Raw genomic sequence first — 72089 nt, 5'->3', positions numbered from 1 at the left:
GTGATGGCCCAAGGTCGGTTCGGACTTTTTTTTAATAATTACGCTCGGAAAAGAAACAAAATAAATACTAAACGGACTCCAAAAATCCCGAAATAAATTTTGCCCGGCTTATAAAATCAAGCCGCACAGGATGAACATTTATTTGGGGCCTAAATGCAATTTTGAGAAATGCGCATTTTTCCTAAATTCAAATAAAATAGCAAATAAAACCAAAATAAATTCTTATTTGATTTTTTTATTAAATCCTCAATATTTCTCTATTTTGGGAAAGTCATTTTATTCCCTCTCTCATATTTTTGTAATAGAAATAGTTGAAGATAAAATAAATAAAATCAAATGATCCTATTTTCAAAATTTGAGACAACTCAAATATGAAAATAACAAAATCCCCAACTCTCTCCGAGGGTCCTTGAGTTGCGTGAAATTTCTAGGATCAACCCAAAATGCAATAAATATGATATGCAATGATCTAGTGTATAACATTCCAAATTGAAAATTTGGGATGTTACAAACCTACCCCCCTTAAGATGAATCTCACCCTCGAGATTCGGGTTGGCTAGAGAATAGGTGATGGTGGTCCTTCAGCAAATCTTCCTCTCGCTCCCAGGTGGCTTCATCCTCCGTGTGGTGGCTCCGCTGAACCTTGCATACTCCAAAATCTTAACGGGTTTCTCCTCATAGGTCAAATCACTGTCCAACTGAATCACTTCCAGTGGTACTGTATCTCTCCGCGGTATATCAGCCATCTCTACGTGGCACTTCTTCAACTGGGAAACATGGAACACGTCGTGAACTCCTGACAATCCCTCGGGCAATTCCAACTTATAGGCAACTTCTCCCATACACTCCAAAACTTTGTATGGGCCTACAAAACGTGGCGCTAACTTTCTCTTAACTCCAAAGCGCTTAACTCCTCGAAGTGGTGATACTCGAAGATAAACTCGGTCTCCGACTTTGTAAACTGTCTCCTTGCGTTTAGAATCTGTATAACTCTTTTGCCTGGATTGAGCTACTTTAAGCCTATCGCAAATCAATTTCTCTTTCTGTTCAGACTCCTTAATCAGATCTGGTCCAAACAACTGACGGTCTCCAACTTCATCCCAAGACAATGGGGTCCTGCACCTCCTTCCGTACAAGGCTTCGAAAGGGGCCATCTTCAAACTAGATTAATAACTGTTGTTATAAGAGAACTCTGCATACGGCAAATTCTCGTCCTAGCTAGATCCGTAATCTAGCACACAAGCTCTTAGCATATCCTCCAAAATATGATTGACTCTTTCAGTCTGTCCATCTGTCTGCGGGTGGAAAGTTGTGCTAAACTCCAGTCTGGTTCCCAAAGTTTCATGCAACTGATTCCAGAACTTTGAGGTAAATTGGGTTCCTCTATCTGATACTATGCTCCTTGGAACTCCATGCAGACAAACGATTCAGGTCATATATATCTTTGCCAACTTTGCACTGGTATAGGTAGTCTTCATGGGAATGAAATGAGCTACCTTTGTCAAACGATCGACTACAACCCATATCGAGTCATAGCCTGAACATGTTCTGGGCAATCCTATAATAAAATCCATGCCTAGATTATCCCACTTCCATTCGGGTATGGGCAATGGTTGTAGCAATCCTGCTGGCTTTTGATGCTCTGCCTTTACTCTCTGACATACATCACAAACTGCTACATATTCCGCAATATCCTTCTTCATTCCGGTCCACCAGAATATATCCTTCAAATCCAAATACATCTTGGTATTTCCTGGGTGAATCGAATAGGGTGAATCATGGGCCTCCTGTAAGATTAACTTCCTGATCTCGGAATCATTTGGTACATAGACACGGTCTTCAAACCATAAGGTATCGTGCTCATCCTCACGAAATCCCTTAGCTTTTCCTTTGCTCATTTTCTCCTTAATAGAAGCAATCTCCTTATCGGTCCTTTGAGCTTCTCTGGTCTTATCCATCAAGGTAGACTGAATCTCCAATGCTGCTACATAGCCTTTCGGGACTATTTCCAAACATAGCTCTCGAAGATTTTCGGCTAACTCCCTTGGTAAATCTCCCGTCATTAGGGTGTTGACATGACTCTTACGTCTTAACATGTCAGCTACTACGTTAGCCTTTCCGGGGTGATAATGCAATTTCATATCATAGTCCTTGATGAGCTCCAACCATCTCCTTTGTCTGAGGTTCAACTCCTCCTGTGTGAAAATATACTTCAAACTCTTGTGATCCGTGTACACCTCGCAATGGTTTCCAATCAGAAAATGTCTCCAAGTCTTCAATGCATGCACTACGGCTGCTAACTCCAAATCATGCATAGCATAATTTAACTCATGAGGCTTAAGCTGTCGTGAGGCATATGAAACAACTCTTCCTTCCTGCATAAGAACTGCTCCAAGTCCTCTACGTGAAGCGTCACAATACACCTCATAATCCTTGGTCTGATCCGGTAAAATCAACACTGGTGAGGTAACCAAACGTTTCTTCAACTCCTGAAAACTAGCCTCACATTCCTCAGTCCATATGAACTTGGTATCCTTCTTCAACAACTCCATCATAGGCTTCGCAATCTTTGAGAAATTCTCAATAAACCTCTGGTAGTATCCTGCGAGTCCAAGAGAACTCCGGATCTCTCCAACTATTGTTTGCGCTTTCCACTTGGCCACGGTATCAGCTTTAGCGGGATCTACTGCTATACCTTCTCCAGATATAACGTGTCCGAGAAATCCAACTTCCTTCAACCAAAACTCACATTTGCTGAACTTGGCATATAGTTGATGTTCTCTGAGTTTACCAAGCACCAAACGCAAATGCTCCTTATGCTCCTCTTCATTCTTCGAGTAAACCAAGATATCATCAATGAACACTACGACGAACTTATCCAAGAACTCCATAAAAACTTTGTTCATCATGTTCATAAAATATGCAGGTGCGTTAGTCAGACCAAATGACATAACGGTATACTCGTACAACCCATACCTAGTGGTAAAAGTCATCTTGGGTATATCCTGTTCTCGAATCTTCAACTGGCGGTATCCTAATCGCAGATCGATCTTGGAAAATACCTTAGCTCCTTGCAATCGATCAAACAGATCATTGATCATCGGTAGTGGGTACTTGTTCTTGATGGTTACTTCATTGAAACCTCGATAATCAACAACCATCCTTAACGATCCATCCTTCTTTTCCACTAGAAGTACTGGCGATCCCCAAGGTGAAGAACTTGGGCGAATATATCCTTTATCCAGTAACTCCTTAATTTGCTTCTTAATTTCCACCAAATCCTTTGCAGGCATCCTATATGGTCTCTTTGATATTGGCCCCGTGCCTGGCAAAAGCTCAATCAAAAACTCAATATCTCTATCCGGTGGCATGCCTGGCAACTCTTCTGGAAATACTTCAGGGAAATCCTTCACTACTGGTACTTCCTCCTGCACAACTCCTGTTAAACAATTTACTTGAGTCCTCTTCGGCACATGCCGGGATACATACTTGATCCTTCTCCCTTCTAGGGTGGTAAGCAAGATCGACTTACTGGCGCAATCGACGTTTCCTCCATACATCGACAACCAATCCATGCCTAATATCACATCCAATCCTTGAGATTCCAACACTATTAGGTCTAAGGGAAATACGTAGTTACCAATCCTTAATGGCAACTGATCACACCATAGGCTAGCCATATATTCTGCTCCAGGCAAGGTTACTAACATGGGTGACCTAAGGGCTTGGGTTGGCAGTTTATACTTATCCACAAATCCCCTTGATATGTATGAATGCGATGCACCAATATCGAAAATAACAAGTGCAGTAAATGCCTTAACCAAAAACTTACCGATTACTGCATCCGGGTGTTCTTCAACCTCCTCCACGTTAACGTGGTTCACCTGTCCCCTGTTGAAAGGGTTTAGCTTCTTCCTAGAGCTTCCATTGCCATTACCATTATGTGATTTAGGACATTCATTGGCATAATGTCCGGTCTTCTGGCACTTAAAACAAGTGACTTGGCTCAGGTCTCTCTTGGCTGGGGTCGATGGGTTGGTGCGGTTTTGGCCGTTGCTTCCTCCATTCCCATTACCATTCTTGGTGCCATTGTGATTGTGCGAGCTACCTCCTCCATGGGTATGCTGAAAATGTCCTCCCGGTCTAGGGGTAAACGTTGCTTCTGCTAAGCTCCTGAATTGTGCTTCCCTTGTCCATACTTCCTTTGGCGATTCTCAATCTGCTGCTGCTTCCCTTCAATCATAAGAGCACGATCTACCAACTCCTGGTAGTTGTTGAAGGTTGCTACCATCAACTGCATGCTCAACTCATCATTCAGTCCTTCCAGAAACTTCTCCTGCTTTGCTGCATCCATAGCAACGTCATCTGGGGCATAACGTGCTAATTTACTAAAGTCCTCCACATACTGGCCAACAGTCCGTCCTCCTTGGTGCAAGTTGCGAAACTATCGCTTCTTCATGGACATAGCTCCTGCTGAAACATGGGCAGTTCGAAAAGCTTGCTGAAATTGGTCCCATCTAACAGTGTCGACAGGGAAAGTGGCTGTGAAATTCTCCCACCATGATGCTGTGGGTCCTTCAAGCTGATGTGCGGCAAACTTCACCTTCTCCGCATCCGTGCATCCTGTTGTGGTCAACTCTCTAGCTGTCTTGCGGAGCCAATCATCTGCCACTATCGACTCGGTGCTACTGGAAAACACCGGCGGATTCAGCCTAAGAAAACGGGCTAAGTGATCAATAGGTGGTGGTGGTGGGTTGTTGTTGTTGTTGTTGTTGCTGTTCCCCTGGTTCTGATTCTGTAGTAACAACTGCATCAATGTGTTCTGCTGCTGGATCAACTGAGTGAGCTCCGATGGAAAGGTAAATCCGGGGTCACGTCTCGGAGGCATCTAAGGGTTTAGAAACGATGAGATTTAAGAATAGAGAGGGGTCTAAAGAGAAAACACTACCCATATGCGCATGAGGAAAAAGCAAACAATTCACTTCATTCAATCAAACAAGGGATTACAATCGATCTAACTATCGCAAAAGTGCTTGGACTACTATATTTACATGGTGGACTACTACTACTGATGAGGTGGTCTCCTAGAAATATTCTTTGGTTGCAGACTCCATGATACCTGCTCCAGCTTCATCAACATAGTCATCATCGCTATCATCTGGATCCGAGTCGGTGTCGTCGATGATGATGCAGTCTTCCGGGCGAATCTCCTTGGGTTCTTCGTCTTCTTCTACTGGTGTAGGGCCTCCCATAAATATTCTGATCTTCTTGATCAGATCGTCATTCTTCTCCACTAATACTTCTATTTCCTCCTCATAATCTTCACGTGTAGCCTTGAGTTCTTCTTCTAGTTCCTTGGTTCTTGTCCTTGCCTTCTTCAGATCTATCATGTCGGCGCACATCTGGTTTTCCTAATGTCGAATGTGCTGGTTTAACTCTTGGATAAAAGCTGCAACTGATCTATCCTTTCTGGTGCTGATCATCTCCCAGTGCTCATCTCGGCGCCCACAAATCTGGTTGATAGTATCCTTGAGATCATTGCGGTAAACTTATACAATGCGTCCCATGGCTATGTGAGCTGCCATGCTCTTTCCTAGACTCCAAGTTGGTGCATCAAAAGAAAACTCTACGGGCTCAGTGACTGGCATGAACGTCCTTCCTGGAACTTGAACTTGAATCATCCAGCGCTCCTCTTCAGGTAAAGTGGCGTTGTAGGTTCCGGTGAAGCTTGGTACTCCTATGTTCAGGTATCTAGTGACTTCCTTCAAGTGACGTCCAAAGGGTATATCTTCATCCGGTTGAGTGAACTTGTTCCTTGCATCCGCCATCCTAAAAGAGTAGAAAAGATGAGAAGTTAGAAAAGAGAGGAGAGTGAGTAATGATCTAGATATTTAGTTTATACACTCTGCAAAGGTTTGCGCACTTTTCCCCATAAGACTCGATCTCCTCCGTTGGATTTCTCGCACTACATGGTGTTTGAGAAACAGATGACCGAGACATAGTCTTTCAGAAGCACTAGCACCTTACGAACGGGTAGACCGTACCAACCTACATCCCCTACATCTGCTAGTCTACCACTGTAAGAGTTCACAGAACTTAGTCAACTATGCTAGAGCCCATAATAGCTTGTGGCTGCACACGGAAGTTTCTAGCATGAATAATCTCATGATCCCTTTGAGCCTGGGTGGCGGTCCATAAAGAAAAACAGGCAATCGCTGGAATACCCAGGTGCCTCAATCCACCCAGATGTGTATTTAAGTTGCCACCATAAGTAAACCATTAATTAACAATCTCACATCTATCATGGATACACTCACCCAATCCACGTCTACTAGCATAGCATAGCATAATAGGCAAACGCAGAAGTAACTCCCAAAGGTTTGATAATAACAGGTAATAGGTACTACCTCAACTACTTCCCAAACCCACAATTTAATTAGATCCTAATCATGCAATGTGTGAGGATTGATCTAATGCAATAAAACTGGGTAGAGGGAAAAACATGATCAAAGTGTTACTTGCCTTGCTGATGATCCGGGAAACCTAGCGATTCTAAGTAGCAAGCGGCGCACTCCGGGTACTCTATCGCAAACAAACAAGCATACAATAAGTACCCAACTAATGCATAGGTAAAACTCACATAAGAGATCTAACAAGAAAGTTCAACTTAAGAACTCCGGTTGGCAAAAAGAATCAAAACGAACGAAGCAATGAAAGACAAACGGCAAAAGAAACAGGCTTCGTTTACTATTCTGGATATAGGGCAATTTTTCAGTAGCAAAAACTTGTTTAAGTTGGTTAAACGGAAAGAGGATTTCGAGACGAAACTCCAAGCGCTTGAATCGCCTGATTCCGATAAAGGAGTGAAAAGTTATACTAAAACGAAAATCGGATCACAAATCGCGATCAGAAAAATTGCGGATTTAATCCGAGAAAAAGAAAAACGATGAACGTTCGTTAAAACGAACGAAAGGGCGAATGCTCGCTATTTAAATAAACCGGAAAAACCGATCAATTTAAAAAACCGAAGCTAAAAAAACTAGTAAAACCGTCAGAAAACCGAACGGTTTTTCGAGAAAAACCGGAGGCGAAAAAAAAACTACCTCCGGCGACTCCGGCGAACGCCGGCGGGTCCGGCGGTCCGGCGGGCGGCGGCGGCGGCTAGGGTTAGGGTTAGGGCGGGGGGGGGGGGCTGGGCTTCGGCCGGGGCCTCGGGGCGCTATAAAAAGGCCTGGCCAGGAGGAGTCCTGGCCGGTTACGGCCCAAGGTCGGTTCGGACTTTTTTTAAAAATAATTACACTCGAAAAAAACAAAAGAAATACTAAACTAACTCCAAAAATCCCGAAATAAATTTTCCTTGAATTCTAAAATCAAGCCGCGGAGGATGAACATTTATTTGGGGGCCTAAATGCAATTCTGAAAAACGCGCATTTTTCCTAAATTCCAATAAAATAGCAAATAAAACCAAAATAAATTCTTATTTGATTTTTTTATTAAATCCTCAATATTTCTTTATTTTGGGGAAGTCATTTTATTCCCTCTCTCATATTTTTGTAATAGAAATAGTTGAAGATAAAATAAATAAAATCAAATGATCCTATTTTCAAAATTTGAGATAACTCAAATATGAAAATAACGAAATCCCCAACTCTCTCCGAGGGTCCTTGAGTTGCGTGAAATTTCTAGGATCAACCCAAAATGCAATAGATATGATATGCAATGATGATCTAGTGTATAACATTCCAAATTGAAAATTTGGGATGTTACAACAAGCTTCTACCAATAGGGATACCTCTGCTAGGACTCAATGAGCACCTCACTGATGTAGTAAACCGGCCGCTGAACTAGATATTCCTTGCCTGATTCCTTCCTTTCCACCATAATTGCCACACTGACAGCTCGGCTGTTGGTAGCCACATACAACAACAAAGGCTCTTTATTAATGGGAGCAGCAAGAACCGGTAGCTCAGCCAACTATTTCTTCAAGGCCTCAAACGCCTGATCAGCAGCATCACTCCAAACAAATTGATCTGTCTTCTTCATCATCTGGTAAAGAGGGATAGCCTTTTCACCCAGCCGGCTGATGATTGGCTTAAGGCCGCAATACGACCCGCCAGACGCTGAACATCATTAATACACGTCGGTTTAGCCAGGGAAGTGATGGCCTTTATTTTCTCCGGGTTAGCTTCAATACCCCGTTCAGAAACCAGAAATCCTAAGAGCTTTCTTGTTGGTATGCCAAAGACACACTTGGCCGGGTTAAGCATCATCTTATAGACCCGGAGATTGTCAAAGGTCTCTTTCAAATCATCTATCGAGGTTTCCTTCTTCTTGGATTTCACCACAATATCATCCACATAAGCATGAACATTGTGCCCAATTTTGCACACACTGCTAGTAAGTCGCCTGAGCACTCCTGAGCCCAAAAGGCATAGACACATAACAAAAGGCTCCAAAGGGAGTGATGAGGGCTGTCTTCTCCCGGTCCTTAAATGCCATCTTGATCTGATGACAACCAGAATAAGCATCCAAAAAGCTCAAACGCTCACAACCCGCCATGGCATCAATGATCTGATCAATACGGGGGAGAGCAAAGGGATCAGCCGGACATGCCTTGTTTAAGTCTGTGTAATCCACACACATACACCAAGTAGGGGAGAGCAAAGGGATCAGCCGGACATGCCTTGTTTAAGTCTGTGTAATCCACACACATACACCAAGTACCATTTTTCTAAAGTACCGGCACCGGGTTAGCCAACCACTCAAGATGAAAAAATTCAACAATAAACTCAGCCGCCAAGAGCCGGGCCACTTCTTCACCACTGGCCTTGCGCCTCTCTTCATTGAAATGGCGAAGGAATTGCTTGACCAATTTAAACTTCGGGTCAATATTAAGAGTGTGCTCAACGAGTTCCCTTGGTACACCTAGCATGTCTGAAGGTTTCCATGCAAAGATGTCCCGGTTCTCAAGGATGAACTCGATAAACGTGCTTTCCTATTTCTGATCTAGATTAGCACTGATGCTAACTGCTTGGATGAATCTCCAGGAACAAAGTCAACTAGCTTAGTGTCATCTGCCGACTTAAATTTCAACAAGGGGTCATGTTCTGTGGTTGGCTTCTTCAAAGATGTCATATCCGCCGGGTCAACATTATCCTTGTAAAATTTCAATTCTTCTGTTGCACAGACAAACTCAGCATAAGCAACATTGCCTTCTTCACACTCCAAGGCTATCTTCCGGCTTCCATGCACTGTGATGGTGCCCTTGTGACCCGGCATCTTAAGCTGCAAATAAACATAACAAGGCCTAGCCATGAACTTAGCATAAGCCGGCCGCCCAAACAGAGCATGATAAGGGCTCTTGATTTTAACCACCTCAAAAGTCAATGTCTCAAATCTAGAGTCATGATCATCTCCAAAGGCAACTTCCAAAGATATTTTTCCCACTGGGTACGCTGACTTACCACCCACCACGCCGTGAAAAACAGTGTTTGATGGCTTAAGATCTTTGTCAGTCAAGCTCATGCGATGAAAAGTTTCATAATACAGAATATTGATGTTGCTGCCCCCATCCATGAGTACCTTAGTAAATCTGTACCCTCCAACCTGAGGCGCCACCACCAGAGCCAAATGGCCCAGATTATCAACCCGGGGCAGGTGATCCTCACGACTCCAGAGAATAGGGTGTTCAGACCATCGCAAGTAATGGAGAATTGCTTACTCAACTGCATTGACGACCCTTTTATGGAGCTTCTGATCCCGCTTGCATAAACTCGTGGTGAAAACGTGGTACTGTCCACTATTCAACAACTTTGGGTTACTCTGATAACCAAACTGCTACTGCTGATTCCCTTGACCGGACTGTTGATTAAAACCACCTTGATTGCCTTGGCCCTGGAAACCAGAATTAGAACCGCCACCACCATAACCAGGACCGTGAGAGACGGATCCTAAGCCGCCGTCCAGCCCATGATTGTTCTAGAAAAAATTGGAATTTCTATACTGCCTCATAATGAAGCAATCCTTCCAGAGGTGAGTGGCTGGCTTTTCCCGCGTACGATGCTTCGGGCAAGGCTGATTCATCATTGCCTCAATATTGAATTTTGGTCCTCCGAATAGAGGGGGCGACTTTCCTTTGCGGCATTGATTATTTTTTTGCGTGTTGGTGTTAGCCACAAAATCCAAGCTGCCATCAGCTTTGCGCTTACCATTGCCACCTTGATTTGGCGGGTTATGCTGCTTCCCTCTTGTATTGCTGCTCTTCTTTCCCTTACCCGGCTTCTCATCATCATACTTGGGGTCCTTGGTACCATCAGAGTCGACATACTTGATGAGAGCCGGCATCAGCTCCCCCATGTCATTGCAGTGCTGCTTAAGCCGCCCCACTTTCTGCTTTAAAGGGAGAAAACGACAATTTTTCTCCAACATCAGGACTGCTGAGCCGGCGTTGATACTGTCTGATGAGTGTATAACAGCTGAGATACGGCATACCCAATGGGTCATTGACTCGCCCTCCCCTTGAACATAAGAGTCCAAATCTAAAATCAACAGAGGCTGCTTGCATGTGTCTTTAAATTTTTGGATAAAACAAGCCTTCAACTCCGCCCACGACCTGATGGAGTTAGCAGGGAGTCCCTTTAACCAGGTACGAGCCGGCCCATCCAGCATCATGGTGAAATACTTTGCACATGCATCATCACTAACATCCAACGTCTCCATGGCCATCTCATAACTCTCAATCCAAGCCTCAGGGGGCTGATCTGCTGTGTAATTAGGCACCTTATGAGGTCCCTTAAAATCCTTAGGTAAACGCTCATTATGCAAAGCCGACACTAAACACGACACACCCAAGGTTCTAGCGGTTACACCTACCTCCACTGAAGTCGGTGGATAAACCGGAGATTGTTGTTGAGCCACTAGCTGAGCCGCCTGCTCAGCCTCCCTACGTGCCCTGCCATTATCCACCAAAGCCTGGGTGTTATTTCCTCCACGCGCCGGGTCATGCCCATGAGGCTGGTTGCAGTCCTGCTCACTACTTGAAACTGCTGGCAATTCAATGTGCCTGCTGTAACTCCGGATTGGTCGAGGGGTTGAATTAATCCGTTCACGACTATAAGAATAAGCCGCCTGCTGAGCCACAACTGTCTGAAGAAGCTCTGTGGCCCTCCATGTCTCTATCGATGCCGGAGACTCGCCCTAACCGGTAAAGCCGCCAATCATGTTGCCGCAATAATCATATTATCCAAAGGGTTAGAATAATGACCCGGAGGCGTCGGAACATGCTGAGGCGGAGTATTATTCAAACATGGCGGGTCCATCGCATGCGGCTAAACCGGCGCTCCAGTCCCAGGCGCTTCGACCGCCCGGTCACCACTGGTGGGTCCCTGGTTCCTGCTCTAGGCGTGTTGAAGAGGATCTTTGGCTCATAAACCAGGGGTGGATGACTCCCGTGCCTCTTCCTCATGATCTAGTTTGAAGCATTCTGATCTAATGTAAGCTGGAAGGAATCCACTTGAATCCGCTGTGCCTGGGCGTCCAAAGAAGCCCGCTCTGCAGACATCCTAGCGTTCTCAGCCGCCAGCTCTTCCTTGGCCTGAGTTATCTCATCTCGTAGCTTCGCCACATCTACCTTGTGCTGTTCCTGGTTGTCCAGCGTTACCTCCACCCCCACCAGAGTCGCCTAAGCCTCCAATAACTTTGTCAAAGCTTGAGCTAGTGGTCGCGCGATACCAATAGCCCCAACTGTCGCCGCAGCGATTGAACTAGAAGTCATAGCCACGGTGGTTGATGAACCGAGTGCTGGCTGTGTACCGGCCATGAATATCGCAACCTTGTTTGGTGGCTCATAGGGGTCCGGAATAATGTCGCCATCGGAATAGCCCCAAGCCAGCCGTCTTGCAATTGATACATTGAATTAGTCTCGCTTATGGACGACTCACCATTAGAGTAGATGGCCGTATCACCGCCAGGCACAGATCCTTCTCCAGCTTCCACCCCATGGGTGAAACCAACAACGGCACGCTTCATGGCGGGTTGAACCTGGGCGGGTCGTGCACGCTAAGCCGTCTCGATGATGTCAGTGTAGATGTGCGGCTCAGGGCCCAGTTCACCGACCTTGCCGATGAAGACATGGATTCCGCCGGAGGGGACCCGGTACCCGTACTCAATTGAGCCGGCCTCAGGGCCCCAGCCTGCATCATCAATGTAGAGCTTGACGCGACGACTCTTGGTCATCCTGCCCACAACGTATCCCTTGATCCCTTCAAAGCTACCCTTCAAGAACCCGAAACCACCATGCGCTAGCCCCACAGTGCACGCCAACTGTCATGGAATTTCCATGATAGATGTCCTAGCAGAAGGACTTAGTCGTGGAGCCATCGCAACTCAGTTAGCTTAAAGGGGTTAATCGGGACAAAGGACATAGAGGGTTTATATAGGTTTGGCCCTCGCGATGGAGGTAAAAAGGCCTACTCCAGCTGGGATTGTATTGATTGGGTTTCAATTACCAGTGAGCGCATACGCTTGACCTAGTTCTCGATCTCTTGTTTTGTGCCCTAAACCGCCACCGGGTCGTCCCTTTATATACACAGGTTGACGCCCGGCGGCTCACGGCTGTCGGGACCCCGATCCCAAATCACATCGATCTAGCCGGTAACACCTCATATCACTTTGCAGCCTCACGCACGGTATTCCCACGGGTGTCTCCTTACCCTGAGGCGGGACCGTTTGCGCCTTTTGGCTCACGTATATGATTGTCTCACTAGCATCCATATGACAGAGAACCCGGGCCGACATGGCTAGTCGTGAACCCAAAGCGGCACTAACCTATGGGGATAGGCATACATGATTCACATCGAGCATGTCGGTCAGCAGCGTGTGAATTCGGGCTGTAGCACTGGGCTAACAGGACTCTGAGGAACCTGGGCTGTAGCAGGCTAGGCAGGACTCCGGATGTCACCGCGTGACATTTCCCCGAAGGGACAGACACAGGAACAAAGTGAAACACATGCCGGCCAGTCAAGTGTCCTAAGCAGTAATGCTGGGCTAGCAGGACTCCGGTGAACCGGGCTATGGCGGACTACTATGGCTGAAGGAAGCACGAGACTACATTTCCCCATATGAGAGGCTGCCAAGGATAAACAACTAGATTGTCAGATCCCACACATAGCAATACACGTCACACATACGCATAACATGCAAGTATGTGTTGTACAACATGGCATCACAACATAACGCAACTCATATAGATAAAGGCCCAGAAGAGCCACATAGCATAAAATACAAACAGGGGTCACATGACCCATCATTCAGAGCATACAGGCAATGGAAGCATTACATGTCTGAGTACAGACAACTACAAAAGAAAAGGGCTAAGAAGCCTGACTATCTACAAGTCCCTCCCAAGGGTACAAGATCGTAGCTGAGGTAACAAGCTACTCGTCGAAGTCCAAGCGGTACTACTAGTGAGACAAATGTCTCACCTACAAAACATAAATAGAGCAAACGTGAGTACAAAGGTGCTCAGCAAGACTTACATCAGATCCTATCATACATGCATTTGTATCAAGAAGGTAATATGGGGTTTAGCTGCAGCAAGCCAGCTTTGACTCAGTGGCTATCCTGTTCTACGACAACGAGAAACTTCTTTGAGGTGAGGCAGCGCACATGAGTCCACTAAACACCACATCAATACACTACTATGGATTCATCCTCGTCTCCTTACGAGAAGGCCATCCATAGCACTCACACTTGTCTTGAGCATTTTAGGGTATCCACTTTAAGTTTTCTATGTAGCATGTAAGCATCCCAGAAGTCCATAACCGAGGACACGGCTATTCGAATAGATCATGATAACCGTGCAGGGGTGTACTTTTTCACACACGCTCTCACCACTTATCACCATGTACACGTCATGTATCTCGGCAACCTTCAAGCAGAAGCCTGGCGAGGGTGTCGGCCACGACCTGACTAACCACACAAGACTCTAGTCTAGGTTTATCGCCTATTCGGGTTCCATCCGCAAGGAGATCCGGCCGGGGTATCACTCACGGCCCCAAACGATATGTGCAGGGTTCCCAAGCCCACCTCGTCGGATGGATCTACGCTTGGTACACCGTGCCACTTGTGCCCAGTCTGTCCTAAGCCTACTTGGCCGGGTGCCACTTGATAGACTACTAACACTACCTACAAACACCAGAAACTATTTGCGACTCCTGGACAGAGATCAATTTGGCTAATAAGTCGAGAGGGGCACTTAAGCATTCCAATGTGTGGTAATAGCTAGTCATTGGACAACATACACGGAACTCAGTGCTTAAGGACGGTTCCAGTGAGACAACCCACCATGTACTCCTACATGGCCTCTCACCGCTACCTTTACCAAATCGTGTTCACACACTTAACTCTCAGCACCAGAACATATCGTACCACTCCAATTCATTCCCGATGAATCGGACCTGACACAACTCTAAGCAATAGAAGGCATGGCATGGCAAGAACACAACATGGCTCAATAAACTCCTACACATGCTAGTGGGTTTTAACTATTTACTATGGCAATGACAGGTCATGCAGAGGAATGGGTTCAACTATTACAGCATAAAGTAGCAGTTGAATCGGTGTTGTCATAATGCAATAAATGAGAGCAGGAGCGAGAGAGTAGGATTGTATTGGAATGAACAAGGGGGTTTACTTGCCTGGTAGATCAACAGGGGGGCACTTCTCCTCAGACAGGTACTCTGGATCGGTCTTCGGAGCAGGACCTATCGAGAAGGAACGGTGTCAATAATCAGACACAAGCATATGCAACAATATGATGCATGATCATGGCATGAGTATGTGATGTGCTTTGAGGTAATGCATTTAGCATTCTATTTGGAAGAGGCCCATTTGAACCAAAGGTTCAAATGCAACTCTAAATTAAATCTTTATAAATGCCATTTATATGTTTTCACCTATATAGCAAGTATAAGTTGGTTAGACATGCATGAAACGGGTACATATGGATAGATTGAATTTTTCTGATAATTTTTCATATATAAATTATTTCAATCTGAGCTACGGTTGATTTCTATGAATTTTTGAAGTTTATAGCATTTTCTGGAATTCTCTGAATTAATTAAAATCTAGAAAAAACTTTATTGTGTCAGCATGACGTCACAGAGGCGTCAGCAGGGCTGACCAGGTCAAACCTGACGTGTGGGGGCCACGCGTCAGTGACACCGGGGCTAAACCCGAGTCAAACCCAGCTGACCAGGGTTTGACCGAGCCCTGGGGCCCATAGTCAGTGGCTTAGGGGGTGGATTAAGTGGCAGGGTTAGTAGCTAATCACGCGCCATGTCAGTCGCCGGAGTTTGCCGCCGACGACCTCGAGCCATGGCGGAAGTTCGCCGGAACGAGCTGGAGGCCACGGTTTGGCACACGGAGGCCACCGGCGGGTAGCCCATGCACGGGCGCATCCAGCCGTGCTCAGGGGAGGCCACGGGAACGGCGGAGCTCGCCGGAGCAGAGCTTGCGGTGGCGGCCGGAGTCGGGAACGTGCGGGTTAGGTGCTGCGGGGCACTAGGGGGGCTGCGGTTGGGTGCAAATGACGCGTGGGAGGGCACTGAGAACGGCGGTGAGCTCGGTTGCGAGCTGTGGCAGCTGTGGCCACGGCGGCGACATGAACGGCGGAGCCGAGCTCTCGGTCGCGACGGTGACGGTGTTGGAGGAAGAATTCGAGCTAGGGGAGAGGGGGGTTCGACGGCGGGGCTCACAATGAGTCGAGCAGAGGCAACTGCGGCTCAGAGAAGGCTCTGCAGGCGACAGACGGGCGGTGGAGATCCATGGCGGCCGAGGTTGAAGATGACGGCGGAGGCGGCTCCACAGGGCGTCCGGCGATGCGTGGCGTGACGGAGAGGTAGCGGGCCAGGTGGTGGAGCTTTTGGGCACGACGGAGGGGCGAGGGGACTTCGGTGGGCGCGTGGAACGGTGTCGGTGGCGATGGTGGTGCTCGGGCAGCAGCGGGGAAGAGAGCAGAGGAGGAGAGGGGCGACCAGAGGGGAGGGGAGTGGACGAGGGGGGTCGGGGGGTGCGTGTCGCCCGCGGATGCCTCCAGCGGCGAGCAGGGAAGCAGGAGGTGGCCGGCGTGCGACGACAGGGGAGGGGGGCAGGTGGGCTAGGCTGGCCAACTGGGTCGGCCAGGCCGCACAGTGCTGGGCCAGCATAGGAGCTGGCCGCAGGTAAGTTTCTTTTCTATTTTTGTTTTGTTTTCTATTTTCTGACATTTGTTTTGATTTAAAAAAATACTAAATCAATTTATTTTCTTCTGAAATTTATTTTAGGAGCTATTTGAAGTATTCGAGAGCCCCTCACATAAAAAGCAGAATTGTTGGACATATATAAATAATATATCATATATATATATAAATATATCCAATGCAAATAATTATTGCATTAATTCCAAATGGCCAAAATAAATACTTATGAGCTCCTGAAAATATTTGTTTGAAGTTTTCCTCTAACCAATATTTTCAGAGCTACATGAACATTTTCTTGAACCTTTTTGGAGCAATTTTTATCTGGGTTATTTCCAGAAATGATTCTGAGGGTTTCACAAATCCCCATTTCAAATTTAAATGGAATTTGAACATGATGCACAATTGACTAGCTGGTCTAGGTCATACCAGAACTAGGGATGTGACAACTCGCCCCCACTCAAAAAAATCTCATCCCGAGATTCAGGAGTTGGCAGAAAGAAAGCGGGGTACTCAAGTCGAAGACGATCTTCACGCTCCCAGGTAGCTTCTCTCTCGGAATGATGAGACCACTGAACCTTGAGAAACTTGATGTTATCATGTCGAGTGACACGCTCTGCTTGATCCAGAATGCGGACCGGGTAATCTCGATATGTGAGGTTATCTTGGAGATCAAGCGTTTCGTGGTCCACTCCACGGATGGGATCCGAGAAGCAACGCCTGAGTTGAGAGATGTGGAAGACATCATGAACTCGGGAAAGATGTGGGGGTAGTTCCAACTGGTAGGCAACCTCTCCTCATTTAGAGAGAATGAGAGAAGGACCAACGTAACGAGGAGCCAACTTGCCCTTGATACCGAAACGATGGGTACCCTTCAAAGGGGTAACCCGAAGGTAAGCCTTATCGCCAACTTCATAAGCCACTTCCTTATGACGATGGTCATACTGGCTCTTTTGACGAGATTGGGCTATTTTCGAATTCTCACGAATGATGCGAACTTGCTCTTCTGCCTCCTGGATCATATCCGGTCCAAAGAATTGTCTTTCACCGGTTTCTGACCAGTTCAAAGGTGTTCGACATCTTCGTCCATACAGAATCTCAAAAGGAGCTTTCTTAAGACTGGATTGGTAGCTATTGTTATAAGCAAACTCGGCGAAAGGAAGGCACTTCTCCCAATCCATACCGAATGAGATAACGCAAGCTCTAAGCATGTCTTCGAGGATTTGGTTGACCCTTTCCACCTGACCACTTGATTGAGAGTGGAAAGTGGTACTGAAGGAAAGTTGGGTGCCCATGGCAGTTTGGAAACTCTCCCAGAAATGAGAGGTGAAAAGACTACCACGGTCTGAATTGATCTCTAGTGGGACACCATGAAGTGAAACTATTCGAGAAATATATAAGTCAGTGAGCTGACTAGCAGTGATACTCTCTCGAAAAGGTAGGAAGTGAGCCACTTTGGAAAGACGATCAATGACTACGAAGATAGCATTATTCCCTCTCTTGGTCCTGGGAAAACCGGTGATGAAGTCCATACCAACTTTATCCCATTTCCACTCAGGAATAGCCAAAGGCTGAAGGGTGCCAGCAGGCCTTTGATGCTCTGCCTTAACGCGATGACAAACATCGCAGTTGGCAATAAACTGAGCAATTTCTCTCTGCATCCTAGTCCACCAGAACCTCTGGTGTAGGTCCTGATACATTTTAGTACTACCGGGATGAATCGTGAAAGGAGATTCATGAGCGTCCTTAAGAATCAGTTGTCGCAGATATTGATTCTTGGGAACCACCAAGCGATTCTCAAAGAAAACAACACCTCGATCATCCATAGGGAAACATCCACCAACTCCCTTCCTAATGTTTCTCTTGATGCGGAAAACACCCCTATCAAACTTCTGACCAGTAATGATATGATCCTCAAGGGTAGGTTTCACCACCAAGGTAGAAAGGAATCCGTGAGGAGCAATGTGAAGGTTAAGCTTACATAATTCCTCATGGAGAAGTGGCTGGCCCTGTTGCAACATGAGATTGTTGCAATAGGACTTACGACTTAGCGCATCAGCCATGACATTCCCCTTGCCTGGGGTGTTGGTAATTCCTAAGTCGTAATCTGAGATCAACTCCAACCAACGTCTTTGCCTAAGGTTCAAATCTGGTTGGGTGAAGATATACTTGAGACTCTGGTGGTCGGTGTATATCTCGCAACGTTTACTGAGAAGGTAATGTCGCCATGTCTTAAGTGCATAGACTACGGCTGCAAGCTCTAGATCATGTGTAGGATAATTCTCCTCATGTGGATGCAACTGTCAAGATGCATAGGCAATCACATGATGATCTTGCATAAGAATGCAACCTAGTCCCTGTCGTGAGGCATCACAATAGATAACAAAGTCCTTAGTGAAATCTGGTGGCACAAGTATGGGAGCAGAAGTCAGGCGTCTTTTCAGTTCCCGAAAGCTGTACTCACACTGTGGGGACCACTCAAACTTTTTATCTTTCTTGAGAAGTTCCGTCAGAGGTTTGGCCACTTTGGAGAAGTTCTCAACGAAGCGGCGACAATAACTGGCTAGGCCATGGAAACTCCTAACTTGCTTAACCATTTCAGGTGGATTCCAATCAAGAAAGGCTTGAACTCTCTCGGGATTGACAGCAATGCCCTTACCAGAGATTATGTGGCCGAGATAGGTCACTTTTGGCAACCAAAATTCGCATTTGGAGAACTTGGCATAAAGGTGGTGTTCTCTGAGTTTCTCTAACACAAGCCTAAGATGTTCGGCATGCTCTTCCTCGTTCTTCGAGTAAATAAGAATATCATCAAGGTAAACCACGACGAACTTATCTAAGTACTCCATGAAGATCGAGTTCATCAAGCGAGAGAATGTAGCTGGAGCATTGGTTAGACCAAAGGACATGACGGTGTACTCGTACTGACCATAACGAGTGACAAAAGCTGTTTTAGGAATGTCCCCATTTCTGATCTTCATTTGGTGGTAGCCTAACCACAAATCCATCTTGGAGAAGACTGAGGATCCAGCGAGCTGATCATACAGATCGTTGATCCTGGGGAGCGGATACTTGTCCTTTATCGTGACCAAATTAACGAGGCAATAATCTACAACCATCCGGTTCGTACCATCCTTCTTCTTGACAAAGAGGACGGGGAAAGCCCAGGGAGAAGAACTAGGATGGATGAAACCCTTTTGCAAGGACTCATCAAGTTGTTTCTTAAGCTCGGCTAGCTCTAAGGGTGCCATCTTGTAAGGTCTCCTAGAAATTGGGGCGGTTCCGGGGATAAGATCTATGACAAACTCTACATCTCTGTCAGGTGGAATACCTGGCAGTTCCTCTGGAAAGACATCCGGAAAGTCGTGGACTACCGGGATATCTTCAAGGTCAGGAAGAGGGCTTGCATTTAGAGAATAGAGTTGACGCTTTGCAATTTTGGTGGAGACAGTGACTATCTTTCCAGAGGGGTGTGTGAGCTGAACAGACCTGGTGTAACAGTCAATCTTGCCATAGTGAGCTTTCATCCAGTCCATACCCAAGATGATGTTAATATCTGAAGACTTAAGGGATATCAAGGAAGCTAGGAATACAAGTCTGTCAACATGTATTTCATTGCCATAACTTATCCTAGAAGTTTGCCACTTGGATCCAGGAGTTTGAATGAGTAGTGGGGAGGGCATATCACAAAATGACATGTCGTGCAAGTGGGCATAACTTTCGGAAATGAAGGAGTGAGATGCTCCAGTATCGAATAGAACCGAAGCTGGATGACAGTTGACAAGGATTGTGCCAAGAACGACATCTGGATCATCATGAGCGTCTTTAGCTGAGACGTGATGCACACTTCCAAGTTCAGTGGGAGTTGACTTGGCACTGATCATCTTGCGTGATGGCTTACTACCACGGCCAACAGACTTCTTGGGCTGGGGTGGAGCAACACGGGTCTGAGTGCAAATACGGGCAATGTGGCCTTGCTCTCCGCACTTGTAACAAATCTTGGAGGTAGGACAAGGACCCGCATTGACAAGTGGTCTACCAATAGGCATGGGTGTAGCATACGGTTGAACTAGGTGAGGTGCCACACAAGAAGGCCTTGGTGTATAACCGGGTGGAAGAGCGGAGTTCGGAACCCAAATCCGGCGCTTCTGAGAACTAGAACCGGAGGAAGAACCCAAATCACGGGTGTGCTTACGAGACTCCTCGTAAGTGAGTTGAGCTGTCTCTGCATTAATGGCCTTATTCACAAGAGCCTGGAATGTATTGCAATGGTGCAAGTGGAGATCACGACGCAACTTGGGGTTGAGACCCTTCCGGAACCTAGCCTGCTTCTTGGCGTCTGTGGACACCTCTTCTGTAGCATAGCGGGGAAGGTTCTCAAATTCCCTACTGTAAGCATCAATAGCCATCTTACTCTGCGTGAAACTACATAACTCTTCTCTCTTGCGGTCAATGAGAGCCTGAGGAATGTGATGCTCGCGAAAGGCCTCAGTGAAATCCCTCCAGGTGGTTATCTGGCCAGCTGGAAGCATAGCCTCATAGTTCTGCCACCAAAGACTAGCAGGACCTTCCAGGTGATATGTAGCATAGGTGACCTTGTCACTTTCAGCTACGTTCGCAGAACGCAGCTTGTGAGTGATACTATGAAGCCAGTCATCCGCATCGAGTGGTTCGATGGAATGATGGAAGGTAGGTGGTTTCAGACCAATGAAATCATAAATGGTCGCTGACTCCTTGCACTGGGGTGTGGTGTTCTCCTCGATACGTGCTAACAAGCGGTTGGTCTCACACTTGTTCATATCAACTTCTAACATGAACTTTACCAACGAAGTCTAATTGGGAGGATCCTCATCCCTACCATCTTCGTGGTTCCGGCTACGAGCAACAGAATTTTGGTTAACCGACAACATCCTGAAGAACGAAACCAAGGAAACAAGGATGGATTTAGCATCATCATAAGGATGTAGAATATAGTACAAGCAAAATACTATCTCTTGAACTCCTAGGAAAATTCCGGCAGCATAACGGCAGTAGAATGCTCAAAATGAAACATTCGGCAAGGACAGGGTAGCACCAAACTCAACATCATCACTCAGGGTTCTGAGATATTACTTAGCAGACTACACCGGAAGTACTCGAAAACTGGAATATGACTCTGATCAACCAATCCTATGGGACTATGGAGTAGTAACACGTGATCCTAATAGACAGAAGAGGAAGCCTAGTTCCTTAACCCCGTAGGAAAGATAGGATGACTCAGATCAGAAGGCCAAGATGTGAAAGGAGTAAAAAGAGCCTTACATTCCCTTCCACAATCAATTCCCTTAAATAACTAAAGAGTTTCTAGACTCAACTTTGACCAGGTTGGCTTGGAAATCCTATAGGCAGTCAGGCTCTGATACCAAAAGCTGTCGGGACCCTGATCCCAAGTCACATCGATCTAGCTGGTAACACCTCATATCACTTTGCGACCTCACACACGGTATTCCCACGGGTGTCGCCTTACCCTGGCCCGGGACCGTTTGCGCCTTTTGGCTCACATATATGATTGTGTCGCTACAATCCATATGACAGAGAACCCGGGCCGACATGGCTAGTCGTGAACCCAAAGTGGCACTAACCTATGGGGACAGGCATACATGATTCACATCGAGCATGTCGGTCAGCAGCGTGTGAATTCGGGTTGTAGCACTGGGCTAACAGGACTCCGAGGAACCCGGGCTGTAGCAGGCTAGGCAGGACTCTGGATGTCACCGCGTGACATTTCCCCGAAGGGACAGACACAGGAACGATGTGAAACACATGCCGGCCAGTCAAGTGTCCTGAGCAGTAGTGCTGGGCTAGCAGGACTCCGGTGAACCAGGCTGTAGCGGACTACTATGGCTCAAGGAAGCACTAGACTAAATTTCCCCATATGAGAGGCTGCCAAGGATAAACAACTAGATTGTCGGATCCCACACATAGCAATACACGTCACACGTACGCATAACTTGCAAGTATGTGCTGTACAACATGGCATCAAAACATAACGCAACTCATATAGATAAAGGCCCAGAAGAGCCACATAGCATAAAATACAAACAGGGGTCGCATGACCCATCATTCAGAGCATACAAGCAACGGAAGCATTACATGTCTGAGTACAGACAACTACAAAAGAAAAAGGCTAAGAAGCCTGACTATCTACAAGTCCCTCCCAAGGGTACAAGATCGTAGCTGAGGTAACAAGCTACTCGTCGAAGTCCAAGTGGTACTACTAGTGAGACAGATGTCTCACCTGCAAAGCATAAGTAAAGCAAACGTGAGTACAAAGGTACTCAGCAAGACTTACATCAGACCCTATCATACATGCATTTGTATCAAGAAGGTAATGTGGGGTTTAGCTGCAGCAAGCCAGCTTTGACTCAGTGGCTATCCTGTTCTACGACAATGAGAAACTTCTTTGAGGTGAGGCAGCGCCACACGAGTCCACTAAACACCACATCAATACACTACTATGGATTCATCCTCGTCTCCTTACGAGAAGGCCATCCATAGCACTCACACTTGTCTTGAGCATTTTAGGGTTTCCACTTTAAGTTGTCTATGTACCACGTAAGCATCCAAGAAGTCCATAACCGAGGACACGGCTATTCGAATAGATCATGATAACCCTGCAGGGGTGTACTTCTTCACACACGCTCTCACCACTTATCACCATGTACACGTCATGTATCTCAGCAACCTTCAAGCGGAAGCCTGGCGAGGGTGTCGGCCATGACCTGACTAACCACACAAGACTCTAGTCCAGGTTTATCGCCTATTCGGGTTTCATCCGCAAGGAGATCCGGCCGGGGTGTTGCTCACGGCCCCAAACGATATGTGCAGGGTTCCCAAGCCCACCTCACCGGATGGATCTACGCTTGGTACACCATGCCACTTGTGCCTAGTCTGTCCCAAGCCCACCTGGGCGGGTGCCACTTGGTAGACTACTAACACTACCTACAAACACCACAAACTATTTGCGACTCCTGGACAGAGATCAAGTTGGCTAATAAGTCGAGAGGGCACTTAAGCATTCCAATGTGTGGTAGTAGCTAGTCATTGGACAACATACACGGAACTCAGTGCTTAAGGACGGTTCTAGTGAGACAACCCACCATGTAATCCTACATGGCCTCTCACCACTACCTTTACCAAATCGTGTTCACACGCTTAACTCTCAGCACCAGAACATATCGTACCACTCCAATTCATTCCAGATGAATCAGACCTGACATAACTCTAAGCAATAGCAGGCATGGCATGGCAAGAACACAACATGGCTCAATCAACTCCTACACATGCTAGTGGGTTTTAACTATTTACTTTGGCAATGATAGGTCATGCAGAGGAATGGGTTCAACTACCGCAGCATAAAGTAGCAGTTGAATCGTTGTTGTCATAATGCAATAAATGAGAGCAGGAGCGAGAGAGTAGGATTGTATCAGAATGAACAAGGGGGTTTGCTTGCCTGGTAGATCAATAGGGGGGCACTGCTCCTCAGACAGGTACTCTGGATCGGTTTTCGGAGCAGGACCTATCGAGAAGGAACGGTGTCGATAATCAAACACAAGCATATGCAACAATATGATGCATGATCATGGCATGAGTATATGATGTGCTTTGAGCTAATGCATTTAGCATTCTATTTGGAAGAAGTCCACTTGAACCAAAGGTTCAAATGCAACTCTAAATTAAATCTTTATAAATGCCATTTATATGTTTTCACCTATATAGCAAGTATAAGTTGGTTAGACATGCATGAAACAGGTACAGGTGGATAGATTGAATTTTTCTGATAATTTTTCATATATAAATTATTTCAATCTGAGCTACGGTTGAATTTCTATGAATTTTTGAAGTTTATAGCATTTTCTGGAATTCTTTGAATTAATTAAAATCCAGAAAAAAAACATTATTGCATCAGCATGACATCACAGAGGCGTCAGCAGGGCTGACCGGGTCAAACCTGACGTGTGGGGGCCACACGTCAGTGACACCGGGGCTAAACCCGAGTCAAACCCAGATGACCAGGGTTTGACCGAGCCCTGGGGCTCATAGTCAGTGGCTTAGGGGGTGGATTAAGTGGCAGGGTTAGCAGCTAATCACGCGCCACGTCAGTCGCCGGCGTTTCGCCGGCGACAACCTCGAGCCACGACGGAAGTTCGTCGGAACGAGCTGGAGGCCACGGTTTGGTCCCCGGAGGCCACCGGCGGGTAGCCCGTGCACGGGTGCATCCAGCCGCGCTCAGAGGAGGCTGCAGGAACGGCGGAGCTCGCCGGAGCAGAGCTTGCAGCGGCGGCCGGAGTCGGGAACATGCGGGTTAGGTGCTGCGAGGCACTAGGGGGGCTGCGGTTGGGTGCAAACGACGCGCGGGAGGGAACTGAGAATGGCGGTGAACTCGGTTGCGAGCTGTGGCAGCTGTGGACACGACGGCAACATGAACGGTGGAGCCGAGCTCTCGGCCGCGACAGCGACGGTGTTGGAGGAAGAATTCGAGCTAGGGGAGAGGGGGGTTCGACGCCGGGGCTCACAACGAGTCGAGCAGAGGCAACGGCGGCTCGGAGAAGGCTCTGCATGCGACGGACGGGCGGTGGAGATCCACGGCAGCCGAGGTTGAAAATGACGGCGGAGGCGGCTCCACAGGGCGTCCGGCGACGCATGGCATGACGGAGAGGTAGCGGGCGAGGTAGTGGAGCTTTTGGGCACGACGGAGGGGCGAGGGGACTACGGTGGGCGCGTCGAACGGCGTTGGTGGCGATGGTGGCGCTCGGGCAGCAGCGGGGAAGAGAACAGAGGAGGAGAGGGGCAACCAGAGGGGAGGGGAGTGGACGATGGGGGTCGAGGGGTGCGTGTCGCCCTCGGATGCCTCCAGCGGTGAGCAGGGAAGCAGGAGGTGGCCGGCGTGTGCTCGCGCGTGGCGGCCACGCGCGCATCCTCCTGGCAGGAGGAAGACGACAGGGGAGGGGGGGCACGTGGGCTGGCCAACTGGGCCGACCAGGCCGCACAGTGTTGGGCCCGCACAGGAGCTGGCCGCAGGTAAGTTTCTTTTCTATTTTTGTTTTGTTTTCTATTTTCTGACATTTGTTTTGATTTTAAAAAAATACTAAATCAATTTGGTTTCTTCTGAAATTTATTGTAGGAGCTATTTGAAGTATTGCAGAGCCTCTCACATAAAAATCAGAGTTGTTGGACATATATAAATAATATATCATATATATATATCCAATGCAAATAATTATTGTATTAATTCCAAATGGCCAAAATAAATACTTATGAGCTCCTGAAAATATTTGTTTGAAGTTTACCTCTAACCAATATTTTCAGAGAGCTACATGAACATTTTCTTGAACCTTTTTGGAGCAATTTTTATCTGGGTTATTTCCAGAAATGATTCTGAGGGTTTCACAAATCCCCATTTCAAGTTTAAATGGAATTTGAACATGATGCACAATTGACTAGCTGGTCTAGGTCATACCAAAACTAGGGATGTGATAACAGAGTCCCGGCCGGCACATACACACTGTGTCCAGATCGGTGACAAACTACACTTGCCTTACAAAACAAGTCATACACATATGGCGGTTCATCCTCTTGGGCCTCAAGTCGCCATTGGCTTTGGGCCGCAACGGCCTCGTATGATCCGCCATCTTCATTGGTAAGCCACCAGTGGCATGACCCAGCCCCTCCTAGGCAGTTCATACCCAGTAGTTATATCCCCAACACACGGCATGTTGATGCTGCTCCATGATAGCATGCCAAGTTTCAAGAATTTCAAACGATTTTTGGATTTGCTAGAATTTACAAACCATGTATCTCAATGTTTTGTGGCTGAGTGACATTGCAGGGTGTTTGACATTCATTCCCATTTCTTGCTTGGGACCTAAGCATGCAACCAAGGACACATATTTGATTTTTCAACTCGTTTATATGCACTGGAGCATGTGCATGTAGTTCAAATTTGAATTATGCACCTGAAATGCGTACAAACCTAAGTTAATGCTTAAAAACGTCCAAACAAACCCTGAATAATTCCAATTTTTTGACGACACACCTATAGTTGCATGTTCACTACAGATAAAAGTTCTAGCAATTCAAACACCATCCCTTGCAGCTGTGACCCCATTACATAATTCAAATCAAGATGATAAATCAAGTAGATCGCACACAGTTTATTATCACCAACTGTGTGAGATGTAGCACAAAATATCTTGGAGCACCGTCAGTGTATAGTATGCCTATTGCTTAGCGAGAAGGTGCGTCGGCTACAGTCCACAGCCGGTGTGTCAAGCACACTAGATCACTCCCCAAATATCATTTCACTGTTCATTCATCGCCGGTGAAAGATGGGAACGTGGACCCGCTTCATGAGGGCAACTTCGGCGGCCCACTCCAGTGAGAGCGCAGTCGCAGCAGCCAGGCGCGTGCTAACAAGCTTCGTGAGGGCGACTGCAGTCTGCATCCGGGTGGCTAAGGCAGCCCAAACGACCGCTGTTGCTTCTCAGGCGGCGACTACAACATCTGCCTCGGGGATAGCAACCGGCGAGAGTGGCAGTCGGTGTCAAAACCGGCGGATCTCGGGTAGGGGGTCCCGAACTGTGCGTCTAAGGTGGATGGTAACAAGAGGCAGGGGACATGATGTTTACCCAGGTTCGGGCCCCTTGATGGAGGTAATACCCTACGTCCTGCTTGATTGTTCTTGATGATATGAGTATTACAAGAGTTGGTCTACCACGAGATCGTAGAGGCTAAACCCTAGAAGCTAGCCTATGGTATGATTGTATGTTGTCCTACAGACTAAAACCCTCTGGTTTATATAGACACCGGAGAGGGCTAGGGTTACACAAGGTCGGTTACAAGGGAGGAGATATACATATCCGTATTGCCTAGCTTGCCTTCCACGCCAAGGAGAGTCCCATCCGGACACGAGACGAAGTCTTCAATCTTGTATCTTCATATTCCAATGATACATCTCCATCGTATCTATAATTTTTGATTGTTCCATGCCAATATTATTCAACTTTCATATACTTTTGGCAACTTTTTATAATATTTTTGGGACTAACATATTGATCCACTGCCCAGTGCCAGTTCCTGTTTGTTGCATGTTTTATGTTTCATAGAATATCCATACCAAACGGAATCCAAACGGGATAAAAATGGACGGAGCTTATTTTTGGAATATTTGGAAAATTCCGGAAGAAAAATCCACGCGAGACAGTGCCAAGGGTGGTCACGAGGTAGGGGGGCACGCCTGACCCCCCCTGGGCGTGCCCCCTACCCTCGTGAGCCACCCGTAAGGCAGTTGACGCTCTTCCTTTTCCTCAAGAAAGCTAATTTTCGGGGGGGAAATCACGGCGGAGGTTTCAGGCCAATCGGAGTTACGGTTCTTCGTATATACACAAAACGGTGAAACAGAGCCAGAACAGAACGCAGAACCAGAGAGAGACAGAGAGATAGATCCAATCTAGGAGGGGCTTTCGCCCCTCCCACGCAATGGAGGCCATGGACCAGAGGGGAAACCCTTCTCCCATCTAGGGAGGAGGTCAAGGAAGAAGAAGAAGGAGGGGGGCTCTCTCCCTCTCGCTTCCGATGGCACCGGAGTCCCACCGAGGGCCATCATCATCACTGCGATCTTCACCAACAACTTCACCTCCATCATCACCAAATCTTCCCCCCTCTATGCAGCGGTGTAACCTCTCTCTTACCCGCTGTAATCTCTACTTAAACATGGTGCTCAACGCTATATATTATTTCCCAATGATGTATGGCTATCCTATGATGTTTGAGTAGATCTGTTTTGTCCTAATGGCAATTTGATGATCGTGATTGGTTTGAGTTGTATGTTTTATTATTGGTGATGTCCTATGGTGCTCTCCGTGTTGCACAAGCATGAGGGATTCCCGCTGTAGGGTTTGCAATATGCTTATGATTTGCTTATGGTGGGTGGCGTGAGTGACAGAAGCACAAACCCGAGTAAGTAGGTTGTTTGCATATGGGATAAAGGGGACTTGATGCTTTAATGCTATGGTTGGGTTTTACCTTAATGAATCTTTAGTAGTTGCGGATGCTTGCTAGAGTTCCAATCATAAGTGCATATGATCCAAGTAGAGAAAGTATGTTAGCTTATGCCTCTCCCTCAAATAAAATTGCAATAATGATTACCGGTCTAGTTATCGATTGCCTAGGGACAAATAACCTTCTTGTTGACAAAAGCTCTTTACTCAAACTAAGTTAGTTGTGTCTTCATCTAAACAGCCCCTACTTTATATTTGCTTGCTCTTTATTATCTTGCATACCTATCCAACAACACCTACAAAGTACTTCTAGTTTCATACTTGTTTCCGATAAAGTGAACATCAAGTGTGCGTAGAGTTGTATCGGTGGTCGATAGAACTGGAGGGAATATTTGTTCTACCTTTAGCTCCTCGTTGGGTTCGACACTCTTACTTATCGAAAGACGCTACAATTGGTCCCCTATACTTGTGGGTTATCATCCAATAGTCCGGCCAAAGGATATAGTCCGGCTGTCCGGAGACCCCCTAATATAGGGCTCCCTCAGTAGCCCCTAAACCAGGCTTCAATGACGATGAGTCCGGCGCGCAGTATTGTCTTCGGCATTGCAAGGCGGGTTCCTCCTCCGAATACTCCATGGAAGAGTTTGAACACAAGGATAGTGTCCGGCCGTGCAAAACGAGTTCCACATACCACTGTAGAGAGAATAATATTTCCACAAATCTAATCTGCTGACACGTTCTGACGGGTTGACATCATGCCACGGCCCGGTCATTATTCGAATCGTTTTTCTCAACCAGCACCGCACATATCGTGAGGCGGTTTTCTTGACACGTCTTGTCAAAGCAGAGATCGTTTTCCCCTTATCACGGGATCCTCATCAATACGGACATGGGTAACCCAACCGCGCCATCAATTACGGCGCCTAAGGAATAAGCAGTTTTTACCAGGCGAGTGGGGAGACACATCGCCTCTTCCGCCCTTATAAAGGGACAGGAATTTACCCTTTTCACCTATGCCTTCTTCTTCCTCGCTTACCCATTCCCGCTCACTTGAGCTCTAGCACCCAAGCTCGCGTTCTTCTTCTCAAACCACTCCAAGCATGTCCGGAGCAGGAGGCAAGTGGATGGTCTCCTCCGTCATGGAGGAGAACATCAAAAAGTTACGGGAAGACGAATATCTGGCTGCGGACATCGCACACTGCTGCCAGATGCGGGGCAGATCATCCCTACGCCCGAACCCCATGAGAGGGTAGTTTTTCTTACCCATTTCGTCCGTGGACTGGGATTTCCCCTCCACCCGTTCATCCGCGGGCTCATGTTCTACTATGGGCTGGACTTTCATGATCTGGCCCCCAATTTCATCCTCAACATCTCGGCGTTTATCGTTGTGTGAAAGGCCTTCCTCCGCATCAAGCCCCATTTCAGCATGTGGCTGAAGACCTTCAATGTCAAACCAAAGGTGGTGGTCGGCCAGCAGGCAGAGTGCGGAGGTGCCATGGTGGGCAAGATGCCTAACGTCACCTGGCTCGAAGGCTCCTATGTGGAGACCATAAAGGGGTGGCAATCGGGGTGGTTCTACATCACCGAGCCGCGCGACTCCAACTGGGCGGCGGCCCCAAATTTCGATCTGGAGTCCTCACGCGGCTCACCTCCTGGAAAGAGAAGGGCTTGTCCTGGGGTTCTTCGGTAGAGCTGACATCACTCTAGACCTGCATCCAAAACATGACGAACAAGAAAATCAAGCTTGTCAACGTGGTCCAGGTTATGCTCTTCCGCCGGATCCTTCTGTGTCAACGGCGGGCATTTGTTTTGTGGGAGTTCGACTCGGCCAAGCACCAAACGCTACAAGAGCTCTATGATACGATGCACAAGGACGTATGGAGGGTGATGTTCAAGAGCGCCGAGATTCCTCCCTCCCTCACTGAGGACCGCGGACTCAGCGCAAAGCGCCGCGCCAATCCGGTAGGCCTTTATATCTCTTAGGGTATTTATTTGCCCCGGTTTAGTTATGTGCAGGATCTAAGCTTCCATATCATTAACAGGACTGGATAGAGACAGCGGAGCAACTTGATTGCCCAGCCCCCCTGCCCGAAGATCCTGCAGACGCTCTTCTAACGAATATGCTGACTCCGGCATCATACGAGGTGCCGGCAAAGAAGGCCAAGAAGAAGGCCACGGGGACCCGAAAGGGTCTCTGACGCAAGGTTGTATTGGACTCATCGTCCGATGACTCCAACGCGCACTCCTCCCACGGAAACAAGGAGGAGGAGGAGAAAAGTTCTCCCCCCCCAGCCGGGGGAGACAAGAAAAGCAAGGACAACCCATCCGGGGAGGCCGAAGGGTCCAAGAAGGGAAGGACCCTCCCTCTGGACTGTGCCACGACGGCCGCCGAGAGCGGCGACGAGTGGCTACCCAGGGACAAGCCCCTGGCGAAGTCGTAAGTGTCCGGACACCATAGTACTTCATGCTATGTTTTATTGCACTGCCTCTCCTCATGCCGAACATGATTATGCAGTCCGTCCCGAGCTCATATCGACGTACCCTCGTCAAGCGGCTCTTTGGACTCGTCGGATATGAACATCGGTTCTCTTCCGACCGCTTCCACCCCTCGCCCTACGGACAACGCCGAGGTGTTGTCTCAAAAGGCACCGAGCCAAGGGGAGGTGGTCCTGGGGGCGCCTCGCGGCGACTTCCCTGACCCTGGGTACCAAGGGAGCGAGGCTCCTAGTTCGGGCCCCAGCCGGACACTTCGCCGGAACCTTCGATGGGTTCGGACTCCGGCAGGCGGTCCCCCGTTAAGGGGGGCCAACCATCCGTGCATGTGTCCTCTATCCATCCAGAGGCACCAGACAACTTGCTGGAAGCGCTTCGCAACGCTTCCATCGACGAAGGGCACTGCACTATCATGAGTGTTGTGGTCGAGAAGGTTTAGTCCGCCAAAAACAGACTGACCAAAGCTTGCGCCAGCCTCCTAACAGGCTTTGAGGTAAGCAGTCAAAATATAAGAAAATGTTACCGCATAGATAGTAGCCCCTGATGCTCTGTTCGACGTTCAAGAAGAAAAGCCGAATAGAGGATCAAATGATGACTCAGGAGTCTAATCAGAATGTATATATGTGGATGTGCAGGCTTCACTACTGGCCGCTGTCGCATGTACTGCGGAGGTCTCTGCACTGAAGGAGGACCTGGAGCAGTCCGAGACCGAGCTCGGCCTTACCAAGAGGCAGCTCGAGGAGAACAAAGGTAAGCAATACCTTTGTCTATATATTTAACAAGAAGTTTGGGTGTAAAGTAATAGGATCATCATGGATTTGTCAGGGGCCATGACCGAAGTGGCGACCCTGAGGAAGGCGTTGGCCAAGGCCAAAGACAAAGCGGCCAAGGAGCGCATTGAACGGGAGAAGCAAGAAGCCCGAGAAGGCGAGGTGCAGCAAGAGCTCGAGGCTCTTGCCAAAAAGCACGATTCCTTGGATCTTGACTCTAAGAAGCGAGAGTCCGAGCTCGCGCAGGTGCTTGAAAGCGTCCGGAGCGCCAAGGTCGAAGCCCACAAGGCCCTTCAGGAGATTGACGCGGTGAAGAAGATAGCAGCGGGTAAGGCATTCATAATGCAAAGCAAGCATGTGAAGGAGACTTTCCTTTTTCTTACCCGAGTTCGGAGCTCTCCAGGAGCATTTGTAGATCTTCCCCGCAGTGTACTGGATGCTGCGGAGTTTTACCGAGCTGAGGAGGGGAGCTCGACGGAGAAGTTGTTCTGGTCTCAGTATACTGAGACCGAACACCCCGTGCCCTTGAGCGACCAGCTGAAGCAGTTGCTCGAGCTTCACAAGGCGGCCGAACAGGCCATGGGGGGCCTTATAGTCCGGATGTGGCCTAGCGAGCCCCTGTCCGGCAGCTACTTCGATCTGGTGAGGCGGCTTGTGGAAGCCCGCCCACGGCTTGAAGTCATAAAGCGGTCCGTCTGCATCGAGGGTGCACGCAGGGCTTTTGCCCGGGCAAAGGTGCACTGGGCGAAGCTGGACGCTGTGAAGCTGGTGAAGGAGGGGCCGCCGGAGGGCAAGGAGCATCGCTGCCCCGAGAATTATTATGAGAGTGTCTTGAAGGGTTCCGCCTAGTGGCGGATGTGTGTGCCAAGGATGTAATTTTTGAATGAACGTGCTCATGTGATCCTGTAATATGAAACGAGTTCATTTGCGCCATGAGACGCTTTCTTAATTTAAAATATTACCTTCTGTGCGGCCGTTTATAAATTCTGAGAGTTGGCCAGTCGTCGGCTTCTGCCCCATGTAACTAGTACTGGGTTGTTCGGGATAAAACTAAGCACTCTTTATCCAAATTTTGGGTCATTCGAGGGAGGTGTTCAGCGCAACAAACCAGGCAATCGGACTATAATGCTTTATCACTCTCACTTAGCCATAGAAGTCTACAATTTTAAATTTAAGCGAAGCCCCTGGTATTCGGAGGGCCGAATTTGGGGCGCTATACACGCCTAAGCTGGACAAGGCCGACTCCTCGCCCGAAGCGGAAAACTTGAGACCTCTCGAACAGCGACCAGTCTCTTGCCTTATCATGACAGTCAGTTTTCGGCTTTCTCTACTGAGGTGATCGTCCGGAAGAACCGGGACACAATCGGAGTAGTTCTCCCACCGCTACCTTAGCCGATATAATGGAACGTAAGGTACCAAAGCATGGGAGCCGGGCAAACCCAACATTTGACCAAAGACATGATTGGGAGTTGATGCATATAATGCTATAAGTTCGAGGTGCCGCACTGTTGAAAGTGTTCGGATTTCTTGCGTCGTATTATGGGGTAAACGAGAGCCCCTGGCACACTTACCGTACCCGAACGTACGGGTGCAGATTGTCGTAAATGGAAATATAAGAGAGAAAAGAAAAAAACTTAAATAATGCAATGATAGACTATCGATATGCATTATTATTTAAATAATACATCGAAGCGTACTGGCACAAGTAGTGCAATAAGCAGAAAGTAGGACAATTCGAAATGTCCTATCCCAGGGCGAGCTGCACATAGATAGTAAAAAACGGGTATATCAATTATTATTAGGGACCACCTGGGGGTTCCCGTGTTCATCTGAGCTTCTTGCCACCTTGGTTGTCGCTTCCGGAATGTGTACGACAATTGCACTGCCGGAAAGGGCTTCCAGAGGGTTAGTCCCTGAAAGAGAAAAGGAATGATAAAGGTATACAGCCCCTAGGGCGGTTAAGCCACATTACAGGACGTGTCCTGATCATGCCCCCGCCTATGTCCATGGTATTTTCAGTGCATAGTTATGTACGCGCGGCATGGATTTCGTCGCTTGACTGAGACTGGGACGGGGGCCGAATTGTTAGGCAAGCTCTGATTGTGCCAGGCGATCCTGTTGCAGCTTGTTCCAGACTCCCTTGAAGGTGTCCGGGCGCTGTGACGCCGAATGAGTGGTCTGCCTTAAAAGGCTGTTTTGTGCTTCTGCTGCAAGGGCCGCAATGTGCTCTTCCATGCAGAGCGACCGTTCTGTATTTCCATTTACTGTTATGACCCCCTGGGTCCTGGCATCTTGAGCTTGAGGTATGCGTAATGCGGCACTGCATTAAATTTTGCAAATGATGTCCGTCCGAGCAGTGCGTGATAGCCACTGCGAAACGGGACGATATCGAAGATTAACTCTTCGCTTCAAAAGTTGTCCGGTGATCCGAAGACTACTTCCAGTGTGATTGAGCCTGTGCAATGGGCCTCTACACCTGGGATGACCCCTTTAAAGGTGGTTTTGCTGGGTTTGATCCTTGAGGGATCGATACCCATTTTTCGCACTATATCCTGATAGAGCAGGTTCAGGCTGCTTCCGCCGTCCATAAGGACTCGAGTGAGGTGAAATCCGTCAATGATGGGGTCTAGGACCAGTGCGGCGGATCCGCCATGACGGATGCTAGTGGGGTGGTCCCTGTGATCGAAGGTGATCGGGCAAGCAGACCATGGGTTGAACTTTGGGGCGACGGGCTCCATCGCATAGACGTCCCTTAGTGCACGCTTCCGCTCCCTCTTGGGAATGTGGGTTGCGTATATCATGTTCATCGTCTTCACTTGTGGGGGAAACCCCTTCTGTCCTCCTGTGTTCGGCGGCCGGGGATCCTCCTCGTCATCGCTATGCAGCGCCTTGTCCTTGTTTTCGGCGTTTAACTTGCCGGCCTGCTTGAACACCCAGCATTCTCTATCGGTGTGATTGGCTGGCTTGTCCAGGGTGCCGTGGATTTGACACGAGCAATCCAGTATGCGATCCAAGCTGGACGGAGCCGGAGTATTTCTTTTAAATGGCTTTTTCCGCTGACCGGATCTAGATCCTCTGAATCTAGCATTTACTGCCGTATCTTCGGTGTTATCGCCATTATTGCGGCGCTTTGGTCTGTTACGATGTTGCCTACCTGTCGTGCAGTTGACACGGCAGATGTCCTAGAGCAAGGACTTAGTCGTAGGGCCATCGCACTAGGAAGCTTAAAGGGGTTAATCGGGACAAAGGACACGAGAGACTTTTATACTAGTTCGGCCCCTTACGATGAAGTTAAAAGCCTACGTCTAGTTGGGATTGGTATTGCTAGGGTTTCGACTTCCAAGAGGCTTACCTCACCGGCTTGGTTATCGACTTGGTTGTTTCTTGCCTTAAACTGCCACCGGGTCGTCCCCTTATATACACGGGTTGATGCCAGGTGGCCTATGGAATCCCGGCCGGCTCATAATCGTGTCCGGCTCGGTGACCTTCTTTACATAACTTTCTGTACAAGTATTTGCTGTCCATATGGCGGTTTACAACAACGGGCCTTAAGCTGGCCCGAGGCCCTTAGGCTTTCTATATGTTTAATAAACTATCATCTTGACTGTATATTGGGCTTCTTATGTAACTCGCCATTAGGGCTGACCCGGCCCCTCCTGGGAGAGTCACACTGGTAGTAATATCCCCAACATTAGGCCCCAGGTTGACTTTGAACCTTGTTCTTTGTCAATCTTCAATACTTAGATGAAATCCATCTTCTGCCTGAAAAAACTTTGTAACCCACCGTGACATCATCTTTTGAAAACACAAAAAACTTTCATGACGTCATCTTCCAATGGATCTTTGGCTTTTAATGCTTCCCGAGAATCGAGGTTTCTATATACCTGGATAACCATTATTGGGTTCTCCCTTGATTCTCGCGCCCGTCTGTTCGCATCTGCCCTTATAAATAGGCACTCGGCCGGTCCTTCTCATTCTCCTTTCTTCCTCATCTTCTTCCTTCTCGCAACCTCCGTCGCTACCAGCTCCGCCCGCCCGCAACTCTCATCGTCGTCGTTCAAGCTTGGCCGCTGCATCACCCTGAGTCCTGTCCAGAGAACGCCGGTGACTCTTCGCGGCAGGCCTGCATCTTGTAAGTTTTCTTCTCTCTCACGCACCTAGATCTGTTCTAGGTTTGCGAAGTTCTTCAGTGTTCTTCACCTGTTCGCCATGGATCATCTTGTAGATCTTCTCCGCAACTTGTTTTGATCCAAAGAAGAGATAGTAAACTCGGTGGTACCTGTTTGACATTCCTTTTGATATCAGTAGATCCCTTTTACCTAGTATAGACGCTTCTTATAGGCGACAACTCATCCTGTACTCGTTTTTAGGTCTAGAATATTTTCCTTTTTGAAACAGCTTTTGACCAAAATGATAATGATAGCTTGGTGAAACTTGTTTATGCCAACACTTAATTGAATCTGCTTTCCGAAAATCGGTAGTCATGGCGGCTAACCACTCCGGCTTTCTTCCTTCTAGCCTAGTTAGCGTGTTACTTGTTTTTAATTCAACCTTTAACTGTTAATTGACCCGGCATTTTATTTTTCCTTTTCCAGTCCCTTGTCTCATCATGCCGTCAAAGACACCCACCATCTGCAATTGGGTCCCCTCGACCATAACTGAGGAGCGTCTGAAAGAGTTCTTTCCTTCATTGGATTTCTGCCTTCAAAAAACATCATGTTTTATCGTGCTCCTGACCTGTAAGAAGAAAGACCCAATCCAAAAGACGGTGAAGTGATCGTCTTTGCTGATCACATGAACCGGGGCTTCTCTCCGCCCGGCTCAAAAAATTTCAGAGAAGTTCTTCACTTCTTCAAACTCCATCCTCATGATATTGGGCCCAATTCCATATCCAATATCTGTAACTTCCAGGTGCTTTGTGAGGTATACCTTCAGCAAGAGCCGACTGTGGAACTATTTAGAGAGTACTTTTATCTGAACCGGCAAAATGAGTGCACAAATGACCTTAGTTTAGAACTTGGAGGTATCTCAATTCAGCGCCGGCAGGGTGCAGTTTTCCCTCTCATAGTTTTACCAAGTCACCCAAAGGACTGGAACCAAACTTAGTTTTACTGTCAGGACATCTCGCCTGCCAATGAAAAGCCACTGCTGGGTTACCGCCCCGATCGTCTTGACACCAAGTTCGCCCTGCCAGATAAACTTACTATTGCTGAACGCAAGAAACTGATTCCATCTATCAGAAGAATCAATGGTTTGTTGGGGAACGGTTTGACTGGAGTCGATCTAACCCGCTGCTGGATCTCATGGTGGATTATTCCATTAAGCCGTCGTTCAAAGTTGATGTATGAATATGGTGGAGATCCGGATGACTCTCTCCGTCATACTCCGGCTCAACTAACCGAAGAAGATGTTGTCACAATGTAAAATCTTCTGGTGAATGCAAAACACGAAGATTGCAGTGTTGTTGGGTTAAGTCCCTTCTGTAAATTTAACCCGGTACCAGAAGTAAGGGCATTATGATCTTTTTCCTTTGTTTGTTGTCCAGCTGTATTGTTTATCACTGATCCTTCCTTTTGTCTTTGTAGGCCAACTCTGACTTTTGGAAAGTGAAATATGACCATGAAGCCGCCAAGAAGGCGAAACTTGCCGCCATCAACGCCAAGAAATCAACCCGGAGAACGAAGAAGAAAAAGAAAACCACCGTTGAAGATTTGATGAAACCTGATGACTCGTCTGACTCGGAGGTAGCCCTTGATTCCCTTGGCCAATTTTTTAACAATCTTATTGATACTGATCCTTACCAGGATGACACTGGGCTAGTCAAGCCGGGGAAGCAGAGGTAACTATCATTTCCTCCGACTCAGAGCCCTTACCAAGACACAAAGTTCGATGAGTGATCCGTAAAGTAAGGTTTTCTAACCCCTTAGCTCACTTGGATCCCAACTTTCATTTGAAAAAGCAGCAGCATGAAAGCCATCGTGAAGTTGAGATTGAAGATGAGCCAGCTGTCGTCCCTGAACAGACCCCTCGGAAACGTCCGAATGAGGTTTACTTATTATTGTCCTTACCTTGTTTTAATGAATCCTGCTCCTTGCATTTCTTTAAACTCCTTTCTTTTACCTTTTCAGGAGGTGTCTCGTTCCTCAGGCGACTCATCACAAACACAATTTCCGCTTTCAAGACTGCTCCTGGGTAATTAAAAATCCTCTTTTCTTCCGAGTTTGATCAATTGTTATCTTAATGCTGACTATCCTGCAATATTTTTTCTTTAGCGGTCAGGCTAAGTCCAAGAAGGCGAAGGAACAAACAGCGGAAGACCCGCCAGTACTGGCATCTGAGCCGGCTAGGCCACCTTCTCCATTAACTGTCGCCCCAGAAGACCCGCCTATTGTCCATGAAGCAAATCCTCCGGAGCCTCCCTTGTCAAGCCACTATTAACCCTTCTGCAGCTGGATCCATCAAGCTCAACCGACCCCGTCTCCCCGTGTTCAAGATGTTCAAATTACTGGGAGCCGCTTTGTGAGCCGGGAACCCGACGGTATTGGCACGGTGCACAGCTAAGCAAGAAGCTTTGGAGAGGCGGAAGGTTCGCTTTGATGTTGCCAACTATGACCGTCTTAATGCCAGTGATATCTTATCCGGCTATCTCAGTCATGTCCACTCCAGTCGTGATTCTGAGATTGAGATGGTCAAGCAGCTTCAATTGAAGTATGAGGTATGTAGTTTCCGGTTTACCAATATTCCTTCAGCCCCCAAGTCTGTAGATTATGAGAGGAACAGAATAACCTGTAGACTTAAAATATAGGCCGAGACCTTTACTTCTGAATCTTTGCCTGATATTGATAGAACAAGACTTCACCCATAGTCCCCAAGGACCGGTTTATTTGATCATTAATGAATCAGTACTTCAGAATTGAAACCATCTGTAAAGTACTTAACATTCCGGTTTATCCTTGATAAACTTGCTGAACTGCGTACATTAGCCCCCAAGTGCCAAGTGTTGTTACTTTGTAAAGGACTTGGGACTTCAAATATGCTGGTAGAGCCGCAAAAAAAATTTGATTTGGCATACATTAGCCCCCAAGTGCCAAGTGGTTTATTCGTAAAGTGCTTGGGACTTGAATCTTGAATTTGGATGCTGGAATTTAAAACCAAGTCTTGACTTGTCTGAATATTTCACAGAATGCATTGTCTGAACTAAACTCTCAACTGAATGACGCAAAGACCCGGCTAGTGAGTTAGCAATCATAACTCAAGTCTTCCATCTCCAAACTGCAAATAAGCCTTTCTGAAACAGAGAATTTGAAGACCAGCTTTGCTGCCAAAGAGAAAAGTTGGGAAGATGAGAAAACACTTCTGACCCGGTGAGCTGAAATAGCCGAAACAACCCTGAAAAAAATATCAACCGACCAGAACGGTTTAAAGGGTCGGGTGTCTCAGATGGTCGCTGCTATCTTTGGTAAGCTGCCTAGTTTTGACCTTTCATGTATTTTAAGCCAAACCAGAGTATAAACCACCCACTGACTCTGTTAAATATATGCAGGTCCGCGAAGCAAAAATCTGAGCCAAGACCCGTTGGTTAAACTGAAGGCCATATACACCTTGGTTGAACAATTGTACATTGGTGCACAACGGGCTCTGGCCGCTATATCTCCGGTAAATCAAGGACCCAACCGGCTTAGCGATGTCCTGAAGAAGCTGTCCATCCTTCCTGCTAGATTCCAAGAGGTAAAACACTGATGTGCGCGAGCCGGAGCTTTGACTGCCCTAAGCTGCTCCAAGGCTTGGGTGCCAGACCTAGACCCGGCGGACATAGCAAGGGGCTATCCTACCATGAAGGAAGACATGTCTCCTTTTAGTCAGGATGATTTCATAGCCTGTGTCCGTGAAGTCCGGCCTCAGGCAACTAGTCTTGGAGAGGACACCAATGTGGACAAGTACCAGCCATCTTTTGATAGTGAAAATAAGAAGCTGGCCACTCCTTCATACAAAGTAGCCGATCTGATCCCACCTGTAAGAGAAGATACATTTGCCCCGGAAATTGACCCGGTCGGCCTGATTGACGATGAAGCTGAATTTGTCGCCAGGAATGGCTTTGATTGGTCAAAATCCAACTTCCAGCAGACTCAAGATGGTGAACCGGCGAGGGAAGGACAGTGATCATCTTCATGGGCTTATAAAGCCTTGTAATAGCTTAGCTATTTAAAACACTGCATGTTTGCTTATGCCATCGCGTATAAAACACTTTTACATGAATCTGTGCTTCTAGATGCCAATGTTTAATGCTTTCTTATGCATCGTTTAATGCTTGTCTCTGCAATGTTTGAACTCTGTTCCTGTGAAAATAAGGAAAAAACCTGGCAAGGCGGTTTGGAACCAACTAGGCTTAAACACCTAATATACAATCCATAAATTTACCTCAATAAGAAAAAACAGAGATAAATGTAAATAAAGGATAAGGTTTAATACTAACTCTTGAGTTAACGCAGCAGGTAAGCGCGTATAAGTAAAAACCATACCTTATCCTTGTTGATCCTTAGATCGCCGGCTTAAGTACCCGGGTTATGAGTTGATAATTCAATGTGTATGAAAAGTTAATATTCCTTGAACACTCAATGATCATCATACCTTAGTAGCTCGTACCTTTGGATCCGTGCACCACCGGCTTGAATAACCCGGGCGGCTGTGTTGTCCAATAATTGATCCGGCGAAGAAAACCAGACTATCTCATTTGTAATATTGAAAACAACAAAAACTCAAAGGCAAGCAACAGATAATAAACATAATTTGAACTCTGTATTCAATAAGTTGAGGGTTCCTGATTCGAATACGATCAATAAACCGGACCAAAAGGGTTAAGCTAAGGTTCGAATACGACCATATAGTCCCCAGTGGCTTTGGCGTTGCACCGATCAAGAGGGTACCGACAGCTATGTTCTATTTGGTTCGAATATGACCTATGTTTGAACAGGAAGCCCCCAAATGACCTTGAGAGGTTTTTAATGACCCTGATTCGAATATGATCCAAGTCGGACTCAAAAGGGGTTAAGCTATGATTCGGATACGATCAAGAAGCCCCCAAGTGAGTTTGTCCTTGAGCCGATCAAGAGGGTTACGACAGCTATGTTCTCTTTGGTTCGAATATGACCTATGTTTGAACAGGAAGCCCCCAAGTCACCATAAGATTTACAGCTAGATTCACATACGATCATGAGCTGGACTAAAAAAAGGTTAAACTTGATTCAAATATGATCAGCTCCTTAATAGTCATTTTTGAATAAAAAACAAAGATGCATAGTCTTTGAAAAGAAAAGAGACCCATGGTCTTACTTTATTGCTTATCATTGTATATACAATGTGAACGTATGTACATGTTGAGAGCCGGTGGCTCAGGTGTAATATGGCTGAAGTTGAGCAATGTTCCATGGCCGGCGGGTCTCCTCTTCCGACTTACGTGAGTCTGCATGCTCTCGAATGTCAATGAGGTAGTAGGACCCATTGTTTAAATTTTTACTGACCACAAAGGGTCCTTCCCAAGGTGGGGATAACTTGTGTGCATACGAAAGATCTTGGACGAGCCGGAGCACCAAGTCGCCTTCCTGAAAAGTCCTGGACTTAACCCGGCGGCTGCGATAATGACGCAGGTCCTGTTTATAAATTGCTGACCGCGCTGCTACTAAGTCTCTTTCTTCATCCAACAAGTCAAGCACATCCTGTCTGGCTTTTTCATTGTTAACCTCAACGCAAGCCACCACACGGGGCGAGTCATGACGGATGTCACTGGGTAATACTGCTTCTACTCCGTAAACCATGAAGAAGGGTGTGTAACCCGTAGACCTGTTGGGTGTAGTATTGATACTCCATAACACTGAAGGCAATTCCTCTACCCAAGAACCCGGCGTTCGCTGTAAAGGAACCATAAGCCAGGGTTTTAGCCCTTTCAGAATTTCCTGATTGGCTCTCTCCGCTTGACCATTGGATTGAGGATGAGCTACGGAAGAAATATCAAGCCGGATGTGCTCTCGCTGACAAAACTATTCCATAGCCCCTTGGGATAGATTAGTGCCATTGTCTGTGGTAATACTGTGTGGAAAACCGAAACGGAAGATTACTTTTTCATGAACTGAACCGTCGTGGCTGCATCACACTTACTCACAGGCTCCACCTCAACCCATTTAGTGAACTTATCAACAGCCACCAAGAGATGTGTCTTCTTATCCTTAGACCTTTTGAAAGGTCCCACCATGTCAAGCCCCCAGACTGCAAACAGCCAAGTGATTGGAATCATCCGGAGCTCTTGAGCCGGCACATGTGCCTGTCGTGCGAATTTCTGACATCCATCACATCTACTGACCAGATCTTTTGCATCAGCGTGGGCCGTTAACCAGTAAAAACTACGATGAAACGCCTTGGCCACTAAAGATTTTGACCCGACGTGATGACCACAATCGCCTTCATGGATTTCACGAAGGATTTCTTGACCTTCTTCAGGGGAAACACACCATTGAAATGCTCCGGAAACACTGCGATGAAATAACTCTCCATCTGAAATCGTCATGGACTTAGACTGCCGGGTTATCTGTCGAGCCAGGGTCTCATCCACTGGCAATTCTCCCCGGGTCATGTAAGCCAAGAACGGCACCGTCCAATCTGGGATGACATGAAGAGCCGCCACCAACTGCGCCTCCGGGTCAGGAACAACTAAATCTTCTTCTGTGGGCAACTTGACAGAGGGGTTATACAAAACATCTAAAAAGGTGTTGGGTGGTACCGGCTTACATTGAGACCCCAGCCGGCTCAAAGCATCAGCTGCTTCATTTTTTCGACGGTCAATGTGTTCCTCCTGATAACCTTCAAAATATCCTGCAACAGCATCGACCTCACGGCGATAAGCCGCCATGAGAGGGTCTTTGGAATCCCACCTGCCAGACACCTGCTGAGCCACTAGATCTGAATCACCAAGACACCTGACCCGGCTCAAGGTCATCTCCTTTGCCACTCGAAGACCATGGAGCAATGCTTCATACTCTGCTGCATTGTTAGTGCACGGAAACATCAATCTTAAAACATAACAAAATTTATCACCTCGTGGGGAAGTTAATACAACTCCAACCCCAAGCCTTCCAATTGCCTGGACCCATCAAAATGAATACTCCAATATGTGTTGTCCGGCTTTTCTTCTGGCATCTGCATCTCTATCCAGTCATTGATGAAGTCAACCAGGGCTTGAGACTTAATCGCAGTGCGTGGAACATACTTCAGCCCATGAGACCCAAGCTCAATTGCCCACTTGGCAACTCGCCCTGTAGCTTCTCTGTTTTGAATAATGTCTCCCAAAGGAGCAGAGCTAACCACAGTGATTGGATGTCCCTGAAAGTAATGCTTAAGCTTCCGGCTTGCCATGAACACCCCATAAACAAGCTTCTGCCAATGTGGATATCGTTGCTTAGACTCAATTAGCACTTCACTGACATAATAAACCGGCCGCTGAACCGGATGCTCTTTGCCAGCCTCCTTGCGCTCTACCACCATAGCCACACTAACAACCCGTGAGTTGGCAGCTACGTATAACAATAGCGGCTCTTTCTCAATTGGAGCAGCTAGGACCGGCGGCTCAGCCAGTTGTGCCTTCAGATCCTCAAAAGCGGCGTTCGCAGCATCGCTCCAAACAAACACATCCATTTTCTTCATCAACTGATACAGAGGCATAGCCTTTTCCCCTAACCGGCTTATGAACCGGCTCAAAGCAGCCACACGACCCACTAGTCGTTGAACATCATTGACGCAGGTTGGTTTGGCCAGAGATGTAATTGCCTTGATCTTCTCCGGATTAGCTTCAATACCTCGGTTAGACACCAGAAAACCCAAGAGCTTGCCGGCTGGCACTCCAAAAACACACTTGGCCGGGTTAAGCATCATCTTGTAAACCCGAAGATTATCAAAAGTCTCTTTCAGGTCTGTGACCAAGGTTTCCTCTTCCCTGGACTTCACCACTATATCATCCACATAGGCATGAACATTGCACCCAATTTGATCATGAAGACAATTCTGTACACACCGTTGGTAAGTCGCCTGAGCACTCTTGAGCCCAAAAGGCATAGACACATAGCAGAAAGCCCCAAAAGGAGTTATAAACACTGTCTTCTCTTGATCCTTGACTGCCATCTTAATCTGATGATATCCGGAGTAAGCATCTAAGAAACTCAACCGTGCGCAACCCGCCGTAGCATCAATGATCTGATCAATACAGGGAAGAGCAAAAGGATTAGCCGAACATGCCTTGTTTAAATCTGTGTAATCCACACACATACGCCAGGTGCCATTCTTTTTGAGCATGAGCACCGGGTTATCTAACCATTCTAGGTGGAAGACCTCCACAATGAACCCGGCCGCCAAGAGTCGGGCCACCTCTTCTCCGATGGCCTTGCGCCTTTCTTCATTGAACCGCCGAAGAAACTGTCTGACAGGTTTGAACTTTGGATTGATATTAAGAGTGTGCTCAAAGAGTTCCCTCGGGACACCTGGAATGTCTGAAGGTTTCCATGCAAAGATGTCCCAGTTCTCATGGATGAACTCGATGAGCGCACTTTCCTATTTTGGATCCAAGTTTGCACTGATGATGAATTGTTTGGATGAATCGCCAGGCACAAAGTCAACCGTCTTAGTGTCATCAGCTGATTTGAATTTTAACTCCGGATCATGCTCTGTCATTGGTTTCTTTAATGATGTCATGTCCTCCGGGTCAACATGATCCTTGTAGAATTTCAACTCCTCTGTTGCACAAATAGATTCAGCATGGGCAGCATCCCCCTCTTCACATTCTAAGGCTATCTTCCGGCTCCCATGGACTATAATAGTGCCCTTGTAACCCGGCATCTTGAGCTGCAAATACATGTAACACAGCCGAGCCATGAACTTGGCATAAGCCAGTCGTCCAAACAGAGCATGATATAGGCTTTTGATCTTAACCACTTCAAAGGTTAATTTTTCTGCTCTGCAGTGATACTCATCCCCAAAGGCTACCTCCAACTCAATCTTACCAACTGGGTATGCCGACTTACCGGGTACCACACCATGAAAAATAGTATTGGATTGTTTAAGATTTCTATCCGTCAATCCCATCCGGCGGAACGTCTCATAATAACGGATGTTGATGTTGCTGCCTCCACCCATGAGTACCTTAGTAAACTTGTACCCACCAACTTGAGGTGCCACTACCAAAGCCAATGACCCGGATTATCAACCCGGGGCGGGTGATCCTCTCTGCTCCACACGATAGGATGCTCCGACCAACGTAGATAACGTGGAATTGTCGGTTCAACGACATTGACGACCCTCTTGTGGAGTTTCTGGTCTCTCTTACATAAACTGGTAGTAAAGACATGATACTGTCTGCTACTCAACTGCTTCGGGTTACTCTGATAGCCGAATTGTTGCTGCTGTTGATTCCCTTGGCCGTGTTGCTGATTATATCCTCCCTGGTGACCAGGATGACCCTGACCGTGAAAGCCTCCTCCGCTTGAACCAGCGCCCGGGCCCTGAAAGCTGCTTCCACCTGGGCCACCACCCGGGCCGTGACCCTCGTCAAATGCGTTTGAATTTTTAAACGCTTTCATGATCGTGCAATCCTTCCACAAGTGGGTGGCTGGCTTCTACCGGGTGACATGTCTTGGCCAAGGTTCATTCAACAACTGCTCAAGGGTGGGGCCTGACCCGCCCGATCGAGGGGGTTGTCTGCCCTTGCGCCGCTGATTACCACCCTGTGCATTAGTATTAGCAACAAACTCATCAGCCTTACACTTATTACCTCCTTGATTTGCTGGGTTATGCTGGTGACCCTTGCCATTGCCGTTCTTCTTTCCCTTTGTTGCCTTTTCTTCATCGGATGTCGGGTCTTTGGTGGTATCAGAATCGGCATACTTGACAAGAGTCGCCATCAACGTTCCCATGTCATTACAGTCACGTTTAAGCCGCCCCAACTTCTGCTTCAGAGGTTCAAAATGGCAATTTTTCTCCAACATCAAAACTGCTGAGCCGACGTCCATTTTATCAGATGAATGTATTATCTCCTTGACCCGGCGCACCCAATGGGTTGTAGACTCTCCATCCTCTTGCTTGCAATTGGTCAGGTCCACAATCGACATTGGCTGCTTACACATGTCTTTAAAGTTCTGGATGAACCGTGCCTTCAACTCTGCCCATGAGCAGATTGAATTGGGTGGTAATCCTTTCAACCAGGTCTGAATCGTTCCATCCAACATCATGGTAAAGTACTTTGCCATTGCAGCATCACTAACCTCTAACAGCTCCATAGCCATCTCATAACTCTCAATCTAAGCCCCTGGCTATAAGTTAGCCGTGTAGTTAGGTACCTTACGAGGTCCCTTGAAATCCTTGGGCAACCGCTCATTGCGTATGGCTGGGACCAGGCAAGGTACGCCTCTGGTTCTTGTAGCCACTCCTGCCTCAACCGAGGTTGCTGGATAAGCCGGAAAGGTTTGGTGAGCCGCCTGCTCTGCGACTATATGAGCCGCCCGTTCCGCCTCTTGACGAATCCTCTCCTCATCCACCAAGTTAAGGGCTCCAGCTCGCACCGGCTCATGCCTATATGGCCGGTTGTGGCGTTGAGCATTACTTGACATCTCTGCAGATTCCATGTGCCTACTGTAACTCGAGCTCCGGCTTGGGCGAGGAGTTGAATGAATCCTGTCTCGACTGTAGGAGTATGCATCCTGTTGGGCCAAAGCTGTCTGAAGTAGTTCTCTTACCCTCCGGGTTTCAATTGCTGCTGGCAAGTCGCCTTCCATTGGGAGAGCTGCCAAACGAGCCGACGCCGCAATGAGGTTCTCCATGGGGTTGGATAAGTGACCCGGGGGTGTTGATATATAACGAGGAGGAGCTTTATTCATGCGCGGCGGCTCCATGGTGTGTGGTTGAGCTGGTGCACCGGACGTCCTGGCCCGGTTTGCCTCCGGCGGGTTACTCCCTCCTGCTCCGGGTGTATGGAACAGATTCCTCGGATCCAGCGTTAGAGGCAGACGTGACTGAGTTTTCTAATGCCTCCTCCTCATGACCTCATTTGATGCATTAAGATCCACCGAGAGCCGAAAGGTTTCTGCTTGAAGCTGCTGAGCACGGGCATCCAAAGTTGCTTGTTCTGCTGACATCCGGGTTTCCTCCACGGTTAGATTTTCCTTAGCTTGCACCATCTCCTCCTGCACACGTGCCACTTCCGCGTCATGCCGAGCTTTATCCGCCGACTCTACCGCAGCGGTTAACAGAGTCGTCAGTTTATCCATGAGGTCCATGAGAACCTGAGTCGGGGGGCACGCGGCGTCTCCTGACCCGGCAGCTACCGACCCGGTGGCTGCCGATGTCGCTGCGGTGGAGTTCTGCCCGGGCTGTGTCCCTGCCATAAAGACTCCGTCCCAATTTGGCGGCTCAAGGGGGTCCGGAATACTGCTACCATCGGAACAGCCCCCGAGTATGTCGCCTTGCAGTTGATACAACAAGTCCGTCTCACATGTTGATGATGCAGTATCAAAGCAGATGGCCGTCTCCTCGCCTTCCATCGAGTCGTCGGAGTATTCACCGCCATCGACGCAGCCTATGAAGGCATGCTTCACAATAGATTGAACACGGGCGGACCCGGCGCGCTGAGCCGTTTCGATGAAATTGGTGTGGTCGTCCGGCTCAGGGCCTAACTCGCCGATCCGGCCAATGAAGATGTGAATTCCGCCGAAGGGGACCCGGTACCCGTACTCGATTGAGTCGGCCTCGGAGCCCCAGCCTTCGTTGTCGATGTAGAGTTTGTCGCAATGACTCTTGGTCATCCGGCCAATAGCGTACCCCTTGAGCCCTTCGAAGTTGCCCTTCAAGAACTCAAATCCACAGTGCGCTGGCCCCACGGTGGGCGCCAACTGTTATGGAGTTGACACGACAGATGTCCTAGAGCAAGGACTTAGTCGTAGGGCCATCACACTAGGAAGCTTAAATGGGTTAATCGGGACAAAGGACACGAGAGATTTTTATACTAGTTCGGCCCCTTATGATGAACGAAAAAGCCTACGTCTAGTTGGGATTGGTATTGCTAGGGTTTTGACTTCCAAGAGGCTTAACTCGCCGGCTTGGTTATCGACTTGGTTGTTTCTTGCCTTAAACCGCCACCGGGTCGTCCCCTTATATACACGGGTTGACGCCAGGTGGCCTACGGAGTCCCGGCCGGCTCATAATCGTGTTCGGCTCGGTGACCTTCTTTACATACCTTTCTGTACAAGTATTTTCCGTCCATATGGCGGTTTACAACAACGGGCCTTAAGCCAGCCCGAGGCCCTTAGGCTTTCTATATGTTTAATAAACTATCATCTTGACTGTATATTGGGCTTCTTATGTAACCCGCCATTAGGGCTGACCCGGCCCCTCCTGGGCGGGTCACACTGGTTGTAATATCCCCAACACTACCGTTAACATCTTTGGTATTCGAGGTGTCCGGATTCCTCAATGTGTTGTTGCTGTGAGCCAGCCAGCTATCCTCGCCCGCGCAAAAGCGGGTCATGAGTGTTGTGAGGGCTGCCATAGATTTCGGCTTCTCCTGGCCGAGGTGGCGGGCGAGCCACTCGTCGCGGATGTTATGCTTAAATGCCGCTAGGGCCTCTGCGTTTGTAAAGTCTACAATTTGGTTTTTATTAGTCAGGAATCATGTCCAGAATTGTCTGGCTGATTCCCCTGGCTGCTGGGTTATGTGGCTCAAGTCATCAGCATCCAGTGGCTGCACATAAGTGAACTGGAAGTTGTCAAGAAATGCATCTTCCAGATCCTCCCAACTACCGACGGACTCTGCTGGCAAGCTATTCAGCCAATGTCGGGCTGGTCCTTTGAGTTTTAGTGGGAGGTACTTGATGGCGTGTAGATCATCACCGCGAGCCATGTGGATGTGAAGGAGAAAATTCTCAATCCATACAGCGGGATCTGTTGTGCCATCGTATGATTCGATATTTACGGGTTTGAAACCCTCCGGGAATTCATGATTCATAACTTCATCAGTGAAGCATAGGGGGTGTGCAGCGCCTCTCTGCCGGGCTATATCCCAACACAGTTCATATGAATCTTGTCTGCTGTATTCAACCCGGTTGGATTTACTCTTGGTGTATCCGACGCGACGATCATCATCCCGTGTTGGCACGTGTGTCCGTGACCCGTATGTTGACCTTGCGATTTTTGCCTTACTGTCCAATACGTCTCGCGGGTCACTTGTGTTGTCCCGGGCCTTAGTATTTTTGATTGAGTGGCGGCGGGGTGTGGGCTGAACTTCAGGCTGAAACGCCTCTTTGGCTCGGCCACACGGTGGCCGGTCAGCCGCATCGTACACTGGTGATTGAGGTTTCATTGCTTCCTCCTCAAGGCGAGGTAGCAACCTACATTTTGGGTAACACTCGGAGGGGCGCTCGAGTTCATACTCCTCGGTCGCAAGGACTTCAGTCCACCTATGTGCTAGCAAATCATGATCATCTTGAAGCTGTTGCTACTTTTTCTTCAGGATATTTGCCGTGGCTATAAGCCGGCACTTGAAGCGCTCTTGCTCGACGGGGTCCTCAGGCACGATAAATTCTTCACCGCCGAGGCTCGCCTCGTCTTCGGAGAGAGGCATGTAATTGTCCTCCTCCGGTTCTCCATCTGCTGCCCGCTCTGGGGGTCCTAGCTTGTTCGTCCTCCGGCTCTACATCATGCTGGAGGGGATTGTTGTTGTCCTCGGCACTATCCGGAGTGTTATTATCTCCTGTGCCGGTATCACTGCTCTTACTGTGGCGGGACTTAGAGCGGCACTGCTGACGTCGGCATTTGGGTTGCTTCTTGGAGGGGTCATCCTCTGTTGTCTTGTCGCCATTGCCTTCTTTGGGGGTGTCCATCATGTATATATCATATGCTGAGATGGCGGTCCAGTGCCCTGTGGGCGATGGTTCCTGTTCGACTCCGGCGGCATCATCCATACCGTCGAAGTCCTCGGAGTTGAATTCGAGCATGTCGGTTAAGTCGTCGACAGTGTCTACTAAGTGGGTGGTGGGTGGGCAGCGAATTTCTTTGTCGTCTGCATCCCATTCTAGCCGGACATAGTTCGGCCAAGGTTCTCCTGACAGGGAGAGAGACCTTAATGAATTTAGCACATCGCCGAAGGGCGAGTGCTTAAAGATGTCCGCGGAGGTGAACTCCATGATCGGCGCCCAGTCGGATTCGACGGGTACGGATGTAAGCGGCTCAGAGTCCATGGCCGGAGATAAATCCAGTGGTTCGGCGACACGGCTCTCGTAAGGGGTGAAGTCAGTATCTGGCTCTATCACCACTGAGAGTGCGGCCTCCATGGCGGGGTCCATCCCTCTGCTCTCGGATGGCGTGGCTTGCTCCGGATTGATGGCCGGTGTAGTTGCAGATGCGATCTCCCGAACATTGTCCGATGGCAGAGTCATGTCATGCTCATCGCGACTGTGCGCGCACCTAGCATAGGCTCGAATCCGTCGAAGATCAAGTCTCCGCGGATGTCGGCCGTGTAATTCAAGTTTCCAAATCTGACCTGATGGCCAGGGGCGTAGCTCTCGATCTGCTCCAGATGGCCAAGCGAATTGGCCCCCAGTGTGAAGCCGCCGAATACGAAGATTTGTCCAGGGAGGAAAACCTCACCCTAGACCGCATCGTTACCGATGATCGAAGGAGCCCTCAAGCCTTACGGTGACAACACAGTGGAACTCTCAATGAAAGCACCAATGTCGGTGTCAAAACCGGCGGATGTCGGGTAGGGGGTCCCGAACTGTGCGTCTAAGGCGGATGGTAACAGGAGGCAGGGGACACGATGTTTACCCAGGTTTGGGCCCTCTTGATGGAGGTAATATCATACGTCCTGCTTAATTGTTCTTGATGATATGAGTATTACAAGAGTTGATCTACCAAGAGATCGTAGAGGCTAAACCCTATAAGCTAGCCTATGGTATGATTGTATGTTGTCCTACGGACTAAAACCCTCTGGTTTATATAGACACCGGAGGGGTCTAGGGTTACACAAGGGAGGAGATATACATATGCGTATTGCCTAGCTTGCCTTCCACACCAAGGAGAGTCCCATCCGGACACGAGACGAAGTCTTCAATCTTGTATCTTCATAGTACAACAGTCCGGTCAAAGGATATAGTCCGGCTGTCCGGAGACCCCCTAATCCAGGACTCCCTTAGTGGCATAGCAGCTATTCATTCCACAGAGGCGGCCTTAGCCCTAATGGAGGCCGCCCACTACCATGTCAAGGTCTTCCATGCCAACCTCGTGGCGGTCACCACACAAATGGAACGAAGCTTCTCCGACAATGGTCGGCAACCCATGGCCGAATAGTTGGCAATTGCCAAGAGAGTTAGAGCAGTCGTCCATTCCTGCGCGGCATAACTTGCCACGATAGAGCCCGCCAAAGCCCATATCGCGGCCACCCACGCCTAGCTCGTGGCGGCCTATTCCAAAGATATGGCAGACGCGGATGGCGAGATGCTTGCCGAGTATGGTGCAATTGATGCCATGGAGCCCCTTCCCCAGGAGACCATCGGCCGTGAGCTGGACATGGAGGCGCGGCGGAGATCGACGAGCACCCGTCATAGCAGTACTCTTTGTTTTGTTTAATTAAGAGTGTCGGTCTTTAATTTTTAGACTAATGTTTAGGTCAGCTAGCTCTATTTAATTGCTGAACTTGCTCGATTAAGAAGTGTGGGTGTGCTGTAGTCTCTTTTGTGAACCCAAATTATGCAACGACGTGGATGAGAACTGTAACCAGGGAGATTCGAACCAAAAATTTTGACGTTCAAACTCATCACACACGGGTTAAGCTATCTGAATCGTTTGTGATGTTCACATATCGTACAAAGTTCTGAATAAGGGATCGTGTCTGATGACACATTGCGCACCAGTTTTTTCACTGAAGCGATTCCAAAATTTCGGCTTCGCGGAAATATCTACCTCCCCGTCCCCTCCCCCATACCAAAAGCCACATTTCCCCTGTTTTGCATTCCTTTCCAAGTTGAAACCTTCACTCCTTGCTTGCAGCGCCGCCTCCTCGCCGGTGATACGTCTCCAATGTATCTACTTTTCCAAACACTTTTTACCTTGTTTTGGACTCTAACTTGCATGATTTGAATGGAACTAACCCGGACTAGCGTAGTTTTCAGCAGAATTGCCATGGTGTTATTTTTGTGCACAAATAAAAGTTCTCAGAATGACCTGAAAATCCACAGACATGTTTTGGAATTAATAAAAAAATACTGGCAAAAGAATCAGCATCAGGGGGCCCACACCCTGTCCACGAGGGTGCAGGGCGCGCCCCCCTGGGGTGCACCCCCTACCTTGTGGGCCCCCCGAGACTCCACCGACCTCAACTCCAACTCTATATATTCACGTTCGGGGAGAAAAAAAATCAGAGAGAAGGCTTCATCACGTTTAACGATACGGAGCCGCCGCCAAGGCCTAATCTTCCTCGGGAGGGTTGATCTAGAGTCCGTTTGGGGCTCCGGAGAGGGGAACCCGTCGCCATCATCATCATCAACCTTCCCCCATCACCAATTTCATGATGCTCACCACCATGCATGAGTAATTCCATCGTAGGCTTGCTGGACGGTGATGGGTTGGATGAGATTTACCATGTAATCGAGTTAGTTTTGTTAGGGTTTGATCCCTAGTATCCATTATGTTCTAAGATTGATATTGCTATGACTTTGCTATGCTTAATGCTTGTCACTAGGGCCCGAGTGCCATGATTTCAGATCTTAACCTATTATGTTCTCATGAATATATGTGTGTTCTTAATCCTATCTTGCAAGTCAATAGTCACCTACTATGTGTTATGATTCGGCAACCCCAAAGTGACAATAATCGGGACCATTCCAGGTGATGAATGTAGTTTGAGGAGTTCATGTATTCACTAAGTGTTAATGCTTTGGTCCGGTACTCTAATAAAAGGAGGCCTTAATTTCCCCTTGTTTCCAATAGGACCCCGCTGCCACGGGAGGGTAGGACAAAAGATGTCAAGCAAGTTCTTTTCCATAAGCACGTATAACTATATTGGGAATACATGCCTACATTACTTTGATGAATTAGAGCTAGTTCTGTGTCACCCTATGTTATAACTGTTGCACGAGGAATCGCATTCGACATAATTGTCCATCATTGATCCATTGCCTACGAGCTTTTTACATATTGATCTTTGCTTAGTTACTTTTCCGTTTCCACTGTTACAATTGCTACAAAAACTGCTACTGTTACTTTTGCCACCGTTACCGTTACTTCCATACTACTTTGCTACTAAATACTTTGCTGCAGATATTAAGTCTTTCAGGTGTGGTTGAATTGACAACTCAAATGCTAATACTTGAGAATATTCTTTGGCTCCCCTTGTGTCCAATCAATAAATTTGGGTTGAATACTCTACCCTCGAAAACTGTTCCGATCCTCTATACTTGTTGGTTATCAAGACCATTTTCTAGCGCCGTTGCCGGGGAGCATAGCTCTATTCTTTGAGTCACTTGGGATTTATATTTGTTGATCACTATGAGGAACTTGAAAGATCAAAGAACCAAGATTTTTCCCTCAAATATGAGGGGAGGTAAGGAACTGCCATCTAGCTCTGCACTTGATTCTCCTTCTGTTTTGAGTAAACTTGCGACACCTACTCCTGCTATTGATTTTGATATGTCGCATGTTATTGATGATGCGACTTCTGCTATGCATGATGCTCGTGATGAAACTACTTCTATGCTTGATAATACTATGCCATTAGGTGAATTTCTTGATGAACAACTTGCTAGGGTTAGAGAGAATGAAATTATTGAACAGATAATATTGATGAAAGTGATGATGAAGATTCTCCCCCTAGATATGAATTGCCGAATGTACCTGAGGGTTATGTTATGGATGAAGAGACTGCTGAAGACCTTTTTGCTTGCAAAGATAAATATGATCTTAAGAAACTGTTAGCTAAGCTGAAAGAAAAGTCTTTGAATGCTAGAATGAAATATGACCTTGCTTTTGCTACTTCACCTTTCTGTATTTCTGATAAGGATTATGATTTCTCTGTCGATCCTGAGTTAATTACTTTGGTTGAATCTGATCCTTTTTATGGCTATGAATCTAAACCTGTTGTGGCACATCTTACTAAACTGAATGATATAGCCACCCTATTCACTCATGAGGAAAAAATCATTACTACTATATCCTTAAGTTATTTCTGTTCTCATTAAAGAGTGATGCTAAAACATGGTTCAAATCTCTTGCTCCTAGTTGTGGGCATAGTCCCTAGGATATGATTTATTACTTCTCTGCAAAATATTTCCCCGCTCATAAGAAACAAGCTGCCTTAATGGAAATATATAATTTTGTGCAAATTGGAGAAGAGAGTCTCCCACAAGCTTGGGGGAGGCTTCTCCGATTACTTATTGCTTTGCCTGATCATCCTCTCAAGAAAAATGAAATACTTGATATCTTTTATAATGGACTAACCGATGCTTCCAGAGACCACCTGGATAGTTGTGCTGATTGTGTTTTCAGGGAAAGAACTATTGAGCAAGCTGAATTGCTATTGAATAATATATTGAGTAACGATAATGATTGGACACTTCCTGAACCAACTCCTAAGCCAACTCCAAAGAAAAGTTGTATTCTATTTCTCAGTCCTAAAGATATGCAAGAGGCAAAGAAATCCATGAAAGAAAAATGTATTAAAGCTGAAGATGTTAAGAATTTACCACATATTGAAGAAATACATGGTCTTAATAACCCGACACAGGTAGTAAAGGTAAATTCTCTCTATAGATTTGATGAAGGTGATATTCCTCGTAATAAGTCTGCTAGCCAATGCTTGGATGAGTTTGATAATTTTATTGTTAAACTAGAAAACTTCAGTGCTTATGTTGGTAGAAAATTGAAACTTAATGCTTATAGGATTGAACACTTGAGTAATTATATGTCTAGAGTTAAAGGTGACCTTAAACTTATTAGTAAACATGCTGCTATGGTTACCACTCAGGTAGAACAAGTGCTTAAAGCTCAAGATGATTTGCTCAATGAATTAAATAATAAGAAAAATGATAATGTTGTTAGAGTTATGACTAGAGGGGGTAAAATGACTCAGGAACCTTTGTAACCTGAGGGCCACCCTAAGAGAGTTGAGCAAGATTCTCAAAGAACTAATGTTGATACACCTAGTCCTTCTAAGAAGAAGAAAAAGAAAAATGATAGGAATTTGCATGCTTCTAGTGAACCTGTTGTTGACACACCTGAGAACCCCAATGATATTTCTATTTATGATGCTGAAACACAATCTGGTAATGAACATGAACCTGTTGATCATGTTAATGATGATGTTCATGTTTATGCTCAACCTAGAAATAACAATGATCTAGAGATTGAACCTGCTATTGATCTTGATAACCCACGATCAAAGAATCAACGTTATGATAAGAGAGACTTCATTGCTAGGAAGCACGATAAAGAAAGAGAACCATGGGTTCAGAAACCCATGCCTTTTCCTCCTAAACCATCCAAGAAAAACGATGATGAGGATTTTGAGTGCTTTGCTGAAATGATTAGACCTATCTTTTTGCGTATGCGTTTGACTGATATGCTTAAGATGAATCCTTATGATAAGTATATAAAAGATACTGTTACAAATAAAATAAAGATACCGGAAGCTAAAATTTCCACCATGCTTGCCAATTAGACTTTTAAAGGTGGGAATACCTTAGAAACTAGGAGAACCAGGAGTACCAACTATACCCTGCTCCATTAAAAGAAACTATGTTAAAACTGCTTTATGTGATCTTGGAGCCGGTGTTACTGTTATGCCTCTCTCTTTATATCGCAGACTTGATTTGAATAAGTTGACACCTACTGAAATATCCTTTCAAATGACCGATAAATCAACTGCTATACCTGTCGGTATTTGTGAGGATGTGCCTGTTGTGGTTGCAAACGTTACTATTGATGACCCACAAGTATAGGGGATCTATCATAGTCCTTTCGATAAGTAAGAGTGTCGAACCCAACGAGGAGCAGAAGGAAATGATAAGCAGTTTTCAGTAAGGTATTCTCTGCAAGAACTGAAATTATTGGTAACAAATATTTTTGTGATAAGGTAATTTTTAACGGGTAACAAGTAATAAAAGTAAATAAGGTGCAACAAGATGGCCCAATCCTTTTTGTAGCAAAGGACAAGCCTAGACGAACTCTTACATAAAGGAAAAGATCCCGAGGACACATGGGAATTATCGTCAAGCTAGTTTTCATCATGCTCATATGATTCGCGTTCAGTACTTTGATAATTTGATATGTGGGTGGACTGGTGCTTGGGTACTGCCCCTCCTTGGACAAGCATCCCACTTATGATTAACCCCTATTGCAAGCATCCGCAACTAAAAAAGATGTATTAAGGTAAACCTAACCATAGCATGAAACATATGGATCCAAATCAGCCCCTTACGAAGCAACTCATAAACTAGGGTTTAAGCTTCTATCACTCTAGCAACCCATCATCTACTTATTACTCCCCAATGCCTTCCTCTAGGCCCAAACAATGGTGAAGTGTCATGTAGTCGACGTTCACATAACACCACTAGAGGAAAGACAACATACATCTCATCAAAATATCGAACGAATACCAAATTCACATGACTACTTATAGCAAGACTTCTCCCAAGTCCATAGGAACAAACGTAACTACTCAAAATCCTATTCATGTTCATAATCAGAGGGGGATTAATATGCATAAAGGATCTGAACATATGATATTCCACCGAATAAACCAACTAGCATCAACTACAAGGAGTAATCAACACTACTAGCAACCCACAGGTACCAACCTGAGGTTTTGAGACAAAGATTGGATATAAGAGATGAACTAGGGTTTGAGATGAGATGGTGCTGGTGAAGATGTTGATGGAGACTGACCCCCTCCCGATGAGAGGATCGATGGTGATGACGATGGTGATGATTTCCCCCTCCCATAGGGAAGTTTCCCCGATAGAACAGCTCCGCCGAAGCCCTAGATTAGTTCCACCAAGGTTCCGCCAGCGGAGTTTCGTCCCGTGAGCTTGCTTATGGTTTTTTTGGACGAAAGACTCCATATAGCCAAAGATGGGCATCAGAGGGCTGCTAGGGGGCCCATGAGGGAGGGGGCATGCCCCCACCCTTGTGGATGGTGGGTGGACCCCCTCTGGTACTTCTTTCACCCAATATTTTTTATATATTCTGAAACGTGCTCCCGTGAAGTTTCAGGACTTTTGGAGTTGTGCAGAATAGATCTCTAATATTTGCTCCTTTTCCAGCCCACAATTCTAGCTCCTGGCATTCTCCCTCTTCATGTAAACCTTGTAAAATAGGAGAGAATAGGCATAAGTATTGTGAAATATTGTGTAATAACATCCCATAATGCAATAAATATCGATATATAGCATGATGCAAAATGGACGTATCAACTCCCCCCAAGCTTAGGCCTCGCTTGTCCTCAAGCGAAAGCCGATATCAAAAAATATGTCCACATGTTTAGAGATAGAGGTGTCAATAAAATAAAATACGGACATGAGGGCATCATGATCATTCTTAGGACAGCAACATATACATATATTGGCATATGATTTCTTATGCTAAAGTCACAATTCAATCACAATTTCAAGTATAAATCAGAAACTTCATTGAAAACTAACAAACTATAATCTCAGTCATTGAAGCAATTGCAATTTATCATAACATCAGAAAGAGTCAATATAAGAGCTTTTCAGCAAGTCCACATACTCAACCATCATTTAGTCTTTCACAATTGCTAACACTCACACAATATTTATGGTTATGAAGTTTTAGTCAGACACAGAGAAAGATAGGTGCTTATAGTTTTTGCCTCCCAACCTTTTACCTCAAGGGTAATGTCAACAATGATGGTGGGCCTTGCATGAAGTATAGTGCTTTCCAGGATAAAATGTAAAAAGGAAAGGTGAAGAACACCGTGACTCTTGCATGAAGTATAAGACAAGAACAAAAGATGGGCCCTTCGCATAGGGAAGCAGAGGTTGTCATGTGCTTTTATGGTTGGATCCACAAAATCTTAATGTGAAAGAACGTCACTTTATATTGCCACTTGTGATATGGACCTTTATTATGCAGTCTGTCACTTTTATTTCTTCCACATCACAAGATCGTATAAAGCTTATTTTCTCCACACTAATAAATCATACATATTTAGAGAGCAATTTTTATTGCTTGCAACGATGACAACTTACTTGAAGGATCTTACTCAATCCATAGGTAGATATGGTGGACTCTCATAGCAAAACTAGCTTTAAGGATATTTGGAAGCACAAGTAGTATCTCTACTTGGTAAAAAGAATTTGGCTAGCATGAGAGGGAAAGGCAAGCTCAACATGTTGGATGATCCATGACAATATAATTTATTTCAGATGTAAGAAAACATAACTCATTACATTGTCTTCCTTATCCAACGTCAACTCTTTAGCATGTCATATTTTAATGAGTACTCACAATCATAAAAGATGTCCAAGATAGTATATTTATATGTGAAAACTTCTCTTTATTTATTACTTCCTATTAATTGCAACGATGACCAAAACTATGCTTGTCAACTCTCAACAACTTTTATTCATCATACTCTTTATATGTGAAGTCATTACTCTCCATAAGATCCATATGATCCCTTTGTTTCTTTTTATTCTTTTCTTTTATTCTATCAAGAACATAGCAAGATAATCAAGCCCTTGACTCAACACTAATCTTTATTATATATAGCTCACGAACTCGATTACATAGAAGGATCATAAAGCAAAACTAAAAACTAGATCATGCTAAAACTTTTTATTCTACTAGATCAAGATATTACCAAAAGGATCGAACTAAGAAAAACGGTAAAGATAGAAGTGTGATGGTGATACGATACCGGGGCACTCCCCCAAGCTTGGCAGTTGCCAAGGGGAGTGCCCATACCCATGTGTTTATGTCTCCTTCTTCGGGGGTGGTGATGTGATATTCTTGGCGATGATGCCCTTCAGGATACGGTTCTCTTCCTCAAGCTTATTGACTTGCTCCTTGAGGTCCATTATTTCCTTATGGAGCTTGCCCGTGACGGCTAAAGCTTAATTGTGACCTCAATCTCTTCTATCTTAGCAGGTGCAATATCATGCATAATTTATTTATATAAGGAATGAGGTATTGCACTTGCACTAGCACCCATATCAAATAGGCCATGATAGCAATGATCTCCTATTTTAACAGAAATAACAGGGATGTCTACAATAGGTCTATGTTTATTTTTAGTATCGGGTCTAGCAATTCTAGCAGCTTCATCACAGAAGTAAATAACATGCCCATCAATATTATCGTCCAAGAGATCTTTAACCATAGCAACACTAGGTTCAACTTTAATTTGCTCAGAGGGAGTAGGTGCTCTAGTATTACTCTTAAGAACCACAATTGAAGCTTTAGCATGATCCTTTATTCTAACAGGGAAAGGTGGTTTCTCAATATAAGCAGTAGGAACAACAGAATCATTATAAGTGATAGTCTTTTCTTCAACTTTAATAGGTGCAACTACTTTTACTTCAATGGGAGGATTATATTTAAACCACTTCTCCTTAGGGAGATCAACATGAGTAGCAAAGGATTCACAGAAAGAAGCTACTATCTCAAAGTCAAGTCCATATTTAGTGCTAAATTCATGGAAAGCATTCATATCCATAAAAGATTTATCACAATCAAACTTAGGTGTTATACCTGACTCCTTACCTTCATCGAGATCCAAATCTTTAGAGTTGCATTTAATTATTTCTAATAAATCCCATTTGAATTCAATAGTCTTCATCATAAAGAGCCAGTACAAGAAGTATCGAGCATGGAGCGATTATTGAGAGAAAGCCGAGCATAAATTTTTTGAATAATAATTTCTCTTGAGAGCTCATGATTGGGGCATGAATATAACATTGACTTAAGCCTCCCCCAAGCTTGAGCGATGCTTTCTCCTTCGCGAGGCCAAAAAATATATATATAATTACGATCACGATGAACAAGATGCATAGGATAAAACTTCTGATGAAACACCAATTTCAATCGGTTGTAGTTCCATGATCCCATGTCATCACATAGCCTAAACCATGTCAATGCCATTCCCTTCAAAGATAAAGGGAAGACCTTCTTCTTGATAACATCCTCGGGCATACCTGCTGTGACGCCCCCGATTTGACCGTACACTAATCATACACGCAAATGTGTACGACCAAGATCAGGGACTCATGGGAAGATATCACAACACAACTCTAGACACAAATAAAATAATACAAGCTTTATATTACAAGCCAGGGGCCTCCAGGACTCGAATACATAAGCTCGAATACACAAGAGTCAGCGGAAACAACAATATCTGAGTACACACATAAGGTTAAACAAGTTTTCCTTAAAAAGGCTAGCACAAAAGTAGCAACGATCGAAAAGGCGAGGCCTCCTGCCTGGGACCTCCTAACTACTACTTGAAGCCAAACTTCATGTAGAAGCATCCTCGGGATCCTCTGGCTCCTGGACTCCATCATCTGGTCGCAATAACCGGGTACAGAAAGGGGGAAAAGGGGGAGCAAAGCAACCGTGAGTACTCATCCAAAGTACTCGCAAGAAAAGAGTTATACTACATATGCATGGGTATCAATGAAAGGGGAAGTATATGTGGACTGAACTACAGAATGCCAGAATAAGAGGGGGATAGCTAGTCATATCAAAGACCACGCTTCTGGCAACCTCCATCTTGAAGCAGAAGAAGAGAGTAGATGGTAAGTTCACCAAGTATCATCGCATAGCATAATCCTACCCGGCGATCCTCCCCTCGCCGCCCTGTGAGAGAGCGATCACCGGGTTGTATCTGGCACTTGGAAGGGTGTATGTTATTAAGTATCTGGTTCTTGTTGTCATAAGGTCAAGGTACAACTCCGAGGCGTCCTTTTACCGAGGGACATGACTATTCGAATAGATAAACTTCCCTGCAGGGGTGCACCACATTTCCCAACACGCTCGATCCCCTTTGGCCGGACACACTTTCCTGGGTCATGCCCGGCTCGGAAGATCAACACGTCGCAGCCCCACCTTGGCACAACAGAGAGGTCAGCATGTTGGTCTAAATCCTATGGCGCAGGGGTCTGGGCCCATCACCCATTGCACACCTGCACGTTGCAAACGCGGCCGGTAAGCAAACCTAGCCTCCCTAATAAAAGAGCAGGCGTTCCAGTCCAATCCGGCGCGCGCCGCTCAGTCGCTGACGTCAAGAAGGCTTCGGCTGATACAACGACGTCGAGTGCCCATAATAGTTCCTGTGTACTTGGTTAGTGCGTATAGGCCAGTGGCCAGACTCAGATCAAATACCCAGATCTCGTTAAACGTGTTATTTTGAAGTAACCGTGAATGCTGACTAGGGCCAGGCCCACCTTTCTCCTAAGTGGTCTCAACCTGCCCTGTCGCTCCGCCACAAAGTAACAGTTGGGGGGCGTCGGGGACTCAGGCCCACCACTACCTTGATGGAGCAACCTGTCCTTTCAGCCCCCACATCGAAATCACTTGCGGGTACTCTACAAGACGACCCGACTTTAGTCACCACATGTATCATGTGTAATATGTCTAGTATATTCATGACCCGATAGTATAGCATGGCAGACGAACAAAGAATGTAGTGCCACTGATGGAATACTAGCATTTATGATTGCAGGTAAAGGTAACAACAGAAATAGCAAGGACATGCTATGCTTCAGAATAGGATTAACGGAAAGCAGTAACATGCTACACTACTCTAATGCAAGCATTAGAGAGAAGAATAGGCGATATCTGGTGATCAAGGGGGGGCTTGCCTGGTTGCTCTGGCAAGAAGGAGGGTTCATCTCCGATGTAGTCGAACACATGGACATCGGCAGCGGTCTCGGAGTCTACCGGAAAAAGGAGTAACGGAGGGGGAGACAACAAATAATAGAGGAATCAAATGTAACACAAAGCAAGACGCGTCATTATGTTGTGCTAGTGGTGACCTAACATAGGGATAGGCGATACCGGCGAAGGGGGGAAACATCCGGGAAAGCATTCCCGGTGTTTCGCGTTTTCGGGCAGATGAACCGGAGGGGGAAAGTTGCGTGTTCGCTATGCTAGGGATGTGTGGCGGATGAACGAGCTGCGTATTCGGATTCGTCTCATTGTTCTAAGCAACTTTCATGTACAAAGTTTTTCCATCCGAGTTACGGTTTATTTTATATTAATTTTCAAAGTTTTAAACATTTTCTGAAAAATTTCGATTTAATATTAATTAGAAAATACACCTAAAATACTAGATGCACCCGGTCCAGTGAACCCAGCAGTGCATTAGAGGCTAAAAGTGGGGCCAGGGGTGTGCTGAGTCAACAAGGTGAACATTCAACATTTCCTGGGTTGACTGGTCAAAATTGGACAGTGGGGCTCATGTGTCATAGGGCCATTTGTTTGACAGATTGTTTAATTAGCCCAATTAGTGGTGTGGGCCATAAGTCATACACTAATTAGTATCTAAGATTAGTACTAATACCGGTTTGAGGTTAGCTAAGTAAGATTAAATCCTAATCTAATGGTCGGCCGTTTGGCAGTGGCTCAAGCCACGCCGGCTAGCACGCATGACACAAAGGCCACGGCGGCCATGGCCAGCCAAGAGTGGCTGCGTGCAGGAGTGGCACTCTGGAGTGTGTGGCAACAGCAGCACTAGCAGCATAGTAGGCACCGACATGGAGCGAGCGGCGGCGGACAACAGCGCAGGCAGTGGAAAGCATAATAGCCCGGTGGCAAGCACCAGAGCAAAACAGCGGCAGCAGTAGCAGCAGCAGCTAGCGCAAGAGAGTAGCAGCAGTGGCACACAGCAGTGAAGAGCAGCAGCAGTTCGCAAGGAGAAGAGGCAGAGCAGCGGCAGTACGCACACACGTACACATACGCGGAAGCTCGGGCACGATGGTGACGGCGGCCTACGGCGTACAAATCAAAGGGGGGAAGGGGGGATCCGAGGGAGGAGCTCACATTGAGTCCGTTGGCATGCTCGGGGAGGACCGGGGTGGACTGGAGCGACGACATCAATGGCGAGGCTGCGGTGGCCTTGACGGAGAAAACTGATGAGGGCGGCATCGACGTGGTTCCCCGAGCTCGATCCAGTGAAGTAGTCGAAGGAGAAGAATGTGATGGAGCTCCTGGACAACACAGGACGGAGGACAGTGGCCGGTGGACACGCTTGCGATGGGGCCATGGCGACGACGGCATCCGGAGAGCGTAGGGGAGAAGGGAAGCAGCGCGGGGGAAAGGGGGAAATGGTGCTAGGGTTCCAGAGAGGTGCGGGGACGACCTTAACCACGCGGGGAGGCGGCGGATGCTCGACACACGGCCATCCGAGCCATGGACGAGCGCTACTCGTTTAGCACGCCCCCTGTGAACAGAGATAGGAGAAGGTGCAGGGGTGGGCTGGGCCTTATACTATAGAATTAAAGCCTAAGTGCACAGTAGGTTCTACCTCTTTTAACTTTTCTTTTTCGGTTTTGATTTTCCTCACAGTTTGCATTCCTTTTGGGCACTAAATGAATTTGGTAAAATGTATAACTTGCCAAAATAATTATTATTCAATATTCTGCACTGCCTCAAAAAGTTCAGAGATTAATTGATCTCATTTGAGTTTTGTTTAAATAGAAACAATTTATTTTGGGGCTGTTTGGACCAGTCTAAAATATTTAAGGGCATTTTAATAGCTCAAATAATGTTGGATTATACATAAGAATTAGTTAGTCAATTTTTGCAACCCAGCGAACATTTTTGTTCTACTGCTTGACGAAATAATAATTTGACTTTATTTTAATTTGAGTTTGAATTCGGTTTGGATCAAAGTGAGGTTTAGAAAATTAAATGTGATGACATGGCACCATTAGGGTGTGTGGTTACTATAGGTTAACTACCGGGGTGTTACAAATCTCCTCCACTACAAGAAATCTCGTCCCGAGATTTAAGAGGTAGAGTAGGGGGTAAATTTTGGTTACAAAATTCTATCGGTTCTTCTCGGTCTTGGTTGCTCTTCTTGAAGAGGTCAGTCCATTGCATTGGTGTCTTCATTTCTCTGCGTAAGGATGTTGTGACAAAGTTGTCATCCTTTCTTCGGGAACTCCATCGTACTTACAAAAGGACAAGGGGTAACTTTGGAAGAACGGACCTCTGCAAGGTTGCTTATCTGGTAGATAACTCAGGGAAGGTGGTAGAAAGAATCTGCCGAATTGAAACTTTAAGAAAACCATTGAGAGCAAAGTAAGAAGGTATGATAAGAAGTTTCAAGCGGGAAGGCAGTCGTTCGATGCCTGAAACAAAGTGTGAAATGGGTTCAGAGCAACCGAAATAATATTACTTCTAATACCAGAATAGTACTCTATGAGGGTGGCTCGTGAATTATATACGAAGACAAGCGTGAGGAATACCTTTGGAATCAGGGGTGTATAGGAGAGTCAGGTTTCGATCCTGTAGAATTGTGGGTTATGGGCCCATCATGTGGGTTAAAAGTAGGAGGAGCGGTGACATTTTGCACGGTCATGATAGCAAGGCAAGTCAGAGGATAGCCTGTCAATTATGTCGGCAACAACATCGGTACCAAGGGCGAGGGACGAAGAGAACCATTTCCTGCTCGTTGAACGAGGCGGACCAATAGGCAATGTTCTCATCCATCGGTGGTTACCGAGAAGTCATCAACAGTAGAAACAGGACCTCACTGACAGAGTTGTACGCCGAGGTGTTTACATAAGCAGTGAATTATTACTGCTTAGATTATCTAGATCACTAGTAAGGTCAAACAAACCAATGAAAAGGAAAAAGTGATCATCAGGTTAAACATGACAATGGAAAGGAAAATGTGTTTAAACACATATTTCAGGGGTATATCCTTCCCAAGGACAAGCAGAGCATGATATCCATGACAAGATAGAAAGTAGAAAACCATTTTGGTACGGGGAAAGAAATTTCATGACATTACCCAAACAATGGTGTTAGGATAATTGATGAAGAAAATGCAGCTGTCGGCATTCTGGGAACGGGGGTCCCCAGACTTGCCTACTTGCGGCCCGCGGCGTGGCAGACCCAGCAGGCCGTACGGCCCATCTTCACCAACAAAGCATCCAAGACCCTCACGAGGGGCCAAGCCTCGCGAGGCGGACAACACAAGACCTCCTCTGAGTGGCCTATCTAGGCAGGCTCACGAGGAGCAGAGATATCAAGGCGAGGCGAACCTCACGAGGCTCTCGTGACATGAGCCATGACGATCAACACCAGGCGGGCACCAGCACGCGCAGCGTCCTTGTTTCCCCTTTGGTGCAAAGGAGGCAAGCGCAGCTGCGGAGTACCGAGGCTTCAGGCAAAGGTTGCCATTTCGGTGCAACAAGACCAAGACCATGGACTGCAAGACGGAGGTCATCGTGGAGCCCAAGACAGCGTCACCACCAGAGCTTTGTGCAGGCGAAGACTACATTTGTCATGATAGCTTGTACTAGCTGTCCCCCTTCAAATTAGCCCGCCATTGTTGGATCCCTTCCCGCTCAATATTTGGGAAGAGGACCAGGGCCTCTATAAATAGGACTAGCCACCACAGTGGATGGGGGGACGGGATCTTAGCTCGAGGAGACCCAAAGACCCACCACAAGTTCACACGCAAGAACACCTCAACCTCAGGAGGCTGTTCTTCCCTTGTATTGTTCATCATCAGCCCAAGAGGCAATCCACCACCACTACACTGGAGTAGGGTATTACACCACAACGGTGGCCCGAACCAGTATAAACCCTGTGTCTTTCTATGTTGTGAGTTCGTCGAGTTCGTCCGCAAGATCTAGCGAGCTGGGGTGTTGATCGGTAGGAGGCAAAGACTTCGCGCGCACCCCAGTGTTTGAACCTTAAGGGTTAGCCGGAGCCCCACATCCGACATTTGGCGCGTCAGGTAGGGGTCCGCCATAGCTTCCTTTCCGTCGCTTTGTCGCTCCGTCGTCTCCATGGTGGACGCTCACTGTGCTCGAGCTAAGCGTTGGGCTGCCCTCGCCGCCTGTGTCGCTCAGATGGCTGCCGCTAGCGGGCCGCCTCGTCGTTCTCCGTCCCCCTCCGCCAACGCTGCCACCGGCCCGGCGGGGAACGAGCAGCAAGCGTCCTCGCAGCATCCTTCGGTGCGGCAGGACGGCCGCACCGCTACTCCATCACTCACCCCTGCTGGTTCTTCCTCCCACGCGCAGTGCGCTCCCATGGAGGCACGGGCCACGCTCATTGATACGTCTCCAACGTATCTATAATTTTTGATTGCTCCATGCTATATTATCTACTGTTTAGGACTATATTGGGCTTTATTATCCACTTTTATATTATTTTTGGGACTAACCTATTAACCGGAGACCCAGCCCAGAATTGTTGTTTTTTTTGCCTATTTTAGGGTTTCGAAGAAAAGGAATATCAAACGGAGTCCAAACGGAATGAAACCTTCGGGAACGTGATTTTCTCACCGAATACAACTCAGGAGACTTGGACCCTACGTCAAGCCAATTAACAGGAGGCCACGAGGTAGGGGGGCGCGCCTGCCCCCCCCCCCCCAGGTGCGCCCTCCACCCTCGTGGGCCCCCTGTTGCTCCACCGACGTACTTCTTCCTCCTATATATATCCATGTACCCCCAAACGATCAGATACGAAGCCAAAAACCTAATTCCACCGCCGTAACTTTCTGTATCCATGAGATCCCATCTTGGGGCCTGTTCTGGAGCTCCGCCGAAGGGGGCACGGATCACGGAGGGCTTCTACATCGTCATCCAAGCCCCTCCGATGAAGTGTGAGTAGTTTATTTCAGACCTACGGGTCCATAGTTAGTAGCTAGATGGCTTCTTCTCTCTTTTTGGATCTCAATACAATGTTCTCCCCCTCTCTTGTGGAGATCTATTCGATGTAATCTTCTTTTTGCGGTGTGTTTGTTGAGATCGATGAATTGTGGGTTTATGATCAAGTCTATCTATGAATAATATTTGAATCTTCTCTGAATTCTTTTATGTATTATTGGTTATCTTTGCAAGTCTCTTCGAATTATCAGTTTGGTTTGGCCTACTAGATTGGTTGTTCTTGCCACGGGAGAAGTGCTTAGCTTTGGGTTCGATCTTGCGATGTCCTTTCCCAGTGATAGAAGGGGCAGCAAGGCACATATTGTATTGTTGCCATCGAGGATAACAAGATGGGGTTTTTATCATATTGCATGAAACTATCCCTCTACATCATGTCATCTTGCTTCAGGCGTTACTCTGTTTTTAACTTAATACTCTAGATGCATGCTGGATAGCGGTCGATGAGTGGAGTAATAGTAGTAGATGCAGGCAGGAGTCGGTCTACTTGTCTCGGACGTGATGCCTATATACATGATCATACCTAGATATTCGCATAACTATGCTCAATTCTGTCAATTGCTCAACAGTAATTTGTTCACCCACCGTAGAATACTTATGCTCTTGAGAGAAACCACTAGTGAAACCTATGGCCCCGGGGTCTCTTTCTCATCATATCAATCTCCATCACTTTATTATTTCTTTGCTTTGACTTTGCCATTTACTTTTTACTTTGCATCTCCATACCAAAAATACCAAAATTATTATTTATCATATCTATCAGATCTCACTTTCGTAAGTGACCATGAAGGGATTGACAACCCCTAAGCGCGTTGGTTGCGTTGAGCTATTGTTTTTGTGTAGGTACAAGGGACTCGAGCGTAGCCTCCTACTGGATTGATTCCTTGGTTCTCAAAAACTGAGGGAAATACTTACGCTACTTTGCTGCATCATCCTCTCCTCTTCGGGGAAATCCAACGCAGTGCTCAAGAGGTAGCAAGAAGAATTTCTGGCGTCGTTGCCGGGGAGGTTCGCGCAAGTCAAGATTTGACTCCCGACAACGAGCCATTTCTGGCGCCGTTGCCGGGGAGTCTACGCAAAAGTCAACATACCAAGTACCCATCACAATCCCTATCTCCTGCATTACATTATTTGCCATTTGCCGTTTTATTCGCCCTCTCTCTCTATTCTCCCTCTCTTTCTCTATTTGCCTCTTTTTCCCTGTTTGCCCTTTGTTTGCTCGTGTGTTGGTTTGCTTGTTTGTCGCGATGGCTCTTCCTAGATTCAGTGATCTTCACCTTAAAAGGTTAGAGGAGATCGAAAACAACGTCAGGAAGTTTATGGTTTTGCAATTTGAGCATAATAATTTCTTTAGAAATGAGCTTAAGGAACAAAAAGGTTTTATGAGTTATATGAATAAAGAGCGTGATGATATGTCTAAAGAATTTGATGGTATAATATCCCAAATTGCTCGTCTTGAAAAACTAACTGCTGAAATTTTGGATATGCAAGCTATCTTAGTCGATAAGATGGCCACTAAACCGGATTCCTATGAAAATCAAGATGAAGATCTAAAAGTTTTTGATGTGTCCCCTATTAAATCTTTGTTTTTCAATATTAATCTTGATAATGATGGGACTGAATATGATCCACCTTTACCTAGAAGGCGTTCTAAAAATTCGGAGTATTTACATCTTGATGGTGAAATAGATAAAAGTGGGATTAAAAGAAATAAAACTCTAGATGATGCTAAACCCACTATATTGGATTTCAAGGAATTTAATTATGAAAATTGCTTTTTAATTGATTGTATTTCCTTGTTGCAATCCGTGCTAAAATCTCCTCATGCTTATAGCCAAAATAAAGCCTTTACCGAACATATCGTTGATGCCTTGATGCAATCTTATGAAGAAAACCTTGAGTTAAAAGTTTCTATCCCTAGAAAACTTTATTATTAGTGGGAACCTACTATTAAAATTAAAATTAAAGATTATGAGTTTTATGCTTTGTGTGATTTGGGTGCTAGTGTCTCTACTCTTCCCAAAACTTTGTGTGATTTGCTAGATTTTTGTGATTTTGATGATTGCTCTCTAAACTTGCATCTTGCGGATTCCACTATTAAGAAACCTATGGGAAGAATTAATGATGTTCTTATTGTTGCAAATAGGAATTATGTGCCCGTAGATTTTATCGTTCTTGATATAGATTGCAATCCTTCTTGCCCTATTATTATTATCGGTAGACCTTTCCTTAGAACGGTTGGTGCAATTATTGATATGAAGGAAGGGAATATTAGATTTCAATTTCCATTAAAAAGGGCATGGAAAAATTCCCTAGAAAGAAAATAAAATTACCATATGAATCTATCATGAGACCCACTTATGGATTGCCTACCAAAGATGGCAATACCTAGATCTATTCTTGCTTGTTATGCCTAGCTAGGGGCGTTAAACGTTAGCGCTTGTTGGGAGGCAACCAAATTTTATTTTTATTCCTTGATTTTTGCTCCTGTTTATTAATAAATAATTTATCTATCCTCTGTTTTGGTTGTGTTTTTTGTGTGTTTAATTAGTGTTTGTGCCAAGTAGAACAGTTGGGGAGACTTAGGGAAAGTCGTGTTGAACTTGCTGTAAAAAACAGAAACTTTAGCGCTCACGAGAACTGCTGTAATTTTTATTTGGAAAGCGATATTTAGTTAATTATTTTTGAAGATGTTTAATAGATAAATTACTCACGTCAAGAAATTTATTTTAGAATTTTTGGGATTCCAGATCTTGTGCTAGAGACAGATTACTACATACTATTCTGTTTTTCACAGATTCTGTTTTTCGTGTGTTGTTTGCTTATTTTGATGAATCTATGGCTAGTAAAATAGTTTATAAACCATAGAGAAGTTGGAATACAGTAGGTATAACACCCATATAAATAAAGAATGAGTTCATTACAGTACCTTGAAGTGGTCTTTTGTTTTCTTTCGCTAACGGAGCTCACAAGATTTTCTACTTTGAGTTTTGTGTTGTGAAGTTTTCAAGTTTTGGGTAAAGATTTGATGGATTATGGAACAAGGAGTGGCAAGAGCATAGGCTTGGGGATGCCCATGGCACCTACAAGATAATCTAAGGATACCTAAAATCCAAAGCTTGGGTATGCCCCGGAAGGTATCCCGTCTTTCGTCTACTTCTATCGGTAACTTTACTTGGAGCTATATTTTTATTCACCACATGGTATGTGTTTTGCTTGGAGCATATTTTATGATTTGAGTCTTTGTTTGTTAGTCTACCACAATCGTCCTTGCTGTACATAATTTGGAATTAGATAGAATACTCTATGTGCTTCACTTATATCTTTTCAGCTTTATAGTTTTGCTCTAGTGCTTCACTTATATCTTTTAGAGCACGGTGGTGGATTCGTTTTATAGAAACTATTGATCTCTCATGCTTCACTTATATTATTTTGAGAGTCTTAATAGCATGGTAATTTGTTTAAAATCCTAATATGCTTGGTATGCAAGATTAATAATAAAACTTTCTTGTGAGTGTGTTGAATACTAAGAAAAGTTTGATGCTTGATGATTGTTTTGAGATATGGAGGTAATAATATCAAAGTCATGCTAGTTGAGTAGTTGTGAAATTGAGAAATACTTGTGTTGAAGTTTGCAAGTCCCGTAGCATGCACGTATGGTAAACGTTATGCAACAAATTTGAAACATGAGGTGTTATTTGATTGTCCTCCTTATGAGTGGCGGTCGGGGACGAGCGATGGTCTTTTCCTACCAATCTATCCCCCTTGGAGCATGCGCGTAGTGCCGAGGTTTTTGATGACTTGTAGATTTTTGGAATAAGTATGTGAGTTCTTTATGACTAATGTTGAGTCCATGGATTATACGCACTCTCACCCTTCCATCCTTGCTAGCCTCTTCGGTACCGTGCATTGCCCTTTCTCACATTGAGAGTTGGCGCAAACTTCGTCGGTGCATCCAAACCCCGTGATATGATACGCTCTTTCACACATAAACCTCCTTATATCTTCCTCAAAACATCCACCATACCTACCTATTATGGCATTTCCATAGCCATTCCGAGATATATTGCCATGCAACTTTCCATCATTCCGTTCATCATGACACATTCATCATTGTCATATTGCTTAGCATGATCATGTAGTTGACATAGTATTTGTGGCAAAGCCACCGTTCATAATTCTTTCATACATGTCACTCTTGGTTCATTGCATATCCTGGTACACCGCCGGAGGCATTCATATAGAGTCATCTTTGTTCTAGTATCGAGTTGTAATCATTGAGTTGTAAATAAATAGAAGTGTGATGATCATCATTATTAGAGCATTGTCCCAAGTGAGGAATAAAAAAAGGCCATACAAAAAAAAGAAAAGGCCCCCAAAAAATGAGAGAAAAAGAGAGAAGGGACAATGTTACTATCCTTTTACCACACTTGTGCTTCAAAGTAGCACCATGATCTTCATAGTAGAGAGTCTCTCATGTTATCACTTTCATATACTAGTGGGAATTTTTCATTATAGAACTTGGCTTGTATATTCCAACAATGGGCCTCCTCAAGTGTCCTAGGTCTTCGTGAGCAAGCAAGTTGGATGCACACCCACTAGTTTCTTTTGTTGAGCTTTCATACATTTATAGCTCTAGTGCATCTGTTGCGCGCATGGAAATCCCTACTCCTTGCATTAACATCAATCGGTGGGCATCTCCATAGCCCATTGATTAGCCTCGTTGATGTGAGACTTTCTCCTTTTTTGTCTTCTCCACATAACCCCCTTCATTATATTCTATTCCACCTATAGTGCTATGTCCATGGCTCGCGCTCATATATTGCGTGAAAGTTTATAGGTTTGAGATTACTAAAGTATGAAACAATTGCTTGGCTCGTCATCGGGGTTGTGCATGATGAGAGCATTCTTGTGTGACGAAAATGAAACATGACTAAACTATATATTTCTTTGGCCATGTTATTTTGAGAAGACATAATTGCTTACTTAGTATGCTTGAAGTATTATCATTTTTATGTCAATATGAACTTTTGTCTTGAATCTTTCGGATATGAATATTCATACCACAATTAAGAAGAATTACATTAAAATTATGCCAAGTAGCACTCCGCATCAAAAATTCTCTTTTTATCATTTAGCTACTCGAGGACGAGCAGGAATTAAGCTTGGGGATGCTTGATACGTCTCCAACATGTATATAATTTCTGATTGCTCCATGCTATATTATCTACTGTTTAGGAATATATTGGGCTTTATTATCCACTTCTATATTATTTTTGGGACTAACCTATTAACTGGAGGCCCAGCCTAGAATTGTTGTTTTTTGCCTGTTTTAGGGTTTCGAAGAAAAGGAATATCAAACGGAGTCCAAACGGAATGAAACCTTCGGGAACGTGATTTTCTCACCGAATACAACTCAGGAGACTTGGACCCTATGTCAAGCCAATTAACAAGAGGCCACGAGGTAGGGGGCGCGCCTGCCCCCCCCCCCTAGGCGCGCCCTCCACCCTCATGGGCCCCCTGTTGCTCCACCGACGTACTTCTTCCTCCTATATATATCCACGTACCCCCAAACGATCAGATACGGAGCCAGAAACCTAATTCCACCGCTGC

Source organism: Triticum aestivum, chromosome 2A, assembly GCF_018294505.1.
Source record: "Triticum aestivum cultivar Chinese Spring chromosome 2A, IWGSC CS RefSeq v2.1, whole genome shotgun sequence".
NCBI classification, from domain to species: domain Eukaryota; kingdom Viridiplantae; phylum Streptophyta; class Magnoliopsida; order Poales; family Poaceae; genus Triticum; species Triticum aestivum.
Note: the sequence above shows the minus strand (reverse complement) of the source record.